This window comes from Populus nigra, chromosome 3, assembly GCF_951802175.1.
Source record: "Populus nigra chromosome 3, ddPopNigr1.1, whole genome shotgun sequence".
NCBI classification, from domain to species: domain Eukaryota; kingdom Viridiplantae; phylum Streptophyta; class Magnoliopsida; order Malpighiales; family Salicaceae; genus Populus; species Populus nigra.
In genome coordinates, this window is record NC_084854.1 from 24,618,126 (window position 1) to 24,683,901 (window position 65,776).

Genomic DNA, 65,776 nt, shown 5'->3' on the forward strand with positions numbered 1-65,776 from the left:
AAAAACAATTAATAAAAAAACTTGCAAAAGAAAAGGAATAGCAAAAAAAACGAGGCTAAAATCTGACAGGAAAAAATCTAATGAAGATGAAATCTAAAAAACAAAATTATTCAAAACAAAAAAAATTGCAATTAAAAGAATTAGAGCCAAACTTGAAAGATTAAAAAAAATCATAGGGAGTAAAATTGAAAATCATTTGTAATATGATAGATTATTTATAGATTAAAAAATGGTAAAGGGTGAAATAAAAAAAAATATTGAGGGCTAACCCAATAGAATCAAACCGAACAAAATAAGAAAACAAAATTAAAAAAAAAAGAGAGAGAATTAAACCAAAAAAATAACAAAAAAAAGCTAAAAAATAAAAAAATAAAAAAAACATCAACTTAGAAAAAAGGGAAGAAACAGGGCAAACTCAAAAAATCTCTTAAACTTAGTCTAATCTCTAAAAGTCGTATCCTGTGAAATATTTGACTCAAATTCAATCAAGAAGCATAATTCTCAACTAATTTAATTTTAAGAGATGATATAGGTAGAAAAATGTTAATAAAAAAAACTTGTAAAAGTAACTAAAAGGATGAGGATAAAATTTGATAAAAAAAAAAAACCAATGAGGAATCAATTTAATGAAAAAAATAAAATAAATAATCCCAAATAAAATAAATAACAATTAAAAGAATAATGATCAAATTTTAAAAATTAAAAAATCATAGGTGTGAAATTAAAAACATTTGTAAAAACTAAACAAACTTGGACAAATATCCTAAACATGGTTAAATCTTAAAAACCTTACAACCTATGAAACCTTGAATATAGGTTATATCAAAAAATTTATCATAAGCCAATTTAAAAATATAAATTTTAAAAACTTGTCAAAGCAAAAAAAAAATAACAAAAAAATCTTGAGCGAACCCGACAGTCGACCTGGGTCAACAAATCAAACACATGATCCAGGACATGAAATTGAAATGATCCTATAAATAGAAAAGCAAAAAAAATGTTCAAAAAAATGCTTTAAAAAAGTTGAAAGTTGACTTGGGCTAATTTTTCAGATCTATTACCCGGATTATGAGATTAGGGTGACCCCATTAAAGGCAAACCTAAAACAACAAAGAAGCAAGATTCTTAATCAAAAAAATATTAAGGGATGAAATTAAAGCTATGTTTGTTTCCTGAAAAGTGGTTTCCGGAAAACCACTTTCTAAACTTTCATGTGTTTGTTTGTCATTAGGAAAGTTGGTCAACGAAAAATACTTTCTAGTCAAAGGAAAATTTGGCTTGATTTCCAGGAAAGTGTTTTCCTGGAAAATTTGAGCGGAAAATACTTTCTGAAAGTTATGAAAAATTTAGAAATGTCATATTATTTGTTGATTATATCAAATTTGATTCTCAAACTTTTGATTGCTATATATATTTTGTTTTGAATATTTATTTTTCAATTTCATCTCTTAAAATTTAATTTTTATATTAACTTTGGTTCTCATTTTTATAATTGTTATTTGCTTTTTCCTTATCATTTTTTTTATTGAAATTTTTTATCTATAAAATTTGGTCCTTATTCTTTTGATTGTTACTTATTTTATTTGACATAATTTATGAAATGTTAATTATTATTATTTTAAATTCTTCATCTTTTATTTTTTTTATTTTTTAGATTTGATCTCTATTATTTTGATTATTATTTATTTTATTTGAGATAATTTATGAAATTATATTTTTTTTCAATTTCATTCTCATTCAACTTTTAAATTTGTAAGATTTGTTCCTCATTATTTTAATAAACTTGAGAAAAATAAAAACATTAATAAGTTATTTTCCATCTTATTTTCCATTACATAACCAAACACTGGAAAGTGTTTTCCAACTTATTTTCCATTACACTACCAAACATCAGAAAATAATTTACTTTCCCGAAATTCACTTTCCAAAAAAAAACTACTTTCCAACAAACAAATGAGGTCTAAGAAAAATAAATAAATAATAGCAAATTAAAAAAAATAGGACTAAATTTGACATAAAAATTAAATAAAATTAAATGTTTAGGGAAAAATCAAATGAAATTAAATGTTTAGGGATGGAATTGTAAAAAACTAATCCATTAAGAAAATAATTAACAAACAAATAGCAATTAAAGGAATCAAGATCAAATTTGACATAAAAACTAAACGAAATAAATGTCTAGGGGTGAAACTGGAAGAAAAAAAGTATAACAGTTAAAGTAACGAGGACCAAATTTAAAAACAAATAAAAAATATCAAATGACTATGGATGAAATCAAAAATAAAATCCAATTAGAAATAATCAATATAAATAAAATAGTTGCAAATAAGAGAAGATGGATTGAATCAAAAGAAAAAATAAATTGAAGGGCTAATATGATTTTTTGCATAAACAACATGCAATTCAAGAAAGAGAAGGAAAAGAAAAATAAGAAAAGCAACTTTGGGTCAAACTACCACAAATATGGCACTTAGAGAAGAAGAAGAAGATGTCAAGACTAATCAAATGATACGGAAGAATTATGGTTATAATTACCGGAGCCAATCACATGCGTCGCTAGGAGGTGGCGGAGCGGCTGGCGTTTGTTAGACATGCATCAATAATTTTTTTATTTTTTTTATTTGTACAAAACCAAAAATTCTTAACTAAACAACAATAACAAACAAACCATAATAAAATTACAACTAAATCCTTAAAGTCAAGGCTAAAAAATTTAAATGATAAGGGTAACGTAATAATTATATTGTTCTATCAAATATAAAAATTTAAAAATACCCTTGTGCAAAAGACGTTAGATTATTTTATTCAACGGTTATATAAGTAATTTTATTGTATATTAAAAAAATTCATTACTAAAATAACCTCATATAATTTTTAAAAAATATTTATGTCATAGTAAAAAAAACAAAAATTCTGAAACAAAAGTAAAAGATAAAATGGTCAAAGAACAATATAATAATTATACTATTGTAATGAGTAATAATATGCGTCTTGGACATAGTAATATTGTTAAGGAAATTATTATTATTATTATTATTTATAATGTGTTACTTTTGACCCAATTTGATGGGCTTGGATTTCCTTTAGGAACTATTCTCTAACCTTAATATGTGGAAGCTGGGCCTACTAAGATGTGGTAATATAGCCCAATTACTAAGATGTGGAATTTCTTAAGGAATTATTCACTACAACCGGAATTATAATTTCTTCCTATTATAGGATGTTAAGAGATTTTTATTTATTATTGAAGGATAATAATATATATAAGTATGCTATGCATGTTATGTCTTCTTATACACACACACACACACAAGCATGCATTTTATGTCTTCCTGTCTCTGTATTCTCTAGACCGCTAATCCCCACTTCATTTACTTGGAAAATTAAGAAGTTGATTAAAGCTCATCTTTATTAACATTTCTGCTATTGATCTCATTTTCATATAATAAAAAGATACAACAAAAAAATATATATCCTCTTATGCATCTACACACACACTAAGTTACAATATTTTAAATAAGAAAAAAGAATTATAATCAAAATAATAATAAAAAAAAAATAAGGAGAGTAAAGTGTCATCTTCAAAAAGCAATGGCTTCTCGAAGAGAGAGAACATAGTTGAGATATAATACAAGATATTGGATATTTTTTCTCATCCATGTATCGGCAAGACTCTTTAGTCTTTAGTCGACCATGCTTTATTGTTGCAGAGAGAAAATGGATTTTGTATGATCCCATGGTGGTGGGTGCTATATGACTTGGTACTTTTGCGGAGAAGAAGCTAGGAAAACAAGCGCGGCCATGATCAAGACTGGAACTAAAAGAAGTAAAAGTGGCGGTGGTGGCAATGGTGGCAAAACCAGTGGCAGTACCAGAAGGGAAACAGTTACCACTACCATGACCATGATTGATACCAGCCTAAAATATCTGAACATGAAATTCACCAGTAGGCGCTGATCATCTCTCCAAGAATATATATCACGTACCTAGATGTTGATGATCGAACATGCATGCCTTGACATCTTTCCCCACCTTTCTTGTAAATGTATTTTCTAGGAGGAGAGGAGATAGAAAACAAGAATAAAAATCTGAAATGGAGATTTTTTTTGGTAAAAATACAAGGAATTGAAAGGAATTATGCGTTAAGAAATTGGAAAGTACTGCTATTTGTGGACTTGTTGAGAAAGTGGGGTTATGGATCGTGCTAGTTAGCATCGTTGCCCCGGCCCTATGTCCTGAATCAACAAAACGTATACAGTACACTCAAATAATTTTATTTTTTTAGAACTAGTGGTTCTTGATGATCTGGTATAATTCATTGTTGTCTTCTTGTTCCTTTTAAATTTATACTGATTTTCGAGATTTTGACGCAGGAATTCGATTTCGTATATATTTGCCAGTGTAGAAGTTTTTGTAGTTATAATTTTAAAAAAGTAGATAAATTATATTATTTTCATAATTAACTAAAGTTTTAAGAGAAATTTTTTATTGAGATTTATATAAAATTATGGTGTATATTAATTAATTAATACTTTTAAAATTGTAGTCAGAATAAATAACAGTTTTAATTATATCACATACTCTACACTGTCAAACGGACCTGAAGGTTTATAATTCTTTTGTCATTTCTTTTATTTTTATTGTTTTAATGGTGAAATTACTTTGAATAAATAAAAATATTTTTGAAATGATAAAACAAACACGTAGATTCCAATTAAGATATGATTTATTAACTAGTGACGACTACACGTAGTTATTAATTCTTTGATTTTCTAGTCTACAGCTCATAGGATTATGAACTATTGGCCGGTTCGTATAGACCTCTCCTTTAATACATTTCGTTGCTTAGTAGATTACCAACCAATATTGCGTATTCGACAGTCATGGCCCGGGTAACATACAGGTATGCGGTAGGCACCAGGCACAGAATCTAAGCTACACATGATCGATCATCCTCTAGCTTTCATGTGGGTGAGTGTTGTGTCTGTGTGCATGTTTAAGCCAGCGTGCTAGATATTGATAAATCTTGAGCTTCTATCTCGGACCCATTATTTGATGTCACAATGCAACTTGAGTTATGAGTAATAATGTTCTAAAAAATCTAAGTAGTTCAGAAATAAGAATTATATGTTGAATAATTAGTTAATTCTTTTATTCTAGCAATCTGATCTATTTTTCCTAACCAATGTGGCTAGTAGTTGATACCTATTACCCGGTAAGCCAAGGCAACTAGAAGTTTTATTTGATAGATTTAGAGACACTTAAATATTCAAGTAAATATCTTTGTAGAGAGAGAAAGAGATAATATTTTAAATAGAGATACTCTGAAAATATATGTGCAGTAGAGAATGAAAATTGTGAATCTGGAGTTTGAAGGATTCATGAGGTATTTATAACTCATGAATCTTGTTATTTTATGTAGTGGAGGGGCTAAAAAGTCATTTTTTCTTGATAGTATTAATGAGAGGTAAATATCTCTTACATGTGCATTAATAAGGGATAAATATTTCTTACACAAATATTAATGAGATGGAAATATAGTAAGTTATTGAGAGATTTTTACACACCTAGAGGTGTAAGGAGAGTAGAATTCAAAAATATTGGGTCGGTAACCATGGGGGTTGAGCTCTTCCCCTAGGTTTAGCCCATGGGAGCTAAATTCTTCCTCTAGGTTAAGCTCATGAGAGTGGGGCCTAGGCACGTTGTTTGAGACCGTGGATTTTTGGGCTTTCAGGGGTTTTTTAGGCCCATTAAATTTAGATTTACCAGTAGTTCTCCAAATCTTTATGATATTGAAAAACAAGAACTTATAAAAATATCGGTTACTATAATGAGTTTATCAAATTTTCTTTGTATAAAAAGAGAGGTAGAAACCTCAGGTAACATACCAGAGAGCACGTGAGTAGGGGCATGCACCATGGTTGAAAAGATTTCTATATAGAAGGTCACCATGGAGGAACCCATACTTGAAGGTGAAAACATAAAGGAACCCCTAAAGGCTGAGCCTAAACTTATAAATTTCTAAATGGTGGAGGAAACCTATAAAGGATAGGGCTTGTATTTAGAAAAAAATTTAAGAGGCTTTAGGAAACTTAATAAGGGTGGTGTTATTGCACTAGAGAGACCCTTATTTAATCCCTTAGAGAGTGATTTTATTATACTAAGGAGACCAAGTACATCCCTTGAAAGGAAAACTATGGTGATGCCTATATTTAGAAAAATTTCTAAGAGGCAAAGAGGACGAACCCATATCAATGCCTATAACTAGAAAAATTTATGAGGGACGAAAGGAACGAGGCTATGTCAATACCCATACCTATAAAAATCTTAGAAGGGCAGAGGGAAACCCAATGAGAGTGAGTATATACTTAAAAAATAAAATCTAAAAGGCTAAGAAGAACCTATAGAGGATGGAGTTGGTCCTTAAAAAAATTTTAAGTGGCTATGGGGAACCTATGAAAGGTAAAACATGTACTTAGAAAATCTTTTAAATGATTGAAGGGAATCGAAGGAGGGTGGTGCTATTACACTAGAAAGACCCCTTGTCAATCCCCTTAAGAGTAGTGTTATTGTACTAGAGAGACTAAGTCTATCCCTTTGAGAGGAACCCATGACAACAACTATAGTTAAAAAAAAAAATTATAAGGGGTGAAAATGACATACCTATATTGATGTCCATACTTAGAAAATTTTATAAGGGGGCCCACACTTATCCCTTGAAGAGTGATGTTATTACACTAGAGAGGTCTCAAAATCGTTCTTTGGAAGGTGGTGTTATTGTAATAGGGAAACCTTAATTATTCCTATCCATTAAAGAGTAGTGTTAAAGCACTAAAGAGATCCTTGATCAATCCTTTCTAATAGGAGTGTTGTTATAGGTTGTAAGACTTGCTGAGATGGCAAAGCTTGATTTGTTGGAAGTTTGGTTGGGTAGAATTGTTCGTTGTGGTAGGGAGGTCAGTCATACGTCCTATTCTAAGAGTGCCTTGTTTATTTATATTGATGGTAATTAGAGATGTCAATAAACCAATTCTAGAAGAACAATTGATAGTTTTTTTTATCAGTTTCCACATATAGCGTAATTGATAATGTCCCAAAAAATCCAAATAGGTTAGAAACAATATTTATATGTTGGATAATCGGTTAATCTCTTGGTTCAAACAATTTAATCTATTCTCTCTAGTCAAGGTGGATGGTGACTGATACTTGTATATGATCCTTTTTTATAGATCTAGGGACTCTCGGATACTTAAGTAAATATCTTTATAAAGAGAAAAAAAATGATATTTTAGAGAGAGATGCTCTGAAAATATATGTAAAGTAAAGAATGGATATTGTGAACTTGAAGCTTAAAAAATTTATGGGATATTTATAGCTCATAAATCTTATCCTTTTATGTAGTGAACGAGTTAAAGAGTCATTTTGTCTTGATAACATTAATAAATGGTAAATATCTCTTACATATGTAATAAATAGGGATAAATATCTCTTACACAAATATTTATGAGATGAAAATATGGTAGGATTTTGAGAGATTTTTTATACATGTAAAAGTGTAAAAAAAATTAAGATCCAAAATGTATTTGGTCAATAATCATAGAGGATGAGCACTTTTCCTAAGCTGAACCCATGATGATTGGGTTCTTAATTTCCCAAGACTAAATGTATGGGAGCTGAGCCCAGACACATTACTTGAGATCGTGGATTTTTGAATATTCAGGAGTTTGTTAGACCCGTTAAAGATTTAGACACATTATCTGAGATCGTTGGATTTTTAGTATTCAGTAATTTTTTAAACCCCTTAAATTTAAATTTATGATGAGTGGCACCCATATACAATGCATGCATCTCTCAATCTATCCATCTAAAAACCAATTTGTACCAAGGCGGTTTAAGGAAATTATGACTGGGGAAGATTTTGACCATGAGCCTGAATTCGTTTTCAATCACAAGGAGTAAATATTACATGAACCTAATTAATTAGACTATCGCATGCGTGAACTGATTAAACAATTGAAGTCTACTCCATCAATCAACTACAAGCACTGAATCCATGAAACTTCAACAACCTTCAACTCTCTTATTAATTTGTCTGTATTTGCATCTGGTTATAAGATTAAGACATTGCTTCGTAATCAACTAAGGATTCGAAAAGATGTATGCTTTTTGCATGGAGGAAACTAACATTTTACTCCTGGTTCTAGGACTCTCTAAAAGAGGGAGGAAAAGATAAATATGATCATTACTAGGGTCATTCATTTTTTCATAGGTTCATATCGTAGCCATATCTTTATCTTGGTCTGGCATGGAGATTTCCAAAGTTTATCTTCAAAGCAACTCAAATCCTAATTATAAATCTCTTTCTTTAAGTAAATCTTCATTGAGATATTGGATTTGATTTATATGCATCTCCTGTGGATGCCTTTCATGATTAATCGAAGGAACCAGTCAAAAGAAGATATAAAAGAGAGAAGGGAAAAGGAAAAGAACACAGCACTTGAATTCTTTCTATATGCTACTACCTACAATGTAATATCTACATGTTTCGAAGCCGAAACAACTTCTATAAATATCGATAGTAGTCACTTCTTCTGTGCATTCATGCGTGATTCAGACAAAACTTGTGAGTGCCTTGTACCAAAGTTCAATCCAAGTCATGACCTAGGCTCATCATAGCTACTTATAGACAAAACTTGAGCACGCATCAATTTGGCAAATCGGAGTCCTAGGCCTAAGCGTTTGACTGACTGTACATAGGTTGATATGTGCACAGTTTTTCTATTGTTTCCTGAAATACATGAATTTACCATTTCAATAACTTCATAATGTCAATCGTTAGTAGTGGATTTTGATTTTATTTTTTTTTGTTACCGGGGCTGACAAAAATATATAGATGGAAAATAAAAACCATATATACATACAAAAAAATTAAAGGTTGAGAAGCTAATGTTGTATATTTCAATTTTTACGAACAAAACATTCTGGGAGACCTCGCACATACAGTAAAATGTAAATAAAAATCAACTATAAAACGTAAATTGATACAAAAATCAAGTATAAAGATAAAATAATAAAGAAATAAAGTTCAAGAAACGGAAAAAACCACTATAGATTAATCCACTATAAAAATGGGTTCTGTTTTTTTTAAAAAAAATTAACGATTATTTGAACTTTTATGGCCACGGCTATGGCTCTAACAATCCCGTCAATAGTTACCTAAAAAAGGGTTTGGAAAGCAAACAAAAATTGAAGAACGCAAAAGCTATGGATGCTAAAAGATACAAAAATAGACACTTCATTTAAGGAATCCAAGCATGTCAAGAATCAATGAATCGATGAGAAAAAACGAGTGTCGATGGGGACCCTTTCAATGGAGCTGGTGGGGTCGAGACTATGAAATTTCAGCTTAAATCGGTAAGGTTGGAGAGAGTCATATAAAATTGTTTGGAGGGTGTTGGGTTGCTATTGAAAAGATTTGTAGTGGCTAGGTGGACTTCTGTGTCTAGATCCCTACTCTTGTGCAGACAAAATCTTCAAGTGGGTTACATGGAGAGGGAATGGCAATAAAAATATTTAGAGACTTGGGACTGAGTGGGAGCATGAGTGGCCTTTACATTAATTGAGAATTATGAAGTGTGGAGGGGTAAACAAAAACAATATCAAGCACAAGGACGATTGGGTAACTCTGTAAATAACATATTGTTGTTTGACATGCAGCAAAGTACAATTTATTACGATAAATTACAAATTACTTTTAAATTTGATTTTTATATACATAAAAAATAATATAGTATCTAATTTATTTTCGTATAAAATAATTACCCCAATAGAGAATGAAAGACAACTGACCTTCTGCCTATGGATGAACAATTTAATGACCATGACAATTTGTTTAAGCAAATCCTTGACTTTCCATTTAAAGCTATGAAGTGCTCCTTATCAGCCGACCTGTCACACCACAAAATTTCTATCATCTTTGAAAATTAGTGCTGTAAATTAAAAATCATTTATGTTTCAGTACTGATTTAAGGACATAAAGTAAGGATTCACCCGACAAGATAAGTCTAGGTAGTAATGCCACCAATTAAAAATCTACACATAGTCACTTCACTTTTTTTTTTTTTTATCAAATATCACATCATAAGAATTTAATCGCCACTACTTATGGCTTTGCTCTTCAAATTCAACACCAATGCATTGTCTGTTTGCAACCCCTTTAGCTTTATATTGTTCTATATATATCGTGATAAAGTAGGACATGCTTATTATTATTATTATTATTATTATTTAGAATAAATCATCAAAATGATTATTTTATTATTTGTTGTATTATCTTACTTTTCAAACTAATCGAACCTTTTTTAGGGAATAAAGTTCTTTTGAAGCTTGAATTTATGTACTTTTACATTTAGTATCTAATTTTTAAATTTATTAAAATATATGTCTAATGTTTTAATTCCGTACAATAAAATGTATTTATATAAAACATAAAAATAAAAAAAACTATAAATAAATTAGAATAATATGTTTAAAAAATTAAATGCATACAAAATAATTTAAAAAATAACTGTTATTTCATATAGTCTAAATAAATAAAATAAGATAAAGGGTATTAATTTAAATTTAAATTAAAAAATTATTTTAAAAAAAGAAATTAGAAAGGCAAAAATTAAAAAGAAAAGATCAGGTGTCGTTGGGGCCTGGCCCATTGATTAAGGGCTTATGTGCTTAAACTCTTTTTATTTTTATATGGCAGATGGGATGGATGAAATGATTTTTTTTGCTAATGTTTTTTTGATTTAAAGGTGTGTCTCACAAACACTCCCTACATTTATTTTGATAGTTTTGGTTATTTTTAAAAGGGGTTTTTGCCAAACATAGCCTTACAAAAACAAAACAAAAAAATATAATTTTTTCTTGTAGCATATAACTCAATCCTTACAAAAAAAAAATACATTTTATTTATAAAAAGAAAGGGAAATGTTTTTTAGCATTGTTTTTTTCAAAAATTTCTATGCATTTTTTTAAAAAAATTACAATAAGTTTATAAAATTTCTTAAGTATTTGGTCAATATTTAAATGACCCAAAATATTTTAATTATTGAAGATTAATTGTCACCATTCTACTATAAATGACACACCTACCAATAGATTGATATTTAAACACTAGGATTTGATTAGAAAATTCTCAAAATTATTTTGGATATTTACCGATTTTAATTAAAAGTATTTTTTACCATAATATATGAGTTTTAGAAAACACTTTGTCCTTCCATGATAGATGAAATCCATCAGAGTATCTACATGGATTATTCCTATAAAAATTTAGTTGGACATATAAGCCAGTTATAAATTCAAAATAACAGATTTATTTATGAGCATAAATTTTTGTTCTGAGCCATAAACAGACCATTAGTTAGAAACTCATCAACACCTTTAAATCATATCTAGACCACACAATATAGTTTATCTTAAATAAAACGTGTTAGAGGTGTTAACATCTTTTCTAGTCATAATCAGTCTTTTATCCTGTAATTTTATATAAAATTAATTTATCTGAGTGTCCTACTAACCCTCGACTAATCAACTAGGAGCGACTACTTAATTCCGACACCGCAACGTGGAGCACAAACGTGCAACAAGTCTTAGTTCATTTTGCAAAATGATGAAATTTTCATTTATTTACAAATTATAGAAAATAAAATCTTGTAATCAATTTGAAGAGGAAAAAAAAACGACAAGTAAAATAGTAATCAGTTTTCTTGTTTCAATCTAACATATAAATCCAACTTTTTCTGTTGCTGTTGTCGTTGCTATTGGTTCGGTTTTTCTAATCTTTTCTAGCCACCTGCTTAATGACTCGTGTATCCCTCTTTCTCATTATTAATAAACAAATTTTATCCCATTCACGAAACGAAAAATAATAATAATAAATTATACTTTTTATCATCATATGGATATTGGAAGAATAATATGGGATGAAGAGGGAAAATATTGTTAATTAACTTGTTATTTCCTTACACAATATTGCATGGGGATGTTGGTGGGAGATTTTGAACCATCAAAGTAAAAATATTAAGAGAAAATTAATCAGTTGAGATTTCTTATAGATTTTATAAGAATTGTATAGTTAGGATTGGATATTTAGTTTTTTAAGTTAGCTTTTAATTAGTATAATGTGATACACACACACACACACATGTAACTAGAACATGAAGTTGGAATATGGATCGAAACCCTTGAGTTTTATAGAAAAAAGGTTTCCCTCTTCGTACATAAGGACAAAAGCTTCTCATTCAAAGCCTCGCACTCTAATGTGCAATTTCCTTCCATGACCTGTAATTTAATCCACAAAATAAATTAGCTAGAATCTAAACTTTAAGAAAGACAGAAACAAAGGGACACGTATATAAAACGTACGTGAGCAAATTTTGTAATATATACCTGAAGATGTAAATGGTAGAAGACGTTGCCTCCAAAGGACTCAAAGGAAGAAGAATTTATTAGAACAAGTCCATTTTCCTCTAAATTAAGCAAGATTTCTGATATTGGACTTTTAAGGACCTTGCAAGTGGAAATTTGAACGACAACTTCTCTATCACCAAGCCGGCTTGCCGATACCGATGATAAAGAGCTATACATGGTGTCTTTTCTTTGATTTTCTTGATGAATTAACTCATCTTGCCTAGATAGCTTTGATAGAAGCTCCTCCTTCCTTTCGATCTGTCTCTCCACTTGCTGTTGAAGTTCCGGTATGTACTTAAGCACACGTGATATTGTGGACGGTATGCTTAATTTCTTCTACAATGGTATCATCACAGAAGTAAAAGTTAGCATGCAAAGAGAGAGAGAGAGACATTCAAAATGCTAGAGGATTTAGGCACGGCTATTCAACAAGTCTGAGGGTCATCCTGTTGTTACATATATTTAGAATCTATCTAACCTAATTTTAAAATTAAACCAAATAAAAGTTAATTTAATTAAACTCAATCAATACAGTTAAAAACTTAGTTTGATTTTTTTTAAAAAAAAAATCAAAATAAATACAATGTTTTTTTTAAAATTAAAAAGAGCTAACCTGTCTAATTCATAATTCAAATCTTGAATGGAATATTAGATCAAGCCGGGTTATGCGATCAAATATTATTTAATAAATTTGAATTTAGAGTTAACTCAGAATAGTACCATTCCATCGGAAGCTGGAAGAAGTGAACGGAGTGAAGAATACAAACTGTTGATCTTCTTGCGACGATCACGTTCGCTAGCGTTGTGGTTAAGCTTCTTAACCATGTTAGGATCACCACTTCCACTATAGGCCGTGAATGAGGTGGAGCGATCAAGCTCTCTTATATTTGGCTCATGAGATGCAGGGAAGTGAGTGAATGACCCTGGAGTTTCACAATCTCTAAAGCTGTAGTTTTGTTCATGGCTTATGGGTTCCTCTAAGGGCCATCCAAATGTTGAAAACAAAGCAGTAGGAGAAAATTCTAACATTTTGGATTAGGTTTTAGGCTTTTGAAACTTAACCAGTTTGCTAAGCAAGTGAGATGATCGATGATACCTTATCTGTAGAAACTCAGAACTCAAACACATACAAATATATAGATACCTTATCGTTTGTTACTAGATGGAGGAAAACTCATTAAATTAAAATTAATGTCCAGGTTTTTTTAATTGATACTTTATATTATAGCAAGAGGACTAGGAAAATGAGATTTTACCTAACTTCCTTGCCTATATTCTATTTACATGGTGTGGTACCAATTCTTTAGGAATATGCAATCATATTTGTATAGAAGTATATTAAATTAATTATATACTTCTGCATGCATTAACTTTCACAAGAAAGTATGTGAAAATATGGCGTGGTGTGCATATAACTGATATGAAATGTTTAGCATGTAGGTTTACAGACTAGATTGACATATCTAAATCTAAAAAGAAATCTTGCTAGTGGAAATGGATATAAATTTTAATCTTATTATTTGATCAAACTTAAATTTTACAAGTATGTTCTATAGACTAAATTGTATAGGGTGTCAGCCGGCAAGAACTCGTTGAAGTTGTTTTCATGCTCAAATTTGGTGTGGAAGTTACTGATTCAGAATTTTCTTTATTTTTCTTGCTATTTTCATATAATTCCTTTCTTAATTAGGTTTGAAAATTTTATTTAATTCAGCTTCTATTAATTAGCTAGGTTTAGATTGCTATTTAAACATTTTCTACGTTATTTGTAATAGAATTATTAGCTTTCACAGTTTAAAAACTTAGAATTCTTTCTGTAATTTTAGGATTTATGAAACTCTAGTTTCTTTCATCTTCGCTATATACTACATTAAAACATGGAATTAATCATGATGCTATTGAAAAATTACACCTTATATGAAGAACGAATCTTGGTCGAATTCCAATATATAAATTCCTTATATTAATTTGTATTATCAGAAGTGTGTGTGTTTAATTGGCTGGCTCAAATGGATGACACAAATGACGAAGGAGCATCCATTTTTTATCTCAAGATTTGAACAAGTTGATGGTGGCACTGTCTACTAGCATATACTATGATCTATGCAACAATAATTAACAAATTCATAAATGGGATTAATTATAAGGTGATGATCTCACAAACCAAATGGAACAAATATATGGAAATTGGTGAGCTCATGAGTGACATGTTCTTCTCCCTCTCTTAGTGGTTTAATACGGAATTAGGAAATTAATTACTCCAATGTATGAGCAGCTCCAACAGTCTAGGTTCGGTCTTATCCACATATATAGCAGTGATGTCTCTTTTTGCCATTATTTATATTCTGCTTCCGAGGAGCTTGTGCTCCAAAGGTTAGACTCATGAGGTGATTGTGAAATGTGTATGGCATGCACGAGTCCTAAGAAACATTTGTGTATCGAAACCACGAGCTTCCCCAATATATTATTCGTGTACATGAGCTTGCCGTGTGGAGGCAGGCAGCTTTCTCATTCCCAACCCAAGCCTTCCAAGGGATTTTTTAAAAAAATTATTAGCATGATATAATCCAAGACTTTTGGTTTTTTCCCAAGTCAGAGTTTCTAGAAACCAGCTAATTAGGCATATCCCCTGTTTTTTATTATTATAGAAGTTGAGCTACAAGCTCTTTTTGAGCAGTTGCCCTCTCTTTTTTGTGCTTGGACATTCCATGTTTAATCTTGTCAAAATTCATAAAACAAACTCGATTGAATAACTTGGAGGAGGAAGAGAAAAGAAGGATCAGACTGCCTGTAAGGAGAACTCTACTTGTATGGAATTAGCAATGATAACAAAGATGGGATGGATCAGACTGCTCTTTAGAGATTCAATGATTCATGTAAACATAGCCAGAGATATACAAAATCATATTGTCGCTAGCTTGTAAAATCACTTGACATGATACACATCTCGAAAGAGGTAAATTCTAGATACTTTTTTTCCAATGGCAGGAAGGCAATGCCTTCGACTGAACCAAAGAAATTAATGTGTTTTAGCTACTCCATGCATGTACAGAGTATGCTCAGTAGATCTATCCTATCGGCAAAAGAACTTCCAATCCCACGACAATGAATGATGATCTTCAAAAACCAAAATTGATAACATGGAAAGAAATATTTTGATCAGGAACATCTCCGAGGACTGTCACCGCCTACACTGATTACAATCTGGGTTTTCATCTTTGCCACGCTGAAAGAGGGTAAAGGCAGAATTCTTCTGCAAGAAAAAGAAAAGTATTGTTTATATGGTACAGTTAAAAGTTGCAACTCTCTCGAACAAAACTGCCCCTCCAGAAGGGGAGAAAAAATGGCCATGAAATTTTTCTCTCTCTATATAGAGGTGAAGAAACAAAAATCAACAGCAAAATCTCAACAGCTAAGCATTCAATTGAATAATTTCACTGTACAAATTTTTCCAGCTCATCTTGTGATTGTGCTCGTTGTTTGCAGATCACCAATAAGCAGCTTCCAAAATCAATACAGCCAAAGCTGAATGTGAGTCATTACTTTTATCCGAACACAAGATGTTCAGTGCCGGCCTCATCTTCTACCCCTCCCCCTAGTACTCCCTCCTCTTCTATTGCCTCTAAACCCTGATCCAGCAGGCTTCAGCCCTAATGATTGGATTCCACTCCTCTTGTCACGCGGTGTTTCTTTGTCCTGTCATCCCCCACCCTCTTTGTATGTGGCTGAGCTTCGTGTAGAGAATAAAATTTCACGAGATCCTCCTGGTCCAAACTTTATGTTATTTCAGGCAAAGGTCTGCAGGTTATCTCCAAGGGCTGCTGCTTTCTCTCCAAGAGGAAGAGAGTCCTCCTCTGAAAGTGATACGCGGTTCCAGAATGCCAAGAGAATTTGCTATCTAAAGGGAAGAGAAGTCTAGCTAAGAGAGTTTGCTATCTTCAATTCAAGATATGCATAATCAGGGAAACCAATCCCTTGGGCAGAGATGACACTGAATAAAGAGGTGACCCATCCCAAGGAAAGAAGTGAAACTGGATATCAGTCAAAAAACAAACTGATAAGCAGAGTTCCTAATCCATCATCAACTGAATCAAAGTGATTTTCCTAGACCTGGCATTATGATCCAGAAATAAATGTTCAACTGGCATATCAAAGAACCCACTGAAAAAGCATATGAATTACTAAGAGAGACTTAAGGATGACTATCCACTGTTTTCAGTTAGCAATACGTTGCACCAATAGATTGATGGTTGACTTATTGTCCTTTATGTGATTGTACTTCTTGTCATTTCATTATTGATACATCTTTTATTTGAAAAAGAAGAGACTTGAGGCACTGCAGAGGACTCATACTGACACTGAACTTGTTCCTTATTTGCCTCACTTTGTTCTTTCGCTTTCTGCGAACAGAGCGAACCTCTTGTATCTCATTTTTGAGTGAGATCCTCTCATCAAAAGGCAATAAAGCACTCCTCCAGCGTAAAGTTATATGATGCAGTCAATGCACGGTACAAAATTAATCCCAAAAGTTTGGAAGTAACTGTCAAACGTTTCATTCAACCCTATCCTAGTTGGATATTCACCTGTTTTTCCCTCTATGATCTCCCAAGGCACTCATGTTCATGCCATGAGTAACTTATTCACTAAAACATTGGGCACTACCCAAGAGTCACATGACCTTCGATCTAGTCTCAGTAGAGCATTTCAAGTTAATACATCCTTACATCAAAATGAGCTTTCCAAGTTCTCAACAAGCTTTAATGCATTTCAAATTCTTCAACATTATCTCATCACCGTGCAATGTGTATAAATGTTTGTAACTTTTAATTGAATGTGAATCACCTAAAATCAAGACTCCAACTACTGGCAGGGCTTAGAAAATTCTTTCCTCTTTCAGTTTCATATCAGACAAAAATCCTCATTATGATGTCAGCAACTACGATAAGTTTGTACCACACTTCTCATTATGTTCATATAAATCAACTAAGCAATACAAAAATGATAATAAATGCCAGTAAAGGCTAAATTAACTACTTGCTTTATAACCTCTATATCCCCTCTACCTCTAGGCACTATATTGGACCATCCATTAACTACGAGGGCCTTACATATGTTACCTTTGTTCCCTTTAATACAACATAAAATCTACCTGACAGAGAAGTCAAGAAGCATAATAACATTAGCATGTCAAGGAAATGGTTAGCTGTATGTAGCAATACATGAAACAAAAAACAAATCACAATATGAAACAAAAGCATAAATACTGATAAATCATCAATATAAACCTTGGAATTCGCTAAGTGTAGTGTTTTCCATATTTGGCGTGTAGGCAAACAGAACGATCAGCACATCAAAATGCAAGCTTTGAATAGTCATCATCCAATATCTACACAAACAGAAAACAAATCATTGCCTCAGTAATGCATCAAAAATCATGGCAAAACTCTACACTCATCCTCCCAAGTAAAGATGATGACGGCTGCCAATGCCACAAGGAGCGAATTACAATGGTTTCATAGAAACAGTATGTTAAAACTTCAGAAAACCTGAAAATCAATTATCTCAGAATCAAAGTGTCTTTCAAACTTCAATGCAAACTCTCTTAACTCATACACTTTTATTTGCGGTGGGTAATTCCTGCATTTTAGTTAAATTAATTAGCAAATCATATTGCAGGTACAGTCGTTACCTTTCAAAAATTTCTCATACAAAATAAAACTAAAAAATCATTTACCCGACGCAATAAGAAATTCTCCATCTGGGGTCACTTTAATTCTACTCGTAGCGGTTGGAAACGTTAGATCCTGTACCAACTCTATCTTTTACTGATAATCTTAACAACAAAACAAGAAACACAGCAACAGAAAATTCTTGTCATTAATAATTTGCCAATATCTTTTGAAATAAATCTCACTACCGCAGTTTATTCACTTCTCAAGCAATTAAAAAAAAACAGCCCTCATTGATTTCGAACCCGAAACTGCATAAATTGTAAACTAATTTCAAAAAAAAAAATTCACTCTGCTGCATAAACTCATAACTTCACATCAATTCAGCATTAGAACCAAGGGTTTAAGCTAGGGTTTAACAGATGAGATCCAAAAAGTACACTTGAAAGCTAATAAATAACTCTCAACAACTAACAAGAAAAGATGCAAAGCAAAAAAAATGTACGTTTATCTTTGCGAGAAGGACGTTGCTTTTTGGAGCTAACCCACGAAGCAGGATTACGTTGCCGTGAAGAAACCATGTACATCTTCACTCCATTTATGGACGTCGGTTTCAAGCCGCTTGCTTTCGTCGCCATCTTTGCTCTCTTTTTAGCTATTAAGCTAAACCCAGTACTGCAAAAGGGCTTTTCTTTTCTTTTTTTGCTTTGGCTTTGTCGACTAGCTAGCGATGGTTTCTTCATCGGAGGTGGAGATTGCCGCTGGTGTTTTTGCAGGTGTTTTAAGAGCAGGTAGTGATGGTCGGTTTTTTTATAATACAGAGGTGTTTGGTTTTGTTGACAACTATATTCTAGTTTTACGATGAGTTAAACTACAAAATAATCCCCTAAGTTTAGAAGCTCTGTCAGTTCTCTCCCAGGATTGCAATTGTTTTAATTACCTCCTTCAGGTTTTGATAATTTTTTTTCATTCTTATGCTTATATCAAATTTATTTTCATATTTTGTGCTCAATTATCTGCAACACTGTTATGAATCTAGTTGGTGAACTTAAAACTTGACAAATTCAGGATCTAAATTAGTCCGGATTGAAAAAAATAAAAGAAGAAACAAAATTAGTTAACTCAATTAAAATCCAGGTTAATTCGCTAATCCGAACCGGACATGAACAAAACCCAGATTCTGGAGGGAGGCCTAGCCCTTGGCATGTTGCCAATATCCCTCTTCTCAAAAGGCAGTGGAAACGAGACATTCAAAAGCTTGTGTAATAGTTATGGCCAATCCTCGGATAACTGCTCCAGCATCAAAAGCCAAGACTGTCCTGAAGGTATGAGAGTAGCCCCTAATGAGGAGCATAAGCAGGAGTGGGTTCCTGGGAAAAATTCAACTGTTTAAGTCATTTGAGGTTCTTTCACTGCCTGATCAGTTGGAACTTGGAAGGAACATCATCTTGTATGCTGTTAATATCGGACAAGACTACATAAGTTGTGGCTGGGGATGTCTCTTGTGCTATGATTGAACTCAATATTCCTCCTGTTATGATCAATGTTAAATCATCTCCAAGGAAGACCAGATTGGATGCTAGTGGAGTCAATGCCATCTTACAACAATTGAAAAAAGAAAATCAAAAGCTAGGAAGGAAAAGTAAGAAGAATAGCAAGAATGCTCAGGCTGCGAGTCGCTGAACGACAGTCGAGAGTAAAGTTTCTTACAACAATTGAAATGATTTAATCATTCTCGTAGGCAAGATGAGGTCAGTAGATTGTGTTTTAAGCTTAAAATTTGTTAAAAAATCATCTTTAACTTGAAAAATTAAGGTGTTCGTTGAGGCTAATGATTTTATATTATATTTTAACATAGTTATTCTAGTAAAAACTTTTGGGCATGAAATTTATTTACACCACTACCTTTCAAATTCTTCATTGCTTGATTATTAACAACTTTATTTAAACCTAAAAGCTCAAAGTTATTGAATGATTTCCAAAGAATAATTTTATATTTCTTTGATTTTCTTTGTTCTTGGTAAGCATAGTCAATTTGTTCACTGTCAAATACTTGATGCATCAAATAGCTATATTTGTCTTTGTACTTTCGTACATGGCTCTTGCATCTTACGTGAAAGGAACAAGCTTTATGAAGAAGTGAAGGTTCTAAGTGGCAATCTACAGCAGTACTCTCCTTAGGTGTTAACTGGTGATTTCAACATTATTAGAGGCCCTCATGAGACTACATCAGAATTTGACTGTTCTATATGAGAAACGGAGGGTTTTGATATTCTGCTCAAGCTGTTAGACGTTCATGATCTTCCCAGTGCTGGTCTTTTCTTTACATGGTTTCACAAGTAAATTGTGAGTTTCTGATCACAGCCCCAAGTCTAATTAAAACTAGTTATACAAATACCTAACTGCCTGGGATTTTCACAGTAACATAGATCCAGATTATTGTAGAGGGCTATAGTGAAATCACTATTTTACCTCTCAACTCACAAAAAAATTGTGTTTGTTTAATGGGTGAGATTGTTTTTTCATAGGGATTTAATTGTCATTGTTGGTCAAGTTAGTCTTTTCTGGCAAAAATAAAAAGTCTAAATACTATAATGCCCTTAAAATATAACTTGCTTTCGAAGGTTTTTTTGATATTTGGTTGCACAGTGAACCAAACAAGAGCTTTATGGTTTTTTTATTGTTGTTTTTGCATTAAAAACAATACAAATGAGGGTTCGTTTAGTTTTTTCAGAAGTATAAAATTAAAAAAAAAATGCAAGATGTCTTGAGAGAACACATTTGTGCGTGAGACGAAGACACTACATTCAAGCAGCGTGTGACACATTATATGGTGGATAAAAACATCATATTATCGTGTCAGCAGCTCTAGAAAACAGCGGTGTTTTCATTGGACTGACACATGTATTGTTGTTATTGATGGTTTGGAAACAGTTAGATTTTATCTTTTCCTCTCTTTTCTCTCTCATAGGCTCAGGATGAGTGCTAGACAAGTAAAAAAATAAGTGCATCCTCCTATTTGATTTTCATTTTAGTTATAATCTTTGTTTTTTTTTAATCTTTGATTATTTGAGATTTTTTTTAATTTTATCGTTTTAAATTAAGTTTTGTTGAATTTTTATATTAGATTTGACCCTTATTTTTTCCGTTGTTATTTTTTTCTTTTCATTTTCAGCCCTATAAAATTTAATTTGATTTGGTCTTTATATTAAATGTAGTCTTTATTTTTTTAATTAATATTTTTTCTTTTCGGTTTCATCCTATGAGATTTTATTTGGTTTGGTTTTTATATTAGATTTGGTCCTTTTTTTAATTGTTATTTTTTATATTATTTTTCTAATTAATTTTTGTTTTGTAATTTCATCTCTCATCATTTTATCTTTTAAGAAATTAGGTTTTATGATTTTCTTTGTTTTCTTTTCACTGAGGAGTTATCCCGATCTAATGACTTGAACTGTTAAGTTGACAAGTCAACTTGTGTGGGCTTAAGGCTTTTTTTTTTTTTTTTTTGCTTAGAATTGTTATTTTTCTAATATTTTTCATCTCATGATTCAACATTCATCAGTGAGTTAAAAAAAAACATTAGGTTATGTTATTTTCTTTGTTTTATTTTTTGTCGCATTATCCCGATTTCATAACCTAACCCATAGGCTAGATGGTTGGCCCAAGCAGTCTCAGGTCTTTTTTAATTTATAATTGCTATTTTTTCTTTTTGTATGGTTGATTTTTTTTTTCAATTTAATCCTTTAACATTTAGTTAATTGAGAATTAAACTTCATGATTTTTCTAAATTTTTTGTTTCTGGTCAAATAACTCAGGTTATGAGCTTAATAGATTAAAAAGGGCTAGCATTGATTTTTTTTTTCACTTATTTTCTTTTCTTTCTTTATCATTCAACATTATTTATTTTCTTTTAAAAAATACTTTTATTAATTGAGCATCATCTTTTTCTTCAAAAATAAAAATTACTCAACCAGCAACAAAGTGCGCATTACATCGCTAGTTTTAATACTAGTTCTCCTCCTAAACCCTGTAGATTTTGATTATTTTTTTTTTGGTAATACATGAAAAGTTCAGTTCTATTGTTGCTGAGACATGGAGAAAACAAGTGGATGGATGGCCTATGTTTAGAATTTGGCAGAAGCTTAAGAATTTAAAGCCTCCTTTGAAGAATCTGAATGCTAATTTTTATGGGAATGTTACAGAAACGGTAAGAAGAACCAGAGTGGATTTGGAGAATACAAAATCTCTTCTAATGAGCTCTCCTACAGAAGATCTAACGAGTAGGAAGTAGCAGCTCTCTGCTCTTCTAGTAAGTTACTCTGCGGCAGAGGAATCTTTCTTTCAACAAAAATCAAGAGTGACTTGGCTACAAGGAGGAGATGTTAACACAGGTTTTTGCCGTAAAATGACAAGAGCTAGAAGATCTAGGAATGCTATTTCAATTCTTCATAACAATGTAGGTGAACAGATCACTGTTCCTGGGAATATTCAGAATGAAATTCTGAATTTTTATCAGAACTTATCTGGCAAGGCTGACGAGGTACTTGTATTTATAATTCATCTCAAAGACTCTAACTAATAGGTTGAAGAGATGCTTGCCTTCTCTCATTAGTTTGAATCGATCTGCATTTGTAGAAGGAACAAAGATTGGAGTTAATGTTATGCTTTCTCAGGAGGTTGTGAAAGGCTACCGTGGGAATAATTTGACACCAAGAAGTTCTTCGATGACGGATATAATGAAAGCTTTTGATTCAGTAGAACGGAAGTTTCTTTTCAATGTGTTAATGGGATGGATTTTCCGACTTAGTTTTTACATTCTTAAGGAAGTTTTGATTCAGTTGAAACCTTGTGTCACTTCCCCAAAATACTCTATCCTCATCAATGGTGGCTTGTGTGATTATTTTTAAGGCAAAAGGGGGCTTAGGCAAGGGGATCCAGTCCCCCCTTACCTTTTTGTCATTGCTATGGAGATTCTATCGTGTACGCTTAACTCAGCAGCAGCCATCGGGGGACTGAGATATCATCCTAAATGTAGGAGAGTATCTCTCACCCACTTGTGCTCTGCTGATGATTGGATGGTATTCACAAAAGGGCCTTCAGAAGATTTGCAGGCTATTAACTCCTTTTTCTTGAGGACTCTCATCATCTTTCCCGGTTGAAATGTAATCCTGCAAAGAGTGAGCTCTATCATGCTGGAGTTTCTGATGATTTAGCAGAAAGATTGAAAGAGGAGTCGGGCTTCAAAGTTGGTCTACTTCCAGTCAAGTATTTAGGCGTGCTTTTAATTTCTGGTAAGCTTGATTACAATGATTGTAGAATTCATCATTGGGCCTCAAAGTCTTTATCGTTCGCTGGTACACTTCAGCTTATATCCTCAGTTATCTTTAGCATTGCCAACTACTGGTGCAATTATCTCTATTCAGAAGTAATTCTCAATGATCAATGGATTTGGCCTTATGCTAGATCTTGGTTGATATTCAAGCTTCTATCTGTGGTATTATCTCTCCATCTTCATCCAGTGAAGATAATGTGGTTTGGAAAATTGACACCGGATGGAATATTTTCTAGGAGAAGCATGTGGGATTTTAACAGGATAAAGGAAGCTTTGATGATAATGTGGGTGATAACACCTGAAGCAAAAAAGAAGCTTTGAATCAGTTATTTTGAGAGTGGCATTGTGCAATTACATTTATCGCATCTGGCTTGAAAGAAACAAAGATTTATAGCCATTGTTAGCATAACAAAATCAGACAACAAGCATTGTGAAAATTCAATGGAGATGCAAGGTTGCCCAAAGCTATTGGAGTAGTAAGGCAGAATCCTCTAACAATGCTCCTTACAATGCTGCCCAAAATGCCTACAAAATTGGCTTTTTTGGTGGAGAAAAGTTAGGAGATAAAGATGTTTCAATGGTAACAAATTCAAGTTAGAATGGTAGTCTAACAAGATAAGGAAACTGCTGTCATTCACCCGAAATAAAGGGACTCTGTGATACCAAATGAGACCTGACGAGGCATGGAGGCTGCTTCATGTCCTTGTTCATGCAGATCAAGATAACTACTAGCAACATATATGAAGATAATCCCCAGTTGTTAGCTCTTGGAATCCTTGTATATGTCATCTTCAGTACCCTTTAAATGCTCTGCTTTTGTTGCTGTAAGTTAATATGGCATTGTATGCTCACGTTCTTCTTAAGAAATAAAACCAGAACAAAACTTAAAATCTTTCTCACATCTTCGGTTTTTTCTCACATCTTCAGTTTTTCTTCTGCCATGAGATTACCAGCAATTCTTCTCTAGTCAAGCATATCCAGAAATGCCTATGCAAGTCTAAGATTTTACAGGAAGTTGCTATCAATCCAAAGTACTCCCTTCTTTGTAGCCTATTGAATTTTTGTGACTTGTGAATGTTTGGATATTGGTTTTTCCTTTAGTTTTCTTTGATTAACTTTTCAGGATAAACACTTCCTGTTTTATAAATGATTGTGCAAATAAATATGATCATACGTACCTTTAAAAGGGAGTCTTTTTCTTTATTATCTTAAATAAATTTTTTTTATTTCTTATAAAATAGTGTTAAATAACTTATTTAACTTAATAGTTTAAGTTGTTAGGTGAGACTCTAAGATATGATTTATATTATTTTCTAACACATTTTCTCAAGTAAAAATTCTTCAGATTTGAAACTTACACAAACTCATACTAACTTATACTTAATTTTTATTAAATAGATTAACCGTTTAGTCATCAAAACTCTAATACCTTGTCAAAAAATTATCTTACCCAAAAACTCAAATTATTATACAAGATTCTAAAATATCATTTATATTATTTTTTGAAATGATAATTAATCATGTTAATTTAAAAATATATATATGTCCTAAGGATATGCCTTATTAACTATAAACTTTACGGTCTACAAGCTATGAATATCAATACTTATTTAATCAAATAGAGATAGGCACATAAAAAAATGATGATTAAAAAATAATAATTGAGTATTTAAAAATATTTGTACCACTTTTTATGAGTTCGATCGGATGTGATTTTTTTCTCTTTTTTCTTGTACTTGTATCTTTTTTATTGAGTGAATATTAGTTGAGCATCGTAAGATTTTTCTATACACAACCTCACAAGTTGCATAAGTAGTGCAAAGATTAAGAAAATTATGAATTCCATTTAGATTCCTACAAAATTTTAGGTAGCAAAGTTGAAAGTCTTGGTGAGTGATTAGGAGTGCAATAATTTTGGTTTCTGATCAGTATGTTTTAAAAATATATTTTTCTTGAAAAAGTAAAAAAAAAATTAAAAAAAAATCATTTTAATCAATTTTCAAATAAAAAACACTTTTAAAAAGTATCATAAATCACATTATCAACACACACAATAAATGTATATTTGATAATGAAGTACAAAGTGTTTTTGTAAAAACACTTTATAATTAAAAATATATTAAAATAATATTTTTTATTTTTTATTTTTTATATCAGCATATTAAAATTATTAAAAAAATATAAAATTATTAATTTTATATTTTTTAAACAAAAAAAATATTTTAAAAAACAAATTTAAACCATAAAAACAAACACAATAAATTATGTAATGCTAATTAAGATCAACCCAAAAAATACAAACACACCGTTAGATTATTATGTAATGCTAATCATTATAATAAATAATGGCCTTCAAAGTTATTGGGAAGCCTAGGGCCGGGAATGAGAAGAGTGTCTGTCTCCACGCAGCCTCGAGTGTAAGAGTAATAAAAGAAGTTGTTGAATGCATTAATGGCCAAACGATATATATATATATATATATATATATATATATATATATATATATATATATATATATATATATAACTACAGGTAAAACTAAATTAATATGATTTAGTAAATGATAAAAATAACAACAATTTAAAAACAAGTTGAGATAAAACACAGATAAAAAACTCGTTGATAATTTTTTTTTGAATTTTTTTTATCAAAACAAGTTTGCTTTGATTTTTTTTTGAAAAATTTTAGATTAACTCAAGTTGACTCTCTCGACTTATAACCCTAACCTTACTTCAGGTCGATTTCTAAATTAGATTTTAAAATTATGATAATAACTATTTTTATCCACTTTGACTCGGGTCAATTGGCCAACTTGAGTCGACCATCCCGATCCATGAACTAGGTCAACCCCTAAGTGGAGTTTTAAAACAAAGATAATAATTATTTTTATTTTTATATTGACCCAGGTCAATGGTTAACATGGCATGTGACCCAACCTTATTCCTTCCAAATCAAGTTTTAAAACTATAATAACAATTATTTTTATTTTTAAGTTGACTTGGGTCAACTTTGGTTGAGATTTCTGACTTGTGATTCGAGCTTTGCTCCAAATTGATTTTCAAGTTGAGTTTTTAAACTATAATTATAACTATTTTTATTCTTACGTATCTTAATAAATGATTTTAAAATTTAGAATTTTTTACAATAATATTTAAAGATAAAAAATAATAAATATTTTTTCTAGAGATATATCTTTTTTGCACTTCATGTTTTAAAAATACATAAATTTACTTTAAAAGTATTCTAAAAAAAATCTATGCTTATATTTTTATCTCTGTTTTTTTTAACAAATAACAAAGCACGTTTCTGTCGCAATTGTCTCCATCATTTTTACCGCAAAAAAATAACTAAAGTAAACACTACCTAAAATACACTTGGCTTGTTTCTTACTCTTGTACTTTTAGGCTATCGCGTGGAGGCCGGCACTCTTCTCCTTCCCAGTCCTAGGCTTCTCAAGAACTCTGACAAATATCAAATATTTGTAAATATTTGATATATTTACAAATGCACTTTAAATATTATTAGAAAAACACACTACCTTATATATAAACTATGGAAAAGTTAATTGGACAATATTATTATTATCTGCAAGATATATACCAACCCCAATTAAATGGGATAGTTGCGACGTTATCTGTATGCCATTGGCTTTCTCTGGTGGAGGAATATTTATTTGGAGCAATCTGCTGCCCCTTTTTTTTTATCTCAAAATTTGGTGTAAGTTGCTGTCGAAATCACTAAATATATACTTATGTGTATAAAATAACAAACATAAATTGAAGAGACACAAGTAAGTTGGTGAACTGATCACAAAACCCAATGGAACAAAGAGATGAGAACTGTTTAGCTTATGAATGACATCTACATTTCCTCTCTTCACTATTTAATATATAGAAAACTTAATATAATAGTATCAATCAAAAAAAAAATCCCCAAGGAGCTTAGCATAATATCAAAGGGTTTGAAATCTGCACAGTAGGTTTCGAGTTCGAGTTAAGACGTGCATTTCTTGTAAAAACCTGGGATAACCGGGGTTTTACTCGCTCATCTAGACCTATAAAATATACTTTCTGGAGGATAGGTTTTTCTTGAATCCAAAAAAAAAAAGGGCTTGGCCTTATCCCATATATTAATATGATAGTAATATAAATTTTGCCATTATTTTTCTTCTGCTTCCGAAGAGCTTGTGTTACAATGGTTGATCTTAGAAGGCTCTTGTGCGATGTGCATGGCTTGCGCGAGTCCTAAGAGCACATTTAGCCAGTGTCTTAATGTTTTTCATGGTTGAATCACATTTAATTATGTTTCTACAAGATCCTGACATATTTCAATTGAAGAAAAAAAATTACCTAATTCCTCCTTTTTCTTCTATTTTATATCATGTGTACATTTACGTAAACGCAATCCACAGCTGGGTAACCACTTTCAAGAGCCAAACCACATGAAAGAGCCAGTTAGGTCCCCAGCAAATGCACACTTACATGTAGATTGAAAAATGCAGTTGATAGAATTCAAACAAAAAATGTGTTCTCCCCCTACTACCTTCCTTCAATACTAACAAAATAAAAGATATATCGAGCATTTACATGTAAATTAAAATGTAGTCTCCCACTACTTCCTTCCTTCAATGCTAACAAAATAAAAGATTTACAGTGCATTGACTAGTAATAATTAAGCTGGGAATGGAATTCGACCAAGATTCGTCCTTCTTGTATGGTGTAATATTTTGATAGCATTTCTCTCCAGTTTCATATTTTTATAGCGAGACCTTTTGTTTAGAAGCATATAGTTTCATATGCACATCACTATTTTGACTGCGTATTGATATACATAAGTTGTATCACTACAGTACCACCGCATCAAGAATATTCTTGCAAAAGATCGAGAAGCTAGCTTAGCTAGGTAGATATTGTCATTTTCATTTTTCCCTTATATTATAAAAATAACTACATTTCAGGCATCAAATTTTTTTAATGATTTTCTCACCATTTAATAACAAATGATATTATAAAAAAATTCAAATGATGAGGCATACATGATCAAATGATGAGGCAAATATGATGAGAGCTTCATGATATAAAGTCATAATCATATCTCTCACTTGCTTAGCAAACTAATTAAGTTTCAAAAGCCTAAAACCTAATCCAAAATGTTAGAATTATCTCCTGCTACTTTGTTTTCAACATTTGGATGGCCCGTAGAGGAACCCACAAGCCATGAGCGGAACTACCTAAGTTTTAGAGATAGTGAAACTCAAGAGTCATTAATTACTCAATTCCCTCCATCTCAGCCACAAATAATAAAGCTTGATCGCTCCCCATCATTCACGGCATATAGTGGAAGTGTTGACCCTATCATGGTCAAGAAACTTAGCCACAACGCTAATGAACGTGACCGTCGCAAGAAGATTAAAAGTTTGTATTCTTCACTTCGTTCACTTCTCCCAGCAGCAGATCAAATGGTACGTTTCTTATTGAACCCTAAGAGGCAATTCGTTATAATCAAGAGAAGCTTTTAATTTAAACATAGGTAGGTCTTGAGTTTGATGGTTGTGATGATATCGTTTTTGAAGAAATTAAGCGTACCAGCCACTGTTTCTCGTGCGCTTAAGTACCTACCAGAGCTTCAACAGCAAGTCGAGAGACTGGTTCAAAGAAAGGAGGAGCTTTTATCAAAGTTATCAAAGCAAGGTGGTATAATTCATCAAGAAAATCAAAGAAATGACACCGTGTATAGCTCTTTATCATCGGTATCGGCAAGCCAGCTTAGTGATAAAGAAGTTGTCGTTCATATTTCCACTTACAAGAACCATAAAAGTTCATTATCAGAAATCTTGCTCACCTTAGAGGAAGATGGACTTGTTCTAAAAAACTCTTCTTCCTTTGAGTCATTTGGGGACAGGGTCTTCTATAATTTACATCTTCAGGTGCTATAACATTTGCTTGTGTTTTTTTTTGTATGCCCTTCTGTTTCTGTCTTTCGTAAAGTTTAGAGTCTAATTTTTAACTTTGTGGATTAATTTTACAGGTCATGGAAGGAACTTACACATTGGATAGTGAGGCCATGAGGGCGAAGCTTGTGTCTTTATCTGTAAAGAGGGAATCATCGTCTCTATAAATTCAAGTGCTCCATATTCTAATTTGATGCGGAAAAATTAGCGTAGGATTTTCTGCATGAGACTTACAAAAAGAAATGGTTTAATAAGCTGTTTTAATGGGATTTACAATAGTCATAACTGATTGGATTTAAATTTTATAGGTGAATTCCTGATAAAAAAAAAAATTGAATATGAATTAAGCTTCTGTGTACTCCTCATCAAATTTGCTCTCTACTCGGATTTGTCAATTTACTTTGAAAGCTCTCAAAATTGCCTTCGAAGTTTTGTACCATAATTTAGATTTTTTTCCTTGTTAATTTTGGATTTTAGCTTTATTATTTTTCCTGATAGATTGTTTCTTAATTATTTATAAATATTTAGGGTATTTAAATTTATCTTTTTATATTTTATAAGATTTTTGCTTAATAAAACTACATACGTACTTTTATAATTTTGACTGCATAACTCAAATTTGTAGTTTTCTTTGTGTCATGATTATATATATGCAATTTAGTTTAAAATGTGAAACAATGACTGTTTGTAATCTCGACGAGCCCAGAAGCATTAATATACTTTGGCCAGCAACACCATGCACTAGAAGGGGGAAACAATAAAAGATAGACCACTAGCATTTATCTTCGCCAATGTCAAAAATATATAAAAAATTCAAAGCCATAAAAGATTTATTTTATTGATATCTCCTCTTAACGAAAGTGGGATTTTTAATATATTTATGTTAGAAATGGGTAGTGACCACACACCACCACACCGGACAGAAGAATGTTTTCTTTTTTTCATGACGATCTAAAAATAATGAAACAGAATAATGCAACGTTTGGGGGCCATGTGATAGTGTCTGAAGTTCATTCTCTATATATGGGCTTAAATTTCCAAGGTAAACTTTTTTTTTTTAGAAAAATGTTGAACAGATATTCGAATGTTTTTGTTTCTTTCAATGAAGAAGGGAAAATAGAGTGATAAGGAGACCACTTAATGATAAAACACTAAAGCAGTTTTCAGGGGAATTGTATCTTCGACTAGTTGTCAACAAAATCTGGGGATTTCGGTGATGATTTGGACAACGCAGGTGCAGCACTTGATGCTCCAACTGAAAAAAAAAATTCATTTCCTCTGTTAACATTGATAGAATCACTTTCTTCTAATGGCTGCCGAAGTGGTTAATTTATAGCGTGTGACATGGAAGGTTTAGTTTTAAACGGTGTGAGTTGAAAACATTCCAATTCCTCCAAATAACACAGAGATCGATTTGAGAAACATATACGAGTATTGGGTTAGGGTAAATAAGTTAATCCAGGTTAATTATTTTTATAAAAATAATGAAGTTTTATTTGTATTTTTTTTTTGTTTTACAAAGTCTTGGTCAAGTTATATAGATTTGATTGGGTGAAAAACTCGATTAAAATTGAATTGATTTAATTAGGTTAATATTTAATTCAATTCAACTAAAAATAAAATTTGTAACATGTTTTGGATTTTGAATTTTCTAAACTAACCCATTTAATTATACCATATTTAATAACTATGAAAAAAACTTGAATATCGCTTCCTACACTTCAGCTAGTACTTTTTGCAAGTGGTGTGAATAATATTAGTTTATTGGGTTGTGCTATATTACATTTTAGAAAAAAAAAATTAAAAAACATATTTAGTTCATAAGAAAAATTTTTGCATTCTTATTAAATTCGGCTCAATAAATTAATCTTAAAATATCACAACCTGATTTTTTTAGTTCGGGTTTTAAGTTAAATCATATAGAAGTTGCTCTAGTATAACATAGTTAACTTGGCAGGTCTAAATTCAATCAAAATAACTAGTAAAAATGTGATTTGTTTTAAGAAAAAAATAAGATAGTATCTCTTTTTTTTATCATGAAAAAGAGAGGTATTTGATCGACTTGAACTTCACGGTTAAACCAGTCAAATCCGTAACCCAAATCATAAAATCTTTTGGGCTTAATAACTTAAAAAAAAAACTATTTTTTTGGCCCGACATGATCCAATTGACTTGATGGATCCAAATAAACCAATAAAAACTTCGTATTACTTTAAAATAAATTAAAAATGTTATTTTTTATATTAAGACGACCACATATTGGATTAATCAGGGCTCCATAGCTTAACCCACCAAACCCGCGACTCATTTCATGGTTTCTATTAGGTTTAGTAACTCTGTTTTTTTAATTTTTTTACCTAATTATATGATAATAAAATCAAACATTCATGAAATTTAGCATCAACCACATATCAGGATATTTATTTGAGATTGTGATAATCTTATAAAAAACAAAGTAAAATAAATTATGAAAAAAATTCAAAATCAGTTACTTATTAAAGGATGAAATTGAAAAAAAACAATAAAAAATAAAAAAAACAAAGATATTTATTTCAGTATTTATATGAACAATGTAAGTAGGTGATTTCCTCCTCAATTTTTTTAGTGTTGTAAGTAATATATTTTTCTAGTTCAAATTATTAACTCTTTAAATTTTAGATTTTACCTAATATAATTATGTATAAATTTTCACAACTTAAATCCACTTTTTTTCTATTAAATCAATTCTTAAGTAATATTTGTTTATTGTTCTAGGATAGAAAAAACAGAAACAACAGAAATAAAAATATGTTTAATTGAAGATATAGAGACAAAGACATAAAAATAAAAGATAATTTTAGAGTGAATTTTTATATTTTTAAAATATAAGGTATACAATGACAATATTTTTTATTTTTTATTTTTTATTTTTAAAATATTCTCGTAAAAAAACTCTGAATTTTAAGATTATAAGTGTATATGTTCTAGGCGATATGAATTAGATTTTATTACAGTCTAATACACATCTAACATGAATGTGTTTTGGATTGTACTTGGTAAGAAAAATCTGAGAGGCAATTTTCTTGTCTCTCTAAAAGCTTAAAGGGGTATTATTATGTGTGCAAAATCGAGAACATAAAAGCATAAATTTCAAGGAATGCTTGATAGAAATTTTGTAACCATGCGACAAAAATTAAAGTAGATACTTTTTTGAGAAAAAAGCAATGACTTGAATCATATAAAGACAACATTTTTTCCATTAATCAGAACTTCAAACCCCTACAGATTTTCAAATCCCAGAAGAACGTCCCTCCTTGTTGCGGCTAGGTTAACATTCACAGCAAGAGGAATTGACAACTTCATTGGCAGATTTCCTGATGCAGCGGTGGAAACTGAAGATAATAATTAAATATAAAACGCATGATATTTTAACAGGTGAAAATAGTTATAAATTGAGCCCTAAATTCATAAGCTTGTTTTCTCTAAAATAATGATAATGAAATTTGCCTTTTTAAAAGATTTATAAAGCATTGAATAGGTTAGAAACTCTACCTCAACTAGAAAATAAATATAAAAATCTAAAATTACATAAAAAAAAGCATAAAATCTAAAATAAACAAGAAATCTAAAAGTAAAAAGGAAAATCATAAAAAATGTTAAATTTATAGGGCTTCGGTGAGATTATCGATATCTAAAGATTCACATAGCTAAGCAGTCGTTATACTAGGGAAAACAACCCCTAAAAACTACTGTAAAAATTTAAGTGTGATCCAACAATTAAATCAAAAGTTATGGCTCTTTTAAGTCGTTATTCTGGTCTGGCATGACCAGACCTCTTCTTGGACCTTGACCTATCTCACTGATCCATAAATGTATATGTTAAGCCATCCATATAATATGTCTGAAGCAAATACTCATTTAGTTGTGGCAGACTCATACATGACCGCTCAAAACCACCTGTTATTGCAGGCCCGACTATATCATTCTCCTTAGGTTGGAGAGAACTCGTCCTCAAGTTCTATTCCTCCTTCAAATAAGAAGTCAAGTGCTAGACATTAAAGACAATAAAAGTTTTCATATGATGAGGAAGACAAATCTTGTAAGCATTGTCATTTATCTTCTACAACACCTCACAAGGACTTATCTTCAATTCCTTCAACTTGTTATACTCATCCACTAGAAACTTGTCACGTGTAAGGACTATCCATACCAAATCACCAACCTCAAACACCAATCTTCTATGATGAGTATCAGATAGGGCCTTATACTTGGCATTGTTGTTGTTGATAGTCCACTTAACCTTTTCATGAATGTCATGCAAGTAATCTTTCATATTAGTAGCTTTGATGCTTACTCGTTTGATGCGGGGAATAAGAATTAACTCTAGTACTCTAGAAGGATTCTATTCATAAAAGATCTCAAATGGACTAAATTGGGTTATCCAATTCCGAGACCTATTATAAGCAAGATTCGCCTATAGCAATGTTATATCCCACTGCTTCGGCTTATCTCCAACTAGGCTTCGCAGTAAATTGTCAAGGCTACAATTAACCATTTCTATTTACCTATCTATCTGAGGGTGATAAGCATTGCTAAAATTTAGTTGAGTTCTCATTCTTCCCTACAAACTCTTTCAGAAATTACTCATGAATTTGACATTTCAATTTGAAGTGATAGATCTTAGCATGCCATGCAAACAAACCACCTTATTAAATTAAAGTTTGGCAACCTAAGATGCATCCATGGTCTTTTAATAGACTATAAAAAGGCTATCTTTAAGAACCTGTCGATAATAACAAAAATAGAATTCATGGCCTATTATATACAGGGTAGGCCTAAGATAAAATCCATGCTCACGTTTAGCTATAGAGCATCAAGAACTGGTAATGGGGTGTGTATCCTAACATTCGATAAAGCCCTCTTAGACCTCTGATAAACAGCACACCTCTTGACAAAGTTGGAAACTTGACCTAGTTACTTAAGTCATTAATAGTTTGAGGACACTAGAGCTAGCATCTTATCTCATCCCAAATCTCTCTCATAATATAATTCATAGATGATATGCTCTTATAAAGAACAAACTGAAACACAAAGCTGCAAACCACAAAAAACATAACCATTTAAAAGCACAAAGTTATCTCAATTACCTTACTTTGATAACTCAGCATTTATATGACCGAATGAGGAAACACTCAAATACAACTCACAGAAAGTATCAAATATTGGCATCTTAGCATGTATAGTATTGAGCAAGTTTACCCATCGACTAAGAGCATCAACCACCTTGTTTAGGCTGCATAATTGGCTTCTCAATGAAAAAGTGAACTCTTACAAAAACAACACCCACTTCACATGCTAATGACTCGGCTTATGCTTCCCATTTATATACTTCAGAGCTTCATGATCAGTAATTAAAATAAACTTCTTCTATATAAGGTAATGTTGTTAATGCTTTAGTGTCTAAATAACAGCGTAAAATTTTAAACCATATGTGGAATAGTTCTTCTTTAATGTGGATGGTTTATCACTAAAAAAGGCAATGGGGTGCCCATTCTAGCTTAGAACTCCCTTAATACCTACCCTAGAAGCATCACAATTTACTTTGAATAGTTTCTCAAAGTTTGGCAATGCCAAAACTAAAGCTCAAGTCATATTTTGTTTCATTAGCTGAAAATTGCTTTCAACCCCATTTATCCACTAAAAAGTACATCTTTTTAGGCACTTTGTAATGGGTGTGATAGGGAACTGAAGTTCCTATTGAATCTTCTATACAAAGATGCAAGGCCATGAAAACTCCAAACATCGTGGATGTTTTTTGGTATCGGCCACTCAACAATCACATAAATCTTACTTTGGTCAGCCTGAACACTATCAACATGTACAATAAAACCAAAAAATACAACAATATAAGTGAAGAACCTACACTTTTTTTTATTGACATATAATTATTCCTTCTTCAATGTATTAAAAACAACTCATAGGTGCTCCAAATAAGATTGGCAGTGTGACTATAAATTAGTATGTCATCAAAATATACCACTATAAATCTACCCATAAATGACCGAAATACACACGCAATAAAATATAATAGTGCATAGCATATACAGGAAAATCCTAACATTTATTAACATATCAACAAAGGAAATACACAATACACTTGTGTGAGTTATCCACAAACCTTGCATACTACACATCAAAGGTTTCCAAGCCTATTTATACATAATTTCATAGAAGTTACAAGGTAAACCAGCCATCCTTATTTTCCAGGCCATGGTAGGGCAGCTTCTCCTTTATGTTCTTCATTAACTTAGTGGTCTCATTCCAACAAGTGTTAGGTAGTCTCCCCCAAGAACTTAGTGACTTTGTAGAACATTTTATATCATGCCCCATGTTTGACAATCCATCACCCATGATTTAGACAATCTTCCCCTCAATTAGCCATATCTAAAAACCTCTTAAACTTCAAGTAACTTTGTTGTCAGTTTCTCTTATAAGCTATATTTTTTGTCTGTTTAGATGCTCAATTATCTAAGCCTCATGTTCATGCCAAACCAAGAATCTATGGCTCACACAAATCATTAAATGATGTTTGTTGAATTCGTTGTTGTCCATGCAGGTTGACACAGTCCTTTGTTGTTGAATTCTACGTAGTGTGCATTCATTAGCACACCATCATACCTTGTCTTTTAACAAACCACCACATTAGAAGAGTTTGGTGTCCTTGTCATAATAAAGGTGAAGTATTCATGCACGGTATCTTTGAATTGCTATAAATTTATGTCTTTTTTCACACGAAACCTCCAAGTGTTTCTTCTAGTTTAGTAAAAATTTAATTTATCCATTCTTCCTATATATGATGGCCAAGTTAACAATAATCTATAATCTTAACAATACCATTGTCAAACTGTTTGTGAATCATTGAAGCAGCTCTTTGTGATTTACATCATTCTCATGGAAAGATCTCAAATAACTTATATGAAAAGTTGGATAAAGCTTTAGTGCTCTGAAAGCTTCAATCTATTGGCAATAACACCTTTTTTTTAATGATTTCTAAAGGTTTATATCTTGGCACCAAGCCTTAATGCTTTGACTTCCCCATAATTTTTTTCTAAATTTATGGAGCTAATTTCACCAACACCTTATCACCCTCACTCAATTCCAACAATCTTTGTTTCTAGTCAGTATACTTTAGCATCCTTTTTTTTCCTTATGCAAGTTGTCTTAGGCTTGCTCAAACAATTCTTGTTTTTCTATAGCACTTTTCCCACCAAATTTTTGCATAACAATCATTACAGGAGTTTATGGATGTGTCCCCAAAACCAAATCAAATGGACTAGCTTTTGTTTTCGAGGATCTATGGATCTCATAGCAAAATTATACACTTTCTAACAATTCCAATCAGTTTTACTACATTGTTATCATGTAATGTCTCAAATATTTCTTAAACTAATCATTTATCTTTTTCATCTACACATCAATTTGTGGATGGTTAGCAGTATAAAACTTCAATCTCATCCTTATAAAGTTATCCAAAACCTTTCATCAAATCATACATCATGATCACTAACAATATATGCAGGCACTCCGAAATACTTCATCATATTTTGATAGAACAACCTAGCAGTAACCTCTGTTATAAATATTATTGGGGTAGTAACAAACATTGCATACTTTGCCAAAACAGGAGCACTATATAGAGCTTTGAAAGGATAAATCTATCATCAATTAACTCTCCAAAGTGCTTCCTTAATTCTATGAATTTCGTAGGTGACATTTGATAAAAGGGTTGAGATGATGGCTTTGATCCTGGTACCAACTCAATTCGATGGTTAATAGCCCTTTTAGGTGGATACTTCTTCGGCAACTAAAGTAGCATCACAACCCTATATTACTATAACACATGAGTAACAATATTTGGTACTTTCTCATATCTATTTGCTTTCTCATCCATCACTACCACAAGGAACACTTATCCACCCTTTCACAAAACATTATCAATTGCAATAGTTGAGACCCTTTCTTCATCTTTGTTACCCTCTTTAATTAGAATGTCATTGATTTTTTCCATCTTTAAACATTCTCTAGCAAAGTGTGATCCATTATAAATAAAACAAGGAAAGTTTGGTTTAGCATCTTAACCTTGTCCACTCGATGGCTTAATCTTGCCCTTATTCATGGTAGACTTTGATGCACTTCCACCAAACTTCCTCTTGTTCTTGTCCTCTTTGTCCTTCACCTTAGATTTAGAGAAAGTTGACACATAACCTTTTCTAATGATAACTTTAAAATCAACCAAACTATTAGCAGCTGCAATAGCGGAAGATAAATCTTATACCTCTTATCATCTTAGTTCAACTTGTGCCAAGGATGGAGACCCAACATAAAGTTGAAGAGCTTGTTTTTTTTTTTACATATTCTCGATGTCGAGAATTAATGAATTAAAGCTTTTAACATACTTCTAAATTGACTTCTTAGGCTTAAGCTTCTTTAATTCTTTCCTTGCAACTCATGAAGTATTGTTTGGTAGAAATTACTCTTTCAATTCTTACTTGAGATGATCCCATGTATTAATCTTAGGACATCCAGCATTCAAGTTCTTTTTTGTCCTCAATCTCCACAATAGCTTAGCATCACCCATGAGATACATCATGATGATATCAACTTGGTCATCCATACCAATCTTATCCACGCTGAAACATTGTTCCATACCTCACATAAAATTCTTAAGTTCCTTAAAACTTCTCTCCCCACCAAAAACTTTTGGTTTTAGTGGTTTAAGCTTTGAATGACTTACCTCATCATTAGGGTTTGTCATTGTCCACTTTAAGATGGCAATCAATTCCTTAACGGCCTCTAATATATAGTTTGTCTATAATGCTAAATCGATATACAAACCCTCAACCATTTCAGTGCTTTCAATGGTTTTCTTTAACCTGACAAGAATAGAATGATCTTTGCCCTCTTCGACTGATCTGATCAGACCTTTAACTTGAGTAAGTCTTTTTTGAATTACTTACTTACCCACTGGCCTAACCTATCAAGTTGCACGGTTTTATAAACAATCGTGCTCAAATACCACTTGTCACAGGGATAAACATTTCACTCAAGATTACATCCTTTATGCAGCAATCTAATTCCACTAGACTAAGCCTTTCCTCACCTTTTCGCTGGTGTATGCCTACAATTATGTGTTTCACTCTCCTAAATAGGTTCTCATACTTTAACTTGTCGTAAACAAGCAAAATTAACACAAGCAACAAAATAGAATAGTGCACAAGATATACAGGAAAATTCCTAAACTTTATTAACACATTAACAAAGGAAATACATAATACACTTATATGTGTTATGCACAAAACTTGCACACTACACATCAAAGGATTTCAAACCTATTTATACACAATTTCAAGGAAGTTATAAGGCAAAGCTACCATCTTTGTTTTTTAGGATATAGTGGGGGTAGTTTCTCCCTTGTATTCTCTTTGAACTTAGTAGCCTCGTTCCAGCAAGTGTTGAATAGTTTCTCCTATATTTCCATGAACTTAGTGACTTTGTAAAGCATTCTCAATCATGCCCCATGTTTGACAACCTTTCACCTACGATCTGGATTCTTCTCATCGACTAGCCATGTCTGAAAACCACTAAAACTTTCCACAACTCCACTACCACTTTCTCCTACAAGCTAAATGTCTAATAGTCAACCCTTTACTACCAGTTATGACGTATTTCTTACAAGTTTCGATGGTCCATTATCCAAGTCTTATGTTCATGTCAAGCCAATAATCCATTGCTCACACGAATCATTACACGATATCTACTGAATTTGTTGTTGTCCTCGCAAGCTAACAATGCCTTTCTTTTTCAAATTATAGGCAGTGTGTATTTATTGGCACACCCTTTTACCTAAACCTCTTACACAATATATTTTCTAATTCTTGGACATTCATCCTTGTGAATTTTACTAATTTATTAATATATGTTCATGGCTTTGCATTTTATATTTAATAAAAATTGAGAAGCATAGTATTTAAATGTATCATAGTTAAGTCTTCAACATTCATTCTTATACGTCATTTAAGAAAAATCAATCTTTAATTATATATATATATATATATATATATATAACATTATTGGTTTATACCTCATTTAATTTTTCAAATTTGAGCCATGATTATAAAAAAATTATTTAGTTAATTATATTTACAGGTTAAAAATATTCTATAACAGTAACACGGCCAATGGGGTGAGATGGAGCCTTCGTCTAGTTTATTACTACTGTAGACCTCAACCTGGGGCCTTTGCCAGGCCTCACAACTATGAGTCTATGATACCTAGTCCTCACGAAGCTAGGCAATCTCAAGAATGAATGAATAAAATTTGTCCAAGATTACACCTAGTGCCAAAAACCCAGCATCAAGAGAATAAAAAGACAAAAAAACAGAGGTACACTTAAATGGCCCATCCCTAAACAAATCAAGAATTAGCCCGAGCTCCAAGAAGGAGAAAAGGGAATGAGTGTAATGATTGCTTGAAGAGAGAACAAAACAATGAAACAAAAAAGTAAACAGCGAGAGCAAGAGCAAGCAAAAGGCAGCACGCTAGGGCGGCAGTGACAGAAAAATGTGCGAGAGAGAATGGCACGTCCCCGACAAAGCCAACTCCTGCACGATGCATTTGTCTCCTCGTGGAAAAATAAAGAAAGAGGGATGAAGAAAAGGAAAATGAGTCCCCTACCCACGCACGATCAAGCACGTTGAATTCAAAGGCTAAACCTCTTTTTTCTTTGTCCATGATTGAACTCTTTTTGCTGGCACTCCTTTTTGCACGCTTCTCTCTATTCTATCTCCAAAATTTGCAGATGCTGTATGCCTATAAAGTGGATGAAACTGCAGACACTTTAAACAATTGGTCAAATTATGACGAGGTTGGATGTTGATCATGATGATTAATAACCACATGGTTCTCTTATTGATAATTACTAAATCAAACCCGGCTTTAGGATTTTAGCCCAGATTAAGTTTTCAAAAAAAAAAAACTAAAATTAATGTAGTTTATTTAATTGATTTGATCAAAATTTGATTTAATTTTTTTAAAAAAATCAAATTAATATTGTTTTAAAACAATATCCTTTTTAGAGTGACCCAATTAACATATTCAACATGAAATCGAACTATAACTTTGTTTTTAATTACATGTTACAATTGGCTTAAGTTCTTCAATACTGAAGAATTAAATGGCAAAGCTTAAGATTAAGTCTCTATTGCATATTTGAGTATCGAAGTGAATTAGCTAAAACGTAGATTCATTTACCTAGTGACATGTTTCCGGTGGTCGTCGAAGTTAGACAAATTGATGTTATTATTGGGTGTGTTTAATGAATAAATATACAATATATATAAAATTATTCTACTAGAGAAGGTGAGGTGAAAATCTGATTATGAAAAACGAGATATAATTAATACCTTGTATTCTAATTAATTTGTAAGTGTATATGTTCTAAGCGATATGGATTAGATTTTATTACAGTCTAATACACATCTAACATGAATGTGTTTTGGATTGTACTTTGGTAAGAAAAATCTGAAAGGCAATTTTCTTGTCTCTCTAAAAGCTTAAAGGGGTATTATTATGTGTGCATAATCGAGAACATAAAAGCATAAATTTCAAGGAATGCTTGATAGAAATTTTGTAACCATGCGACAAAAATTAAAGTAGATACTTTTTTGAGAAAAAAGCAATGACTTGAATCATATAAAGACAACATTTTTTCCATTAATCAGAACTTCAAACCCCTACAGATTTTCAAATCCCAGAAGAACCCTCCTTGTTGCGGCTAGGTTAACATTCACAGCAAGAGGAATTGACAACTTCATCGGCAGATTTCCCTTTAGTTGTGGTATAATCAAAGAGAAACTATATAAACATGATATGCGATGCTTTGTCTCCATTTCATGTGGGCTCCAATAGGTTTTGTGATCTTTGACCCTCTCATTTTGCTTAGGAAGTGTCATTTCTGTGGCTCGTTCAAGATCTAAGTAGGGTCAATGATCACAAGTCCAATATGAACGATATCACAAAACCATTGATTCCTTTTGTTTGCTTTACTTATCAAAGGACTAAACCTTACAAGACAATATTAAAATACAGAGGATGATTATAAGAACTAACTTTGGAGTCGACTCAGCCTAAGATTCTCCTTAAAACAATCATTAAGAAGAGTTGTTTATTTAAAAAATAAATAAATCACTACCATAATTCTTATATTTATCGATGGAATTTTACGTCGGTATTTATACTATCATTCCTTTAGTAATGAATTTACCGACAGGATCATGAATGTGAATGCTCCATCGATAAAACTGTCGTCGGTAATTTTTTATCTGTTAGTGAGTCCGTTGGTAATAAAAAAATATTTATTACTGATAGATTTACTAAGGATAAGCACGCCGAAAAAAAATTACTTGTTTCATTCATATGCAATTTCGTCAGTGATTACTTAAAAATATTTTAAGAAAAAAATCTATTTAATAGAACTAGAAAATAATTAAATTAATATAAATCAACACTCCATAATACTCTGAAACTGAATTGCTTGGAAAAAATAAGAAGAAAATCAACTCAAACAAATAAAAAAATTAACTATAAAAAAATTTCACCTGACCTAGAAAACCTATTTCATAACCCATAATCTAGCAACAAATAAAAGAATTTAATTGAAATTAAACAACAAAATTGAAAAACAAAATCTAACAAAATTGATCTCATATGAAAAAAAAAAATCCTACAACTACATTCATACAATTATTAAGAACATAAAAATTTAAAAAAAAACACAAAAAAAAAGAAAAATATTACCTTAATATAGTTGCGAGTGAAGCTAAGAAAAAAAAAGAAAAATCAAAATCATAAAATATGTTAATTAAAAAAATTAAAAAGAGAGAAGAAAAGAGAAGAAGACATGTTTGAGCGTAGAGGATAAGAGGAGTTAAGGAGAAAAGAAAAGAGAAAGAAAAAAAAATGAATGTTGGTGTTCTTTACATATATAAAAGGAAGAGAGAAGAAGAAGAGACGTCTGTTGTTAAATGAGGGATTCTAGTCTTTTTATTAAGACATTTTACTAATGGATAATAAAATTTTAATATTTTTAATTATTTCGTCAGTGATTTCATCTGTAAAATTTAATTTAAATTTTTAATTTAATTGAAAATTTTCAAAACAACCCCTAAATATCACTGACGACTTTTCAATCCGTCAATGATTTTCTCTGTAATATTTAATTTAAATTTTTAATTTAATAAAAAAATTTCAAAAACCCCTCAAATATCACATTTTCAATTCATCGGTGATTTTGTCTATAAAAAACAGTAATTAACAGTGCAATTAAGAAGTGAACAATTCCAAAGATATCTAGAAAATACTAACGGAATTAATTCGTTAGTGATACCTTTTGTAATTGACATGATGAACGGTGTCAGGGAAAAATTAACAGTTTATCAACGAGTTTACAGATAGATTTTACCAACGATATTAATATCAGCAGTAATTCCATCGGTATAAATAACATGTCATTGTATTTTTTAGTTTTATTTTAATTTTTTTTCACTGTAATTCCCTCGATATATACCGATGAAATATTTTTGTTGGTAAAATTCATTGCAATTTACCGATGAAAATATTTCATTAATGTTTCTGTTTGTATTTGTTAATTTTATAATAATAAATAACAACATTATTTCGAAGAAAAAAGATTGATTTGAAGTAAAATCAAACTTGGATTAGGTTTTGAATTGGATGATAAGCAAGTTGATCGAGTTTTATAAATCTAATTGAGATGGTGTAATGCATGTTCATGCAATAGAAAAGGTATTGTAAGCCCACTTATAGACTTTTATTTTTGTATATTTACATTTATAACGGAAAAATATGTGATCAAAATATTTAATTGATGCTAAATATTGTTTATCACATAGTGGGAACAAAATTTAGGCCATTTGCGATAGAAGAAACTTGCAAGATCATCTTCAACATTGTTGAAGCTAATTAATTAGCATACCTAATTAATTCTGTTTGAAAGTAATTGAGTTCTATTCACACTTGAAACTAAAAAAAAATATTTATCAGTTTGGAAGTAAAACTTAATGGAACTTCTACTTGATATAAAAAAAATTGAAAGATTACAATACTTCAGGTTGATGATAATCAAGACAAACAGCTTTAAAAATAGTAAAAATTATAAAGATTGGGTATAGCCAACCTTAAAAAAAAAAAAAAAAAATTGAAGGCTGCCTTTACGCTATCGGTCCAACTTTAAAAAAAAAAATTATTTCGATTTCAATAGAGTTATGCCGTTTCTATCATGGGATCAACACAATGAAAACCTTAAGTTCTCCTGCAGGAACTCCTGCAGTCATATTCAGTCTCTTTCACTGCAATTTAATACTCCTTAATTAACAGCAAATTCTGGGAACGCATCTAACACAACCAGTCTACAATAACTTCAAAATCTTTTCCTTCTCTTGCTTTCTTTAAAATCAGTGTACATTAAAGACAAAATGCTCAATAATGGAACTCCAGTTCTACACATACATTGAAGAAAAGTAGATAAAGACATGCCTTGTACTGCCAAATATCATTACAGAAGACAATCATATGAAATCTATGTAGGAGATTGACATGCCTTGTACTACACACTGAGCTAGAAATACTCTTCAACTCTACTTGGAAACTCACATGAGTTTTTTGCTTTTACAGACACCATAGTCATACAACGTCCAAAGATTTCTGATCTTCTTCGTCATCTTCAGTTCAGATTCTTAGATTCTTCTGCTTTATGATCCCCTTACATGTGAGATATGATCCCATGAAGGAGACTGAGAATATCCTAAAACCCTAGACCAGTTAAAAACCCAGACTAAATCACACAAATACGTTTCCCTTTTTTTTTCCCTTCAATTCTTTGGGGTTTACACTAAAACAAACAAACCCACACAATAGAGATTAACCAGACCACATCACAAGCCTGAAGCCTGCAACACCTAAGAATATTCCAAAAAAAAAAAGATTAAAAGGAGACTAAGACAAGCGCATGAACGGTATTAATCATCATTGGATTACTAATTTTCGGTCTAATACCCTTCGCCTTTTCGATCTTTCGCTAGAATTCGAGCGTTCTAGTAAAGACTTCAATGCATTTTGCAAGAAATGGACCGACTCGACACTATGATCTTTGTCAGCCGCAATGATAAGAACATTCCTAATTCTTCCTCCTAGTGTTACCATTTCTGCTTTCAATGTCTTCAAGTGTAGAGATTTCAGTATCTCGATTAGGTCTGGCATGAGATCCGACCGGTCTTCACAGCACAGAGATGCCTTGAATATTAATTGTCCATCACTTGAATATTCACCAGAAAGTACAGTGACTTCATCGGTTTCTGATGGGAAAGATTCAAGTCCGGGAAGCTCTGAGGTCTGTTGTTTCAGTTCTCTAACTCTTTGAACAACCTTTGCTAGAAGTGAAGCTTTGTCTGTCTGTAAAAATTGAAACAAAGTAAAAGGATCGATTAGAAACCCTAGCTAGCTTTAGTAGATTCTAAATGTAAAAAGCCTTGCAACTTTCCTAAAAGCACAAACCCTATGTAAAGAAAAGCAAAGAAAAGGGTTCGCTCCTTTTGCTTTTGCAGGTATATGTACTTGCTGTTTGAACAATAATTCAAAAGTTTCAGAAGACTTGTTTGTGTAGATCCAAGGTTTCAGAATCTGAATTTTTACTGTAGCAGCGATAAGCCTTGTATAGATCCTTCCCGTTTGGTTACCAAGAAAATGAGGGATAGAAACGGATCAAAAAAAAAATCAATGAGTGAAGCACATAAAACCCTTGTTGTTAATCTTCAAAAAATGAGTATTCAAGTAAAAAACAAATGCCAAACGATTTGAGTTGGGCAAGCGTCAAGTCTGTCAGCAGGGATTTCGGCTTTGTGGGTCAAAGGTAATTAATGACTGAAAAGTCTAAAACTCGAAATTTCAACTTTTTCCACTGCATTCTCAGCAACCAAACAGTCAAAATTATTGAAGCAAAACACTATGGAAAACCCCGAAATCAATACCAATTCGTTTCAAGTTCTGTATGAACCCAAAAGAGAAATAAAAGTAAAAACAGCAAGAACAAAATTACAATATTTTCCATGAAAACCCCTTTAAAGCTTACAATCTTTTTAGTTTTCGTGATCCCTTTCTCTTATAAAACAATCCTCTCACAACAAATTTTAGGAAAAGAGGATTAATATAATCCCTTAAACTTCATGAGTAGAAACATGATCAATTCAGAGAGGAAAAGAAAAGGAAACACAAGATCATATATCATAAAATATGTATATTACCTTGGAATTGCAAGGGAGGAGGCCTCTAAGCTTATCAAGATGAGAGTTAATCCTCTCTCTCCTTCTCTTCTCAGCTTCCTTGTGATTCTTCAAGGCAGCAAGAGCTCTATCTTCTGGTGTCATGTCAGTTATCACAGACCTTTCAAAGTGGTAATTACTGTTATGGTAGGAAGTGGAAGAAGAGGTACACAAGGTTTGCATCGCAGCCGGAAAACCGTATGGACCAACGTTAATCATTCCATTCTCGGTAAGAAACCGGTACAGCTGTGAATTCTCCTGGCAGTTTTCAGGCTGCATGTCGATGTTGTGTTTTTGGGTTGCCGTAGGAGAAGGGAGATGACCCGCAAGTGAAGATTTTCAGTCTTCTTTGTGTTGAAAAAAGTAGAGGGCTCTATCTCTGCCTTTCGGTGGTTTTGGGTTTTTTTTTTTTAAGAAAAAAAGGGCATTTTATTTATAGTCGTTTGATTTGACTTATTATGTCGTTTTAGGATAAGGTTATGTGCAAAAGTAGTGGACCCAGCATAAAGGAGGTCTAATGATAATGGGAGCTAGGATATGTGTGGTCTTTAGATTTTGAAACCTTATGCTACCCTTCCCATATTTACCTGTTCAGTATATTTCTTATTTTATTTCTTATTTCCCTCTTGTGATCTTTATTTTATGGCTAGTTTGTGGTAAATACCCGTAAATTAATCAAATTAAATTTATAAAATCTATTTGAAATTAACCCAACTATATGTTTTTTCTGAATTTTTTTTGTTAATTTTGGTTGAAAACAGAAAAAAGGGTTCAATTTGGTCTTGAATATTTCTCAAACCAAGATAAATTAAAGGTCCATTAATTAAATCAAAATTTGTTAAAAATAATCTAATTAAAAGGCCGGTAGATTTATGAATTGCAAGCCACATGATAGCAGCACGATCTTAGCTCCTTCCTTCTCCAAAAAAACATATATATATATATATATATATATATATATATATATATATATATATATATATATATATATATATATATATATCCATGAAGTTAGAAGAGGATAACTCAAATTCCATGCTTTGAAAGAAGAGTTATGCGTTCCCAAATCCCACTAGCCAGTCCTTAAGTACCGTAAATCGTATAATGTATGGTCCAATAGTAAATAATATTCATTATTGTATCTGTAAGATTATCTCAGTGTATTATTTTTTAATTAATATTAGTTTTTAAAATCAAAATCTTCGAATTCATTGAAAGGCAGGTAGAAAACACCCCCACACCATTAATTAGTCCCCAAATGTTAAAACACTACTTTTCTCCTCAATCCTCAATCTTATTTGGAGTGTCGAGTAGGCTGGTGGGTCAACTCAATATATCAATTTTCAATTTAAAATTATTTTTTAATTAAAACAAATGAATGTTATACTAATTGATTTAAGTCCACGACATAATTGATCTGATTAAATCCTAATTTAATATTTTAATATTATTTTAAATCAATATAGTCACTTTAAATTAACTCACCTAACACATGTATCTAATCTTAAATTGAGTCAAGAAAAAAAAATTAGAAGTCGTGATTAATATTTTTAGCGTGTGTTGAAGCATATAAGCTATTACTAAGGTTTTTTAATATTATTTTTGGTTGGTGTAATTTTTACAAATTAAAATTGTGGTCAAGAGAAAACATTATGGCGGTCAAAAAGTTTTTTTTCTTCATCATAAACAAAGATCACAAGGAAATTAAAAGGAGAAAATAATCAAGTAGCAAAAATAGAAAAAATTATTGGATTCTTCTCTTAGAACACAGAATATCATTGCAAAATTGCAATGATGTTGAGGAAAGGCAAACGAATAAACCATTTCCACTTTTAATGGAAGCTAGGGGATCCAAAGTCCAAGAACAATCCCTTCGAACATTATAAAACTCGGTCTAATAAGGTTAATTCAATAATTAATCAATTCATAACTTGATATGAGCTAAGTTTTATTTTGAATTAGTTTTTTAATTAAATGATATTTTTTTAGTCTTAAAAAATAAAATTATATTTTAAGTTGACCTTCCAATTTACAAGTCAACTCATCTATCTTACATTGTGGATCTCTAGCCCAATAGACTCTAAAGTAGGCCTCCATTTTGATAATGAATTTCATTCTTTAGTAATACTACTCCTGGCTTTGCAAACAAGCCTAGACAAGGATATTGGGCAGGCCCATAAACAGTTACATTGCTTTCTATTTATAAATGCACTTAAATAGACTGAAAGATATTGTGCAAATCTTATTATGAGATCTATATATATATATTTTTAATCAGGGAGGAGACACGAGGATTTGAATGTGATATTTTTTTATAAAAATTAATTTACTAATTTAAGAGGATAATTTTATTGTTAATTTTTAATCCAAAAGGCTGGTATGGAGGTTTATTTAATATTATTTAAGAAGGGATTTAGCTTCAGTTAATGTGTGAATTGTTAATTGTTTTTTTTTTAAGAAAAGGAAAAATAAACATGAGATTAAGCATGGTGATGAGATTTTGTCACGGCTAAGAAAAAAACTAGCTCTTAAGCTGAATACGAGCCACCCACCTGTAAAGCTTGATGAGTCATTGGAAAAAACTATCGGGTTCGGGCTTGCTATCAGTTGTCTTTACTTGAGTGGGCTAATGAGCTTGGATGCCATACAAGCACTCATTTTTTAAAAATAAAAATAAAAATAAATTCGTACATGCACATGAACATTTTTAGAGCTAGGTTACTATATAAAAGTTAAATTCAAAGAATTAGATATTTTATAATTTTTTTAACAAATTTGTAATTGGAACCCTAGATCCTTCACTTTGAAAAGTTATTACATAAACTAGGCTTGCTATTTATTCGCACTCACAAAGTGGTTAATCACTAATTATTTTATAATATGTCTCATACAAATACCTATGTGAATGGATTAATGCATTATTATTGAACTCCAGGCAAGTATCCAACATATATCAAGTTCTTTCCCTAAAAAAAAAAAATTAAAATATCAAAATGATATCATTTAAAAATAATTAAAATTAATAAATTTTAATTGAGTAATAAATTATCTCGTCGGGTTGACCAAACCAATTCTGAATTGATTTTTGTAGACCTGAAATAGGATAAAAATAGGTTTCAACTAGAACACAAGTTGATAAAAAAAAAAGTTGGGTCAATAAAATTAGATTCATGGTGAGCGCACATTATTTTTTCACTTAATTGACACCAAAGTTTCTTTTGAGCAGCCTCTCTCCATCCATGGGATAGTCCATCTATTTTGATATGAAGGTGTCAAAGAACCATCTAAATCTAAAAGTTTAAATTGTTAGGTGAAGTCTCAAGATATAATTTATATTATTCTCTAACATACGCCCTCAAGTGAAAGTCTTTTAGGTTTGAAACTTGCACAGACCCACTTTACCTTGTGCTTAATTTTTATCAAATAAATACGGATGGTGAGATTCAAACTCGTGACCGCTTGGTCATCAAAGCTCTGATACCATGTCAAAGAATCATCTCAACCTAAAAACTTAACCTGTTAAGTGAGGTCGTAAGATATAATTTATATTATTTTATAAAAAAGAAATGTGAAAGAAAATATCGTTGTCTTCCTATGAGAGGTTAACGAAATATAATATAGAGCTGCCTAAGATTTATTTGGAACTTTCGACTTCTTCTCTTTCAAAACATGACCAATCCCTGACCTTCCACTACACTTCAAGTAAGCAATTTGTGTACGAGGTCATCGCCATTTCCCGATTATTCAAAAACATGCAGCCAGTCCTTTCACATCAGACCTTCCTCCAACATATTTTCTGGCGATGGTTTCCCCGTAAAACAAGCCTTTCATCTGCCTTTACAACTACTTGTAACCTCAAATATCTTTCATAGCATTATTAAAGGCAAATGGGGTGGTGTGATTATTCAATATTCCAGGTACACTGATCTTCAGCTGATCAAGTCACTAAAAAATTGAAAGCAAAAGGGCCAAGACTACATAAGGCCTTGAGGGATGCTCAGTGGCCATGAAAGTGGAACACGTGCTGCACATTGTATGGAAGATCATGAAAAAAGAAAAATAAGAAACTGGTTTCATCATTATATTCACTAGGGTCATCTCCAACTTTTCGAACTTTCAATGCTTCAATCGGTGTCCTCTGAGCCATGAAAATAAAGAAATGAAAAGCTGAACCCACTTGTGGTATTAATTAGGGCAAATAAGCTGTGTTGTCTGCTGTGGATGGAGATTGTGTCACATTGCACACAAAAAAAGAACTTTTAGTAAGTCCCTGCCACTGACCGCATTCTGCAGATTACGAGTAAAAAGGCAAATTGCTGTATTCTCTTTCCCACAATTATTTAATTATAATTCCATAAATTAAGCATGCTTGGTCTGAGAATTCGGCTTTTGATGAGGTGAAATGATGGAACATTATTTGATCCTCTAATTTTCAATTGGCATGCAGAGATGTAGGTATGGCCATCAGAAAAGGAAATGTAGCAGAAGCTGCGGTGAGTTACAGAAGTGATCTATTTTTTTTTACTTTTTTTAATTAATATAGTTGTCCAGCAAGCTTAGATATACCTTCATTAATCCCACAAATTCTGAAATTAATGAATATTAAGCCACACCCCTCAGAGTTATGAAAGATTCAATAAAAAATACAAACACAAGGATGTTTTGTTAAAGATCCATTTTTATCAATAATTTATTTAGAGTTTTATTACTATTATTAAACTTAATTTAGCTTAAGAGGTTATCTGTTAATATATTGATTCAAAATTTAATTTGAATTTAATTTTAAATTAAATTAAATAATAATTGATTTAATTAAATCTGGCCAACTCGATAACAAACTAGTCTAATTTATTTTTTTTAAAAAAAGAAACACTCAAAAAAAAATTATTATTTTTTTTAAATAAAAAATAAAACAACATTGTTTTAAATTAATACATGTTAATTTAGATTAATTCATCCAACCTATAATTTATTTTTTGGGCCGAGTCTTGGACTTAATAGGATTTAATAATTTGGTTTTAAAATGGAATGTTTATTTGTTTGTATATTTCTGAAATTCAATTGAATATATAAAAACAATTTCATTAGCCAATTTTTATTTGCTTGCTTTAGACACCAAAACAGAACTTTAAGGAAACATTTAAGAGCAAAATTTAATATTTTTCCTTGAGAATTCTTGGAACTGTGGACTTCAGTGACATCTTTCCAGCTTAAAAATGGGCTTTAGGGATCATAATAAAGGAATTGATTCACTTTACAACCCTAAAAATAAAGATCCTTCTTTTGATATCCTTTATTAATTGTAACATGGTATTTGAAAGAGCATCAAAAGCGCTCTTGACAAAATTTGAAATTTTTTTATTTTTTTATTAACTTCAAATTAATATGTTTTTAGTGTTTTCAAATCATTTTGATGTGCTGATGTCAAAAATGATTTTTAAAAAATAAAAAAACATCATTAACATGTATTTTGGCATGAAAAGCTATTTGAAAAGCAACTGCAACCACACTGCCAAACAAATATATAGTATGAACACTGGTCCAAGGAGGTGGGCTTCCAACTATTTGGAAACATGTAGCTTTCAAGAACAAGGAGGTATATATACCTCCATTAGAAAAGTGCTAGGATGTATACCAAAGAAAACTGCTAATATGAAATTTTATTTTCAAAAAAATTTAAAATCAATTAATATTAATTATTTTTTTCAGAAGAATTTAAAGAAACACTTTAAATCAACTAAAAATTCTATAAAATAAGTTCTAAATATTGGTTTTGTAGAACTTTCCATATCTCAAGTACTGATAGTCAATAGATCATGCTTCTTGGAAGAGCAAAGCATTTTGAAAAGGGTTCCCCAGTTGCCATCCATTAACAGAAAAAATTAATTCTTGAAAGATGAATATTCCATGACACCATATCCCACTTTATTCTTGAGCAAATTTTGATGCCAATGTTGCTTGGCAACACCAGCATTATCATAAAGTAAATGAATAATTCACCTTGCCACCATTGCATAATTAGTTAAATAATTAGGGAATCCAGAATCCTTAAAGAAGTGATTAATGTTCTCTTAAATTCTTGAACTTCTATGTGAATACCACCTATAGAACCAATACATTAATATTTGCTAGGGCGTATTTGGCTGAAAAAGAATGGGAAGTATGGAGATTAAAAGCTTTTAACCATTAAAGGATCATTGCTTTTCTCATTAAAAAAGAAGAAAAACTATCATGTCACAGAATCAATGGAGAAGTCCTGCCACTTCCAGAAGACAGCCTCACAAGAGACCTTCGGTACCTTTTTAGATCCTTGACCTAAAAGGGAGAGCCCAGAAAACCTTGGCTTCCTTGTGTTTTGGTCCTAGTTGCACTGTTGCAGTACACAGGTTTCTGCTGAGCCTTCCATCCACAGATTTCCATAACAATCAACTTCTTTTTAGTAATATTGAGAAGGTTTAATACATAATAAGCAGTAGAACCTCAAAATACTAGCTTCACTTTCTTTAATCAGAGGGGGAGCAAGGCAAAATGGCTTTAGAGAGAGAATAAGGCAAAAAGACTAGTAAAGATTTCTTTCAATTAGACAATTACATATTGTTCCATTTCCTACCTCCTAAATCCCTCTCCCTAGTTTCCCTTCAAGTTCATGTTCTGTTAGAGAATGCCCAAAAAATCCCATAGGCCAAATGTGTTAGGTACACCTACGTAAGTAACTAATCATTGCTCATCAGCTCCAGGGATGCCCTCACCTTCAAAGTCCAAGCAAAATATAGTAAACCAGTGTGATTGGCAAAGCAATTAGCATCCCAAATATAACTCTGCAGCAAAGGGAAAATCAAGATATATAAATAACATTAGAGGTCAAAATCATTGATGTGTAAAATGAAGAGCAAACACAGTTCAACAAGTGGTGTGGAAGCTAAAGCTAATACGTGCTGATATTCTAGTATTGTGAAACTATCTTGCATTAAGAGCCATGATTATACAAAAAAAAAAGTAGAACATATTTGCAATGATTACAAGGAGCCATTGGTATCCCTAGTGATCCCATGAAAATGAATTATGAACAGGCAGATGAATTTCTTACCACTTTTTTTTAAAACAAAAACAAAAACAAATGCAGTTCAGACAATTATATTAGAGTTGTAGCAGAATTTAGAGTTTCGAACCCAGTGCTCAGTATGTCAGGATGAACATTGTATTCCTTTGCAAAGACAAAGGGCACAATCCCTTGTGGAAGAGCTGCCTGAAAATTCAAACACAGTATGTCAAAGGATATTCAAACAAAAAAACTGTCCATGGTCACATTTGGGGAAATATTTATCATCTGGTTTCAGGGTTTTACCTGCACTATAGCAATGTGCAGTAGAACTCCTCGAAGTCCAACAGCAAATGAAGCAGCAGCCATGACTGCAGGACCAGTGAGGAATCTAACACTCATGGCAAAGGCAGCAACTGAGTTTCCACAAGCAATAATCCTAGGCTGCAATGCCATGAACAAACCTACAATCCAATGTTATGGTTTTATATAGTCAACAATTGCCAAGACATATCAAGCAAACAAGCCGAGAAATCGTTTGATATAATCTGATTAAATACTTACCAAGACTAAACATGGCCATTCCAAGACCAGCATCGGATAGAATAGATATAGAATGAGCAATTATTTGAGGCATCTCCAAGCCCCACCTGTTATATTGTAAATGTTTTCAGGTAATGCAACAAGATAAAAGTTTTAAACAAAAAAAAAATTATGGATTGTATAGTTTAGCACCATACTTGAACGAAACAAGAGACCATGTGAGCCCAATTAGACTGGAATAAGTATTGGGATTCCTGATAAGTTTTCTCCACACCATAATGAGAATGAGTCTTGTCACAACGCTAGTAGGAGGCATGGAAGTTGGCTTCGGTTCACCATTAGCAGCACTCTTTGGGTGCAGCTCAGCTGTGGAGCTTGAAGCAAGCTTAGAAAGCACTGGACCGTCACGGTCTACCCCATTAGGTACAGGTCTGTTTCCAAAGCTGAACTCATCTCGACCAAATTCTTCATAATCTAAACATCAAAACTGAAACACATCAGTGGCTGAGAAAATGAAATTAACAGACGACTCTGTTTTTTTATAAAGCAAGAAAAAAAAATGCCACAGTACTCTAAACACGAAATGAAAAGGGAATAATTGTGGTTGCACAATACCAGGAAAGTTGCATAACTAAAGATGTTACTAAGATTTAATAGTGATTGAATTATGGAGATAAAAACAAAAATAAAGAAGACACCTTGTTGATGATAAAGGCATCAAGGTTATGCCCATGCTATAGCAAAGGCAAAATGAAAAGCTACTACTGATGTAACAAACAAAAAACCAACAAATCCCACTTGACATGACTGAAAAATAAGGTTTCTCCAATCAAACAAACCACTAACTTTCAAGCATCAACAGGACAAATACACAAGGTTCCAAGAAAAAAATCCACAACTTTGTGCCAGATATCTTGTAATCACAATCAAGCCATGCAAGAAACCAACAAAATCCAAAAACAAATACTATCAAGGTTAGTGTTTATACCTTTTTGGTTAGCTACCCCACCAAGGTCATTGCCATAATCCCCTCCCCTAAAGACATGTAGGCCACCTTCTGATACTGGTGAAGCACTTGAACTCCAAACAAACATATGCAAATCCTTGCCATTCTCAGTCCCGTTTGCCTTCTTTTTACCCCCGGGAGAAAAGATCCCAGCATTAGGTGGAGTAGGATAAGCGCTTCCATTTGCTCTTGGAACATTACCAAACACCCCAAGCCCTCCACTTTCTTCATCAAATTGCAGGTTACTGAAGTTCGAGTGTCTTGGACTGGCATTGCTTGCATTCTTGCCATTAACCATAGAATAAAAATCAGTATGGTTAAAACTGGAGGCTCTTGGGGTAGGATTCCTAGAAGATTGAAGGGAGTATATCTCTGCGTTGGTTAAATTAGACGGTCTAGGAGTCATTGAAAGGCCCGAGTTTAGACCATGAGACATCCGAGAAAACACGTCTGATCTTGAACTAGTTGATTTCCTAACAGTAACATGTAACTTCCCATCTTCACCGACTTCAGCATCAGTTTGCAATGGCTCTCTACCATCTAAAGAAAGAATATCAGAGTCAACCCTGAATGATATTATAGAACCAGCAGTATCGGGAAACTGTTCACCAATCAAGATTCTAGCCCCTCTATACTCAAACAAGAACAGCATCAATGTGTACCATATTATGCATTGAAGAACAACTATTTGGACCATAAGACTCCCTGAGGCTTCTCCATACATACCCTTCAACAAAGGGATGCCCATAACAAGAGTGTTTGGGAGAGTAGAGAGTGAAAACAAAGTAATGGACCATTCAAGGGAGCCTCTAGAGATAACTCTGGTCCAAATAGCTAAAACCACCAAGACTATGATTTTTTGAAGAGTATCTGCTGCAATGAACCTGTAGTTCATAGCATAGGGGTTGTTGGTGGAAATGAAGTGAAAAGAAAGCAAAGGTACAGCGAATAGAGCCACAAATCTGTTGATCCCTGAACATTGGTCAGGGCTAAATATTTTCCACCATTTGACTGAACCATAAGCCAAAATCATGGCCACATAAAGTGGTACCACAGCTGTGAGAACATGGTAAAGGTCTGTGAGACTGATCATTGATGCCTTCTCAAGTTCAGTTTTTTAGAGAGGTTTTTGGGGGTAAAGGAGTGCCCAGATGAGATATTTGATTGAACAGAAAAACCCAGATGAGGTTTTGCAGATTATGCTTACAAAGATTGTATGTACCCTTTATAACTTTCCCTCAGGTTTTCCCTCGTTTTCTCTGCTGCCAAACTAGTTATAAACAAAAAAGGACTAGTCTTTTTTCGAGAGAGGAAGGGCCTCTATATATCTATGGTCCTGTGTTTGAGAGAAAATGAGGAAAAAGAGAAGAGCAGAGCATACTTGCGTGCGTGTGAACTGAGAGAGGAAGAGGACTCGTAAACAGCATCTTTTGGAGAAAAAGAGGGGGGGAGTAAAAAACAGACCTTAACAAAAAGGAACCTCACACTCCCACTTTTATTTTTTGTTTTCTTTCTATGTAATAATTTTTCATTTATTTTTTCGCTCAATTGTGCACAATATTACCTTTTCTTGGTTGGAAACAAAATATAATGTAAAGTTCGTATTTTCGAGTCTTGGAATATACAGCAGGAGGAGGAGGAGGAGGAGGAGGAGGAATTAAAATAATATATTTTTTATTTTTTATATTAATGTATTAAAATGATTTAAAAATATCAAGAAAATAATAATTAAAAATTAAAAAAAAAACACTTTAAAAATATTATATATAGCCTAAGTTTATGATGGGATGTCTTGCAAGTCATAGATTAGTGATGCTCTCTTGTTGTTTGATGAACATGAAACACTTGCAATCCTGGAAAATTCCTGATAGGCATTTGTTTGTCTACAGTGATGGAATGATGGATTTGTAGAGATGAGAATCGAATTATAATTATCATTTAGGCTGTTATTGCATCAAAAAAGAACACAGAAACCACTTTTCAAAACAAAATCTAGTTGAAAAGGGGTAAAAGAAACAAGATGAGGGCATGAACTACAGTCAATAGTTCGAGTCGGATTATCACTCCTTTCAGCAGATTAAAGGGATGGGCGACAAATACACACGCAGAAGGGGCCTTTATTCACCATGTCTATGTTTCTATAATCTTGCCTTTCTTTTTTAACTTTTATTTTCAGCCTTTTATTATGATTAATTGAAGCTTTTAAACCATGTGAGGTGGTCAGGCAGTTTAAAATTCGGGTTATTGAGTTAATTTTATTTTTTATTTTTTATATAAATCAGCAAATTATTTTTTTATTAAAAGAAATAGTTAATAAATTATAATTAGATTTTGCCAGGTCAATTCGAGTTACTTAATTTTTTTTATTTTTTTATGTTTTCTTGATGCCTCCACCATGAAAATTAATATAATGTTAAATACAAACTAAACCAAATAAGTAGAAATGTTGTTTGACATTGAATTTACGTACCCATTGACTAGGAGGAGTAGTTGCAATCTTCCCTTAGAGAACTACAAAAGTCCATTTGTGTGCCCGTTTCATGCTTATTTGTAAATGATTTCCCATTGTTCTGCTTGATGATTCTACTGTTTTTTTCTTCTAATTATTGTTATTATAAGGACGATGACTTCATGATGTTGGTCGAGAAGAAAACCTTGTCGTGTTTAAATATAAAGCAATTATCTTTGTATTGCAATTATTTTGTATTTGGTATGTGATGTATGGTGTTTTTAAAATATATATTTTATTTTAAAATATTTTTTATTTTAATATCAACATATTAAAACAGTCCAAAAAAATTAATTTAATATTTTTCAAAATAAATATAATTTTTAAAATATCTAAAAGCAAAAATTACCATATTCCTGAATGAGTTCTATTAGCTATTAACTGTTTAACATAAATTTTTTTTATTTCTCATCACTTATGTAATTGGTTAGCTAGAAAAACAAAGAGAAGACGTAAAAATGAGAGAGATAATGTCATATGAACTCATCAAAAATAACAAGAAGGATATATACCCTCTCTTTTTCAAAAATTATTTTTTTAATTTCCTCTCGTTTTTTCTTTTTCTTACATTGCCTTTTTCATCAAATATAGTAGATGTAAGTGTAACTATCACAATTATTGACAAACAAAAATGCTCCAATTCTCCACTTTATCTTTTGTTGTTGAACAAGCGTTTGTCTATAACGTGGTGGTGTGTGATATTTTTTGAAAAAAAAATAAACTAAAAAAAATTAAAATAATATTTTTTAATTTTTTACATCAACACATTAGAATTATAAAAAAATATTTAAAAATTATTAATTTTATGATTTTTAAATAAAAAATAATTTGAAAAGTATTAACTCACACGAATACAACAAATTAGGACATACCTTGTATAATTTAATAATGGCAAGTACCAAATTGAAACAAGAAATGGAAATCACCATGGATAATCCTGTTTTTTCTTATTTTATACAACTAAGGTAGATATAAAAAGTCATGGAAACATTAATTATAGGTAGTTCGTAGTCCATATCCCAGTCGAAAGTTCTTCTTTAAATATAAAAGGCACCAATCCAGCATTTTAAAAAAGTTATTCTATAACTATCTAGGTGGTGATACAGTGGTAAAAAATTAGAATTAAAAGGTTTGCTTTCTCTGTGGTCTCAGGTTCGAGCTCTGTGATTGCCCATATGATAGCCACTGGAGGCTTACATGGTCGTTAACTTCAGGGCCCGTGGGATTAGTCGAGGTACGCGCAAGCTGGTCCGGACACCCACGTTAAACTAAAAAAAAAAGTTACAGTATTAATCAAATAATTTAACTAATCAGATTTTGAATTTATTTTTTAATAATTACGAGTTTGAGTCATTTCAAGATTACTAGAGACTTGTATTATCATTAACTTTAAAGTTCGTGTGATTAATCGAGATACGCGTAAACTAACCTAGATATCCACGTTAATAATAAAAAAAACACCGAGTTTTAGAAATATGATTAAAACTATCAAAAACAATTTGTATTTTTGAGTTTTTATTTTATATTTTCAAAAAACAAATATGTGATTATTTAAATTAATTCAGAAACGTTACTCTACCATTTTGTAATTCTTCAACCTCAATACCTAATAAAGGGAGGAAACAAGATCGGATGTCGAGGGCATTGCACTTCCAAGATCTTACATTTTAGTTCTCAGATTTTGGATTTTTCTTAACACACTCTTCGAGTTAAGGATTATCCAAGAGAAATACATGTTTCTCAACATCGAAAATTTTGTGATTATATTTTTTTATATCCATGACTTTTCAATTTATTATTTTATTTTTCAATTGAATCTAATTTTCCTAAGGTAGCACCCCCATCTCATTAGAATTGCGACTTTTTCCCTCGCGTAATTGCTTGACATCACAAGATTTCATAGAAGATCCACTCAATGACAACAATATCAAGAAATTACGAAAGAAAGCATGAAAACAATACAATAGAGTCCATAAAGCATACTATAAGCGGAAATTAACCTTTTCAATAATTCCATCAATCAATCCAGCAAGTTATAACTGTTTAGTAATTATCAATTGAAATTACAAAAGTCAAGCATGTGTTTACTAAAAGCTAAGGAATCTAAAAGGAGTAAAAGTATAGATTAATCTCAAAATTCATTATGTACTTTCAATCCCAATTGTACTTTCCATCTAACCATGCATCCCTTCAATTTCATAACTATCAAACATTTCTCGGTTTACTAAGTTGGTTCAATTAAAATATTTAACTTAATTATAATAAGGTTTTAATTTGAACCTTCAACCAAATCTAATTAATCTGACTAATTGATATATTACCTATCTAAACCGGATCGAATCAATATTAAATAATTTAAAAAATAAAATAATATAGTTTTTATATAACACAATTAAACTGAGTTGTTTTTATACTAGACCTTGAATTGAACCTGACAACCATGCTTAATCCCTCCAACAAGGTATTAAAATTAAACTATAAAAAATAGCTTTTATTGAACTTCTTGAGCTCTCTAGTGGTAACTTAATTATTTTTAGGTAAAACAGTGACAAATAATTCTTGTTTCAAAACAAATAAACTTGAATAAATATGGTGGATATTTTATGATTAAAAACAAAAACACATTGGTGTAGAGAGTGAGAAGAGTCCAATAACAATAAACACAATTCATTGTGGCATGGCATGAGAGGGGGAAAGGATATAAAACATGAAAGGAACACGTCAACAAGAAGAAAAGAGGAAGAAATCATAAAAAAGAAAACATAACCCCTCAAATGCAGGAATGATTACAGCATCCCGGTACGGAATTTGAATCCCACAACACCATGTGTGACACTTGCTGACTTTACCATTGTTGTTTATGTCTAAGAAAAAGCTATGGGCTTAAAATAAAGGTACGGAATTTACACTTGCTGACCTTTACCATTTGCACGAGGGAATATCACCAAAGGTCTAATTAATAGAAAATTTCAAAACTCAAAAGAACAGCACATATGTCAAAACCCTCTTGTTTTGCAACACCATCATTAGATTGACTCAAGTTTCATTGTTAAGGTGATGTCAACAATTATAAAAAGGGATACAAGTACAAGTGTTTCAACGATTCAAGGTATTATAGAGAGCGATTATGAGCATGAAATTTCATATTGGAAGGCATGAATGGCTAAGTAGAAAATATTGGAGGGTTGTTTGGTACACATAAAAAGTCATTTCAAAACCTACATAAAATGCTACTATCCATCAAGGATTCAAATCCAAGAAAAAATATCATTTAGGATCATAAAATGATCAATGGCAATTTGGCAACATTTGGGAGAACATTTTAGGCATTTAATACTTCAATTAATGGGTTTTAATATTGTCATCCTCTAATTAATATTGACGACACTCACCTTTATGATAAGTACATGACAAAGTTATTGGTTGCAGTTGTTTATGATGCGGACAATAAAGTTTATCTGTTGTGTTTAGTTATTGTCAAAGAAGAGATAAACAATAATTAAAGTTGTTTTTTAGATTTACTTCTTCAATATGTAATCGGTGATTGCACCGGGTTGTGTATTATATCATATAGACATATGGCGATTAAGAATTTCATGGCATATATTTTTCTCGAGCCTATTAGATATCGTCGACACTTTATGTGTAACTTAAGCACTAAGTTTAGAAATGTTGCCTTGAAAAATATGTTGCATAGGATATGTATAAATCCTTCAAAACAGGAGTTTGTCATTTTATACAAGGATCTAGTGGGGACTGGTGATGTGATTAGAGTATGGATAGAAGTTAAACATAGAGAAAAATGGGCAATGTTAGAGCAGCACCTTATGATTGATGTCAATACTTGCATGAGATAGTATATGTTCATTATGCATTGTTTTATAACACCTATTGGTTGTTTTTTTCGAGATGTCCATGAAATTCAATGCATTATGCGCTTTGATATTCGAGGCATATACGATTGGTATACAATATTATTTTACATGTAATATTTATTAAATATTGTTAACGTTATTATATACGATAACTTCTAATTAGTTTTTAATGTATGTAAGTAGATTTATTATTTGGTACAAGAGGCTCCAATGATTATCCATGAAGACGTCAATGAGATGAGATGTGTTATGGTCAACATTGCTCTCATTTCATATCGTGGTGGACTGTAATAGGCTAGGGAGGCAAAGCATCTTTAAGTAGCAATAGGGAAAGTTGAGATTGCTTATCATGAGAGTATTGGGATATTGATCTCTTCATAAACATCTTAAGATCATCCACAAGCATCCTAGTTTCCTCTATAAGCTGAGGTGATACTAGTCCTTCTTACCCTTGCACGGATGTTATAGACCTATTCTCAAGTTAGACAAGTTAAGGTGATGCTTTAGACCCATCCACAAGTGCTTTAGACTCTTCCATGAGCTGGAACAATTATTAGATATAGTTATATATTATTATATGTTATGATAATTATTAATAAATACATAGTTAGTTTGATTTTAATAAAATATTATGCTATGTTAATTGTGTTTTAATTTTGCTAAGTATAATTAAAAATGTTATATACTGCGAATTGTGTTTTAATATTAGAAAACTGATTGTTTAAATTGTGTGGATTGTGATTTTTTTAGACATGAAGTTAATGAAAAAAAAAAATTGTTCCACGATATATCATTTTGTCGAGGAGATCTAAATGGTTAGTTTTGCAGGAGCCGATGATTTTGATTTCACTACCCCCACAGCCGCCGGGCATTCAAACTGAACTAGCCAGTACCTCGGGCTCCAGTTTCATAGACAAACATTCCATATCATGTGTAGTCACGATCACATTTCTATCCCGAACTTGTTGAAAGCATTCCATTAATTTAGTCCATCTTTATATAGGCAGGGTTCCATAGAAAACTATTCACTACAATAAGAACCTCATATTCAAAGTTGGGCAGATATCTAATCACAGTGGTAACTTGGTGAACAGAATCCATTCTTTTAAGCATTTCTGAATGCGAATATAGAAAAGCAAGTTTGGAGGACGGTGCAATGGATTTGGATTCACTTAGGGCAAAAAAAATAAAAAAGACGAGGCACATTCCTGTTATTTTAGCACACAAAAAGGTAAATATACAGGAGATGTTCTAAAGCAACAAATGAGATAAGAGGTCCCTAAAGTTCCACTGAATAATATACGAGAACCCACCTGAAGATGTTAAATGCAATATTTCTCCCACAAAAACTGTATCTTAGCCCATGAAATTAAATCAAAGTGGTCCAGGCTCCAAGCTTTCATTTTCATGGTAAGTAGACCAAGCATCAAGCATGTATTTCGTCACCACTAGCCTGAATCACAGGAAAATCTCCTTTTAGAAGCTTTCATCAACCTGGCTGATTTCCCATTGCATGACTGCGTAGTGCCATTCAACTTTTATGAGGAAACTCTGTGCACAATCAAAGAAGAACAAAGATTTGCCACCTTTTCTTTTCTTTTCTTTTTTGTGGGTTTGAGAGAGCGATGGCCCTCTAGAACCACTAGTGATTTTGCGGCTGGTTTGGGTTGAAACTTGGAACAGAATTAGGTTCTTTCCATGCAAGCCCATGATAATATTTTTTGACTTTGTTTGCCCAAATGCAAATTATTTAATTTCTTCAGCTTTTTTCGACAACGATGGTAGCGTTTTTTGAGTCATCTGATAGGGAGGGAGGGAGGGAGGCTTTGAAATTTCAGTGCAAAATGCCAAAATCAAGTGGTTACTTTACTCACTTTAGCTCTGTTCCTAGAGAAACAAGCAAGGGTTGCTTTGGCCTTGCCAATTATCGCTAATCGTCATTGGATTATTCATCATTGTCCTAATTGCACTGCCTGCAATTGGCTGCCAGATTGATCTGCTTTTACATGCTTTATTTTCTGTATCTTTGACCATTTTAAGGCGATAGTGGGACAACTCTTGGAGCTTTGCGGGGACAGGAGAGATTAGAAAATGTCAAATGCTCTTGAAAATTTTCAATATAGTTTGGCACCAAAGTAGTTAATTTAAGCTCTGACTCATTATTGGATTCAAGATCCAATTATTCCACTCATTTTTGGGTGCATGCCCCCCAGGTTTGATGTTGATTTGAGTCAACTAATTTTAAGTTTTTTAAAGGTTAGAACAATATAGTTTTAAAAATAAAATTTGAGAGTTAAATAAAAATTTGATATGGTCCACCAGTTTGCAACTTTGAATTAAATTTCTGAAGAAAATTGGCTCGAATTAAATATTTGAACTATTAAATTATTAAATCAACTCTGGATTGTGGAGCCCTTTTTTTATTTTGATCTTAGCTATGTTATTTTTTTTTATCTAGTAGAGTTTGGATTGAATTTAATTAAATCAATTAGATTATTAAAAATTTGATTGTATCAATTAAAATTTATCAAATTAATATCTAATTCAACTCAATAAGAGATTCAACTCGAATTATTTTATGTGAAGGGTTTGGTATAGGATGAGGTTCTATAACCACTAGATCATTGATCCACGCTACACCGCCAGTTAGATTAATTTTATTTTTATGTCAAGAAAATATATAAGTATTGTTAATGTTTTTTATAATATATAAAAAATCAAATTATATTGGGATTGATCCAATATCACTCGATCGACTTGATGAGTTCAAAAATAATTTGAATGACAGGTAAAACCATAATTTAACTCAAAATAATTTTTCAATATAAACTTTTCTTTACATATATTAAGACGATAACATACTTGATCGATTTAGGTTAACCTTTCAATCCACATATAGGATCATGAGTTAGTGATAACTTCATAGAAAGCAAATCAAAATAAATTACGAAATCTAATTTTCAATAAATTTAGTATTGAAATATGAAATTGAAAGAAAAAATAAAAAAAACATAAAAAATGATTCCGAGTCAACCTAAGTTAACATGTCAAACTCGCGATCTAGATAATGAGACCTTAATAACCCGATAAAAAGCAGAAATAAAGTAAATCTAATTCTCAATTGTTGAAATATGAAATTGGAAAAAGATTTAATTAAAATATTGACTTAAAAACAATTCGAATTAACTTATGTTAACCTGTCATACATGTGATTCAAGTGATGAGAAGAGGTTAATCTTATAAAAAGCGAACCGAAACAAATAATAAAGTCTGATTTTTAATCAACTTAATTTTAAAATATAAATTTTTTTAAAAAATAGTCATTTGGGAAAAAGAAAAAAAAACTCGAGTCAAACAAGTTAACTTGTCAGATTCATTTTTCAGATTATGAGATTATGATAACCTTGTAAAAATTAAATTGAAAAAAATTATGAAACTCGATCCCTAATAAATTTAAGGTTGAAGGATGTAATTGAAATTAAAAATCATTTAAAAAAAGACACATAATACAACAACTTGATTGAATCCAGCTTAACCCTCTAAACCCATGACTTGAATAATAAGATAGAACTTGAGTTATCCCAAATTAACTTGCAAAACTCGTGATCTAAGTAATGAGACAAAAATAATCTCATAAAAAAAACTAAAACAAATCATGAAACTTAAATTTCAATCAACTCATTGTTAAATGATGAATTTGAAAAACAAATCAATTAAATTTTTTTTTTAATCAATCAAGTTAACTCATAAAACTTGCTTCTCAAGTTATCAAACTAGAATAGACATATAAGTAAATTAAAAAAATATAAAGTTTGGAAAAATTAATATTGAAAAATAAAAAAATTAAAAAAAAAATCAAGAAAATGATTTTTTTTAATAAACAGTAATATGCGGAGAGGTTACAGTAAAAACTTTGATCTCTTTTTTTAATTGTTAATTTGTTAATGAACAAACACGAAAAAGCGCGTGATGATATTGTGTCCTCTGAAATGTTAATCACCCTCAAACGACCAGAATTACAGACTAGTTATTACTCTCTGTCGCTTTCCACCAGCCGCAGACGGCGCAGCTGTCAAGAAATACAGCAAATCCAAAGCAGGAAAAGCTTCATAGCAGCAATTATCACTTCCCCGCCACTCTCCTGCAAGTAACCAGAAGATAATACTCCCTTCTTTACTGGCTAGTTTCACGATAAAGACAACATGGCAGCGAGTGGAAAAACCTAGCTTATTTGCCGCTTGTTTTATTCCATGCCCTAGCAAAGAAACATGAAAACAACACGCTTCGGCAGTGAAGAAAGAGAGGTTCTTCAGTGTTCTTAAAGGAGCTTTTAATGGATGGGATTTTGTCCATGGCGTTTGGCAAATCTTTAATCTGTCAATTCTGTCTGTAAGATTCTTGAAAATGACAAATTTTGTGATTCTTTCTTCCAGTTTTTTGTTCCCAAGGTCCAGTCTCTGGTTTCGCATGGCCCCTCGTTTTTTCCTCGTACGACACCTGTCTGCTGAACAAAATGAGCTCACATTTTACTTCTCAAATTTTAGCTCACGTTTTTAGTTAAAATTCAAAGTAATAGGTATTGGTTGTCATTGTGTTAAGAAATTTTATTGTTTTTTTTTTAATATTATTATATTTATATAGTTAACAAACTCCATTCATCCTAGTCAGCTCCAACAAATTAATTTGACTAAATTTAAATGATTTAATAAATTAATTTATGATTTAGTTATAAATCCTAATTAAAATTCAATTCATACACATCACGTTAAAACTAATGATTTTTTTAAAAAAAAATTAAAATCACATTATTTTAAATAAAAATAATGGATACAAGTTGATCATATAACCTACAAGTTAAATCCACATATTCTAAATCAATTTGGATCCTTAATTAGAATTTCTTCCTCTCTTTACATTTTGTGTTCAAATCATATTTATTCGTGCTACTTTTATTTGAAGGGATCAAATGAACATGCTCGGTGTTTGAAAACTTGTTAGTCAAGAATCTATTT

General features: G+C 31.7%; 3 protein-coding genes, 1 long non-coding RNA gene and 1 pseudogene across 6 annotated transcripts; 1 reads left to right on the forward strand and 4 right to left on the reverse strand.

Annotated features, from left to right (window-relative positions):
- Positions 1 to 12,246: 12,246 nt before the first annotated feature.
- Positions 12,247 to 13,539, reverse strand: LOC133689477 (transcription factor ORG2-like). The gene is made up of 3 exons (XM_062109335.1): positions 13,186 to 13,539; positions 12,445 to 12,801; positions 12,247 to 12,336 (listed from the first exon to the last, which is right to left on the reverse strand). The coding sequence occupies exons 1-3, from the start codon at positions 13,492 to 13,494 to the stop codon at positions 12,247 to 12,249; spliced, it is 756 nt and encodes a 251-aa protein (XP_061965319.1). The 5' UTR covers positions 13,495 to 13,539.
- Positions 13,540 to 15,305: 1,766 nt separating this feature from the next.
- LOC133688389 (uncharacterized) lies at positions 15,306 to 18,962 on the reverse strand. Of its 3 annotated transcripts, none has more exons than XR_009841135.1 (4): positions 18,640 to 18,962; positions 18,200 to 18,298; positions 17,751 to 18,102; positions 15,306 to 16,575 (listed from the first exon to the last, which is right to left on the reverse strand). It is a non-coding gene; the product is annotated as an uncharacterized LOC133688389 (long non-coding RNA). The 3 variants fall into 3 exon arrangements; XR_009841134.1 differs by having other exon boundaries at positions 15,306 to 17,851; positions 18,012 to 18,102; positions 18,640 to 18,960; XR_009841133.1 differs by having other exon boundaries at positions 15,306 to 18,102; positions 18,640 to 18,960.
- A 9,630-nt stretch (positions 18,963 to 28,592) lies between these two features.
- LOC133687908 (transcription factor ORG2-like) lies at positions 28,593 to 29,818 on the forward strand (annotated as a pseudogene).
- A 14,067-nt stretch (positions 29,819 to 43,885) lies between these two features.
- Positions 43,886 to 46,209, reverse strand: LOC133688287 (transcription factor bHLH106). Its single transcript, XM_062107722.1, has 2 exons — positions 45,775 to 46,209; positions 43,886 to 44,926 (listed from the first exon to the last, which is right to left on the reverse strand). The coding sequence occupies exons 1-2, from the start codon at positions 46,069 to 46,071 to the stop codon at positions 44,501 to 44,503; spliced, it is 723 nt and encodes a 240-aa protein (XP_061963706.1). The 5' UTR covers positions 46,072 to 46,209; the 3' UTR covers positions 43,886 to 44,500.
- A 6,129-nt stretch (positions 46,210 to 52,338) lies between these two features.
- LOC133688868 (probable auxin efflux carrier component 1b) lies at positions 52,339 to 55,833 on the reverse strand. Its single transcript, XM_062108501.1, has 6 exons — positions 54,363 to 55,833; positions 53,572 to 53,848; positions 53,396 to 53,481; positions 53,138 to 53,295; positions 52,962 to 53,038; positions 52,339 to 52,610 (listed from the first exon to the last, which is right to left on the reverse strand). Exons 1-6 carry the CDS (start codon positions 55,471 to 55,473, stop codon positions 52,544 to 52,546), a joined length of 1,776 nt encoding a protein of 591 aa, XP_061964485.1. The 5' UTR covers positions 55,474 to 55,833; the 3' UTR covers positions 52,339 to 52,543.
- Positions 55,834 to 65,776: the final 9,943 nt, after the last annotated feature.

Excerpts from the sequence above, each read along its gene's own strand:
- LOC133689477 (XM_062109335.1), bottom strand. The coding sequence starts at position 13,494 with ATGTTAGAATTTTCTCCTACTGCTTTGTTTTCAACATTTGGATGGCCC. Across the intron at positions 12,802-13,185 it reads TTCCAGCTTCCGATGGAATG|AAGAAATTAAGCATACCGTC; the intron begins GTACTATTCTGA and ends ATACCATTGTAG. Across the intron at positions 12,337-12,444 it reads TCTACCATTTACATCTTCAG|GTCATGGAAGGAAATTGCAC; the intron begins GTATATATTACA and ends ATTAAATTACAG.
- LOC133688287 (XM_062107722.1), bottom strand. The coding sequence starts at position 46,071 with ATGCAGCCTGAAAACTGCCAGGAGAATTCACAGCTGTACCGGTTTCTT. Across the intron at positions 44,927-45,774 it reads TCCTCCCTTGCAATTCCAAG|ACAGACAAAGCTTCACTTCT; the intron begins GTAATATACATA and ends CAATTTTTACAG.
- LOC133688868 (XM_062108501.1), bottom strand. The coding sequence starts at position 55,473 with ATGATCAGTCTCACAGACCTTTACCATGTTCTCACAGCTGTGGTACCA. Across the intron at positions 53,849-54,362 it reads TGGGGTAGCTAACCAAAAAG|ATTATGAAGAATTTGGTCGA; the intron begins GTATAAACACTA and ends TTTGATGTTTAG. Across the intron at positions 53,039-53,137 it reads TGCACATTGCTATAGTGCAG|GCAGCTCTTCCACAAGGGAT; the intron begins GTAAAACCCTGA and ends TTGAATTTTCAG.